Source organism: Lactuca serriola, chromosome 8 (genome assembly GCF_051521515.1).
Source record: "Lactuca serriola cultivar US96UC23 chromosome 8, Lser_US96UC23_V15, whole genome shotgun sequence".
Classification (NCBI taxonomy): Eukaryota; Viridiplantae; Streptophyta; class Magnoliopsida; order Asterales; family Asteraceae; genus Lactuca; species Lactuca serriola.
The window spans coordinates 299977963-300038910 of NC_136415.1; the positions used below are offsets into that span (position 1 = coordinate 299977963).

At 36.3% G+C, this 60948-nt stretch overlaps 3 protein-coding genes across 3 annotated transcripts; all 3 read right to left on the reverse strand.

The window, feature by feature from the left end:
* Nucleotides 1-31888: 31888 nt before the first annotated feature.
* Nucleotides 31889-32589, reverse strand: LOC145068215 (uncharacterized). Its single transcript, XM_079015184.1, has 2 exons — nt 32565-32589; nt 31889-32475 (listed from the first exon to the last, which is right to left on the reverse strand). The coding sequence occupies exons 1-2, from the start codon at nt 32587-32589 to the stop codon at nt 31889-31891; spliced, it is 612 nt and encodes a 203-aa protein (XP_078871310.1).
* Nucleotides 32590-33670: 1081 nt separating this feature from the next.
* LOC145068216 (receptor-like protein EIX2) lies at nt 33671-36622 on the reverse strand. The gene is made up of 2 exons (XM_079015186.1): nt 35591-36622; nt 33671-35530 (listed from the first exon to the last, which is right to left on the reverse strand). Exons 1-2 carry the CDS (start codon nt 36620-36622, stop codon nt 33671-33673), a joined length of 2892 nt encoding a protein of 963 aa, XP_078871312.1.
* An 11167-nt stretch (nt 36623-47789) lies between these two features.
* Nucleotides 47790-51098, reverse strand: LOC145069039 (receptor-like protein EIX2). Its single transcript, XM_079016012.1, has one exon. It carries the CDS (start codon nt 50921-50923, stop codon nt 47957-47959), a length of 2967 nt encoding a protein of 988 aa, XP_078872138.1. The 5' UTR covers nt 50924-51098; the 3' UTR covers nt 47790-47956.
* Between the last annotated feature and the right edge of the window lie 9850 nt (nt 51099-60948).

Consider the following 60948-nt stretch of genomic DNA (forward strand, 5'->3'; position numbering starts at 1 on the left):
AATGGATTGTACCTTCTTGATTAATTCATCAAGCTCGTTAAACTGCACGCTGAGAGGTTTTGCTGTGAAGCACAAGTCCTCTCGCTCCTTTGTGTCTTCATTTCCACCGTCTGTGTTGTATCCCCTCATTTGAGATACATCCGACACCATCAAGCACTTTCCACCGCTTCCTTCATCTTTCGCAACATAAGCCTTTCCATGAGATGGCTTCCTTACTTCATCATCCTCAGAGTCGGTTGACCAGACCTCCACGCCATCGAACTCATCATCTGCTACCGAACCCTACACAATTAAAGCATTCATTGAAGGGTTAGTGACAGCTTTCTTTTTCTTGATCTCTTCCAGCTTTTTCATTAACACAGCTTCTTCGTCTCTCTCCTCATCCTTTTCTGCCATTTTCTTTAGGACACAGTCTTTAGCATAGTGGTTCTTTCCTCCACAATAGTAGCAGTTCACACCCGAATCTCCTTCAGCTTTCGGTTCCTTCTTTGGTTCTTCTGCCTTCGGTTCTTCCTTGACCTTTTCAGAACTATAACTTCCCTGCCAATTTCGGTTCTTATTGTTACGAAACCTTTTCTTGATGAACCTCTTCGGGTTTGACACCATCATTGCATAGTCTTCAGAGGTAAGGTCATAGTCCTCTAAGTTAAGGTCTTCATCTTCCATCACACCCTTGCTTTTGGACAGAAGGGCCAATGATCCCAAGCTTGAAACTACATTTTTCTCCTGCAAGACAATCTTTTCTTGGGATTTCAAAATCCCTACCAGCTTTGCCAATGAGTAAGATTTGAATTGCTCATGTGCTTTAACAGTGGACACAACCGCTCTCCACTCAGATCTAAGACCGTTTAAAAACGTAACCTTTTGTTCAATCAACTTCCTTTCAATATCATGTTTAATCATCTTACTAAGAAGATGATTGAAGCGATCGAACGTCTGAGTTACAGTTTCTTCAGGACTCTGCTTGAATTCACCAAACTCGGACAAAAGTAAGGATTGAATGGAATGCTCGAGATCTTCGTCTGTGGAATATAACTCTCGCAGCCTATCCCATATTTCTTTAGCAGTGTTGCACGAACTCACTAGCCTGAAAGTATCAGATTGAAGAGCGAATCTGATTAGTCTCAATGCTTTAATATTGCACTGAAATTTATCTTTTTCGTCTTGGGCAATATCTTTTACATCTTTCAACAGATCATTATACTCTTTCTAAGTTTTAATGATTCTTGATGTTGCTGAATGAGCGAATGGTCCAGACACGATTGCTTCCCAAATAAGATATCCGTTGTCCTCAGATCCAATGACATAATCTTCAAAGTGATGTGCCCAGACTTTGTAATCCTGGGTGTAAAGGATGGGAATCTTCGTCGTTGATCCAATGCTGTTTGAGATGTTAATGGGATTTGATTGTGACTCGTCCATGCTAGATCGAATAACCTGTTTAAAAGATCAGACTTGTAATATATTAAATTAGGGCAACACGAATAAATGCTGAGTTACGTCAATTATGGGATGACGGCTCAATAAATATTAGTTAGTGCGGAATAACCCTAATCGCAACCTTTTTCACAGAAAAGATGTGTATGAATTACACAGCCTCCTGCTCTGATACAAATTGATAAGATATAATAACAAACGTGAAGATCGATTAGATCTTTGTAACGAGTATTGCGATGAACACAAAACAATAAATAAGAAAAGAGTGGATCAAAATATGTCGAATGATTAGATCAAACAATCCTCAGCAGAGCTCGACTAAAAACTTCCGCTGTAGAGGATTTAGGGTTACAAGAACGATAATAATAAACTTCTGAATAATGCTCTGATCGTTCTATTCTATCGTTAACCTAAGATGCATGCAAGCACCTATATTTATATTCAACCCTACTAAAATCACGGATGGACAGGCCCATACCGGAGATACAAAAATGGACTAGCTAACGAGCCCAATAGACGCAACATATTATACAAAACGCGACCCAACAACTAGGCAAGCCTACGATGCTTATAATCAATTTTTGGTACTATCTCCATTTGGAAACGCTAACTATGAGTATACTTAACACAAAGTTTATAGTAATAATATCATATATACACATCTTAACACATATTGGACCATAACTGGTTCGTATGTTGTATATCATCAATTACATATATAACACGTATTTCGGGCAATAACAAATACTTCACATACATATATAATTAATACTTTAATCAATACTTGTATTAAAATTATGTCCATGAAAGGGACTATGCACACGATACCGTATCGGATGAACACTTAGTTCAAAAATACATAATCCGTACTCCTGGATCTAAAATTTACCTCGTTACCTAATCGATATTCCTGAATCTAAAACTAACCTCTTGATCTAATCCATACTCTCGAATCTATAACAAGTTTATCTTTTTATCCTTTTATCTTATGATCCAAATCATCTTTTATCCCATATCAACAATCTCATCTACCCGTGCTCTACCCAACATATTCGTAGATACAAAATACGTATACAGTTTAACTCATTAAAACCTATATAATTTATCCATTCCACAATTATCTCAAATAAACAACAAATATATACACACATAACACGTATTTCATAGCAAATACTTAATATTTATGTGTAAGAAGAAAGTGACTATACACTCACTTGATCAGAAGATGATCGGACAGCGTTACGACTTGTAGAAGTAGTATTCTTCGGTAGATCTGGAAGATCTTCACAAAAATTGGCTTCTCGCGGGCAGAGCTTCGGCTCGGAAACTTTACTCCTAGGGATCTTCGGGGCTTCGGGACTTGCTTCGAGGCTCGGGAATGATACCGGGGCTTCGGGATATTTCTTGCAAGCAAAAAGATGCAAAAATGAGAGAGAAAGAAGAGTTTGAACAAAAGAAATCGGCAGCCCTCGACATCTATTTGTAGGGTTCTGAAACTGGGATTACGTTGGGAGTAATTTCGGAGTACGCTGAGCGTACTAAGCGCTACGCTGGGCATACGCTTCGGATAAGCTTTGGTACGCGTGCCACGATCTTCAAAATTTCATAACTTTCGCATACGAGCTCCGTTTTTGACATTCTTTATATCCACACGTAGGTGAGACTATGATTTACAACTTTCATTTAGACTGCTTTGGCTAATTTTGACTTTACTTTTATTATATTATTTTTAGTAGGCCGGGACAGGAAAACTTCGTTATAAAATCATAACTTCTTCATATAACGTTCGTTTTCGTCTGTCTTTTTACCGTTGGACTACTAACGATGAGATCTTCATTTTTCGTTTAGATTGTTTTGGCTAAATATTGCTCGATCTCATATTCGAACTTCGGGTTGTACACTGCTAAGCCTAAATTTGGAAAAAAATCATAACTTCCTCATACGAAGTCAGATTTAGACGTTCTTTTTATGCACACTCTCGGTTTAACGAACTCTTCAACTTTTGTTTAGATTACTAAGGCTAAAAAGCACTTTATCATAAATTCACTTTTTACGTCACACAACGTTGTGCCGGTTTTGTCGCGAAACTTCGACAGGTCATAACTTCTTCGTTATAACTCGGATTTGAACGTTCTTTATATGTACGGAATCCTTGTAACATATACTATAACTTAGTTAAGATTATTCATTCTAAATAATCTTATATCAAAAAGTCATTTTTGACGCCTATCGTCTCTAAATTGACTAGCCCTGATCTACGGGCGTTACATATAGTCACATGCAACAGAGATAAGATATTCCTTGGAGTAAAAGACTCAACCCTAAAATGGTTGTACACAAGCAAGAGTTGTGTAATAGGATGAAATCAATCCCTCTAAGATTATTTAACCTTGTGCTACATGTGACTTAGCATATTCACTTAGCAGTCAATTCACATCACTAAGAGTCCCACAAAGCACTAAGCAAGAAAGATTCAGACAAAAGAAAAAAATCTAACCAACATACACTAACCAAGAATTTTATCCACTCATCTGGAATCCATACTAGAATGCATTTCTAAAGCTCATACAATCGGGCATAAAAAGGAAACTCTCCTATCATATAATACTGAGCGGATCCTTAGCCCTAATCTAACATGTAATTATCATAGTCATAGCATATATGATAATAAACATGTATTGGTATTCTAGGAACCACTTACTTGAGCTCGACCGATTGCACGTATCACACCCGTTTCTTTGATTAGAAATTTATTTTTATTTAAATGTTTATTTTATAAAAAAATTCACCAAACCCTCAGTTTGAGTCTAGGGACACCCGATAGTATACCCGAATCCCTCAAATCAAGGCTCTGATACTAACTTGTAACATCCTGAAAATCAACGGTAAAAAATTCATTTTCAATATATGAATTAAAACATCCAGTTACATTTATCCAAATATTAAGGTATTCCAAATTTAAAAAATTCTCAGAGTAACTCCCAAAATCATAAATTGCGGAAACACATATGTGTGTGCTCTGTGATTAAGTCGGGCCCTCCCATTTCGAACCAGAAGTACCTGAAACCATGAACCACCAACTGTAAGCACAAAGCTTAGCGTGTTTCCCTAAGTACCACATACCATACATATTATATGAACCATACATGTCCAACATATTCAATCAATCAATATAAGTTCTATATGCCAACCATAGTCTTGTCGTTATGCTGCGAGCCGCCTCGTGGTCTTCCTTGCCAAGCCGGGGGCCAAAACCCTATGTCTTACAAACAAGTCCTAGGAGCCACCTCTAGGTCTTTCATGTAAGAATAAACAATACAACTAGCATACAATCTACACTACTTAACCAATTAACTGAAAGAGTTCAGATTTTGGTCTTGCATACAGTTTTCCAGGAGCCGCCTCATGGTTTTTCATACAAACTGCCAAGGGTTACCCCTAGGTATTCCTATAATACTTCAACTAAATAAGCCGACATTGGTTCCTTCGTCCCATATAATAGTGAGGAGACTTAGCTCAAATGCATAAGTTCATTGAAAGAAATCCCTAGCTATTGCCCTGACGACTTCTCGAGCTATCAATACCAAAATAACAACCAATTAGCATTTGGGTTCCAAACTATTATCCATAATCCATACATGGGGTTAAATGACCATCTTACCCTTTACCTAACAAGAACCAAAAATGAGGCCCAAGCCCAAAACCAAAAAGGCTCAAACCTACAAGATCCATATAGGCCCACTGATGGCCTAATTTGCAAAATTAGGCCCAACTCCATGTGGGCTTTATCTTCAAGCCCAAAACTTATCTTAGTGCAATAATAAATCTCAAATGGCCTAAAGGCCCAAAACAACAAGTCCAATAAAGTGGCCCAAAGGTGCGAAGCTCAAAATCACACTAAGCCCAACTTTACGCTGAGTGTGGGGCGTATGATCAGCCATTGGGTGTACTCAAGGAATCCAGATCGCGACCATAGCTTTGTATGTTGGGCGTACAATTAGTTACGCAGGGCATAACCAAAACTTTTCCAAAATTCAAACTACGACTTAATCCATTATGTCCTTGCATAAAAACCTCAGAACCCATAAGACCTTCCAACTAAGCTCTTAATGCATAAAGTAGGCACCTTTATGCATTTACATGACTCAATTGGATCCCAACAACCAACTTAATCCATTAAGACACAACATAATCCATCTAAAACATGCATGGACCATTTCTAAACATTAAACAAGCATCTTTATGGACTAACAACATTAGAAGAGGCAAGATCTATCACTCCAAGTTCCTGGAATGGCTCAAACTCACAAGGAGAACTAAAATACACCATAAAAACCCTTAATATTGCCCTAAACTCAAACTTTCATAATAAGAAGTCAATATGAGAACTTTATACCTTGAATGAGCTTGAAATAAAGCCAAAAGTCTGGATCTAAACGTCCGCCTTTGAACCACAAGCTAGTACCAAGCACCTTTTTCTTGAAAATGAGCAAGAACACACCAAAAAGCACACTTAGATCTCTCCAACACTCAAAATGAGATTATGTTTTCCTGAATGAGACTAGAAGGCAATGGAGGTTGAGAAACGAAAGAGCCTTGAGCTCATAAAGATATTTAAATAGTGCTCAAACCTAGAATTAGGGTTTGGAAATCTGATCATTACATTGGGCGTACTCACCCAGGTACGTGCCTTGTGACAAGCACGCATAGGACTAAAACACAAGCCTTTTTTAATAAGGGCCATTCCTGCCAACATCTTCAAGATATCTTAACTTCCTTATCTTAGGTCTGTTTCCAACAAACCTTATATCGAAGGAAATGTGGTGAGAAGCCCTAAACTTCTAATAACACACCAAAGCCTTAAAAGCTCCTGAACAAAACCTAAAATCCATAAAGGGCCGAGTTATCAAAGTATGATTATACCTTGGGCCTCCAAAGATGTAACGCCCGTAGATCCGGGCTAGTCAATTTAGAGATAATAGGGGTCGAAAATGACTTTTCGACCAAATATTATTTAGAATAAATAATCTTAACCAAGTTGTATAATACATCTCAAGGGTTCCATATATATAAAGAACGCTGAAATCTGAGTTATAACGAAGAAGTTATGGCCCGTCGAAGTTTTACGGCAAAACCGGCACGACACCGGGAGACGTAAATAGTGAATTTTTGGTAAAGGAAATTTTAGCCTTATCGATCCAAATAAAAGTTGTAGTATATGTTAAACCGAGAACATAAAAAAAAAACAACACCCAAATTTGACTTTGTATGAGGAAGTTATGAATTTTCTAAGATTTGGCATAGCAGTGCACGGCCCGAAACTCGAATTTTAGTTCGAGCGGTTTTTGGCCTACGTGACCTAAATGAGAATTGAAGATCTCATTAATAGGAATGCAACGGTAAAAAGACAGACGAAAACAGAGTCCGTATGTAAAAGTTATGAATTTTACGCGGACATTTAACAGTATAATCTCCTCGTACTGTTAAATTTAAGATCGCTCGATAATTAGCCGACGGAGTCAAAATGAAAGTTGTAGATCTTATTTTTACCTACGTGTGAATATAAAGAACGTCCAAAACGGAGGTCGTATGTGAAAGTTACGGATTTTAGAAGTCGGAAGTGTGATGTGCAAAAATGGGTGTTGGGACACAATCTGGCCATTGCTTTCTCCCCAAGTCTTGCCACTACATGGTGACATGTGGCACCAAGTTCAGCCATTTTCACCCTATAAATAGAACCTCTCCCACCCTCATTTTCTTCACACCTTTCCTATTATTTATTCTCTTTACTATCTCTCTCTCTAGAACCTCTCTCTAGCCCCGAAACCCCTCGAAAAGCCTAGGGAACCTCCCTAGCACGAGGCGAAAGCCCCGGAGTGCTCGACGGCTCCGAGAAGAAGAGCTTTTCGGCTCGGGAACGCTGCTCCAAGCAAAGCCCAGTTTCCTATAAACCCGCTGTAAGTAAGCTACGTCTACACTATTTTTAATATATCTTTTATTTAATTATACTAACGTTATTAAGAACTTAAAATAAGTAATTGGTCTATTATTATGGGTTATATAAGTATTGTTTAACGCTTATATAATAGTAATAATAGCTAGAATATTAATTAGTCTCGGCGAATAATAGACTAAACTCTAGTCGTAATAATACTAGGTTTCGTCAAAGGAAATTATTTTTTTTAGAAACGAAGCGTTGTCCGAGTTCGGAATCACCACCTTATCAAGTGAGCGCATAGTCCCTTTCATGAACATGATTTTAATACAAATATTAATTAAAGTATTAAATAGATGTTAAAGAGTTAAATATTTGTTAAAGATTTTATGTGTGAGTGTATAGTCCCTTTCATGAACATGATTTTAATATAAGTATTAATTAAAGTATTAAATATATGTTAAAGAGTTAAATATTTGTTGAAGAGTTTATGTTTGAGTGCATAGTCCCTTTCATGAACATGATTTTAGTACAAGTATTAATTAAAGTGTTAAATATATGTTAAAGAGTTTATGTGTGAGTGCATAGTCCCCTTCATGAACATGATTTTAATACAAGTATTAATTAAAGTATTAAATATATGTTAAAGAGTTAAATATTTGTTAAAAAGTTTATGTGTGAGTGCATAGTCCCTTTCATGAACATGATTTTAATACAAGTATTAATTAAAGTATTAAATATATGTTAAAGAGTTAAATATTTGTTGAAGAGTTTATGTGTGAGTGCATAGTCCCTTTCATGAACATGATTTTAATACAAGTATTAATTAAAGTATTAAATATATGTTAAAGAGTTAAATATTTGTTGAAGAGTTTATGTGTGAGTGCATAGTCCCTTTCATGAACATGATTTTAATACAAATATCGATTGAAGTATTAAATATATGTTTATGTGCGAATTATTTGATGTTGCCTGAGATACTTGTTAAAGAACATACCTGATTATATATGCTGATTTAGGATAAAGAGTAAACCTAAATTAATTATGAGGAACATTGGGTAGTGTTTTCTTACGAGTACGAGTGAATTATACTCAGAGAATAAAACCTTAGTATATGTCATTGATCCGGGAGCACGGATTAGACATAGTCATTGTCCCTAGTCCGAATGTATGGATTAGGCATAATCATTCATCATTAATCCGAGAGTATAGATTAGTCATTCATCCCTAGTCCGAGAGTATGGATTAGGTAAATTCGTTCATTTCTGATCCGAGAGTATGGATTAGGTAAAACGGCTAATCTTAGGTCGGAGAGTATGGATAGTCTCGTTGTGAGGATCGACGAGGTGGGATAAGAGTTGTTTATATATATGGTGAAATTGTATATTTTGTGAGTTTTAAACTATATATTGTTGGTTTTTGAGCATTCTAACACTACTAAGTGTACATGCAACCCTAAATACCTTGGATCTATGTTTTCTCTATTATACATGCAAATAAGAACATCCAAGGTATTATCCTAATCTAGCATACAAAACAATGAATGTAACAAGATAGAATACATACCTCTTTGATGTAGAAAGTCTTCATGAAGCTTGAGTGCCTAGTGCCCCAAGTGTGACACCTCAAATGGTTCACACAACACCAAGTACACTTGGAATAACTTGAGAGAAATCTACACTTCATGAAATCGGCTAGCCCTCTCTAGAATCATACTAGTGGCCGATTTTGTCAAGAATAAGATCTTTATATAGTGTTACAATTAGGGTAAACCCTAATTGTCATGAATTTCCATTTCCTTGGATCCATGGGTTCAAATACACCATGGAGCATCCATGGACCATCCTATGGGTTTTAGCCCAACTTGATTATCCATGGAGCATTAGCCCACTATACAAGTATGGATGATTTACACAATCAACCCATATATTTAATTAGTCTTTTTTGATCACTTAATTAATCCTAGGTTAATTCTTGATCAATACTAATTAAATAATCTTATTATTCTTATTATTAATATACTAGAACTTATAATATATTAATAACCATAAGTGTCTTATTTCTCTCATTATAGTCTATCCAAGTGCATGATGTCATGCAACCCAAATGGACCATGTCGGGTCAGGTCAAGTCTTACCAATTATAGTTATGGACTTAGACATTAATCCAACAGTCTCCCACTTGGATAAGTCTAAAACTATTATTGCGTATGACTTCAGGAACCAACTAACAATCGTAGCTCTCAAAAGCTTCTGTCGAACTCTGACCTTGTAGATGAACTCTGACCTTTGTCGGTGACTTGTCCACTAGATCAAGGATCATATATTCCTCCATTCTGGATATCATATAGACTGAGACATGGATTATAATCATTCTCTCTGTCCATTTGTTGTTTCCCGATTTCCGATTTATGACGATTGACTAATTGAACAAATCAAATCAGTCCTGGCCCAGCCGAGCACTTCCATTTGTCATCATCAAATCATCGAGGGGCCCACAGATATCGCTTTTATCCCGAAGGTAAAAGGAATGGATAAACTTCGACTCATATGGCTTGTTCTACTACTTGTTGAATCATACACAAAGACACGTTTTATAGCACCGAGTTACCAAATGCGTTTTCGTGCAATCAATGTACTATCAACTCATAGTAACAACTCATATCTCTAGGTTTGAAGAATATAAGATATTATCGTCTCATGATCACTCGTGATAAAATCCATGAAGTGATTCCAATGAGCGCGGGTTGAATCCAATACTCAGAACTTATGAGCACTCATGAGTGTTGTAGCCCTTTGTCCAACACCTTAGACCTCTACAAGCTAACTCATGACAGTCTTAATTCATATCTACTTCCAACATATGACCGACTGTGGATGGTTTGAATAACTTAGTCATTCCGGAAGAATAACCTAGTTTATTCGGGAAGTCAAAACATGCAAAGTGAAACACAATAATAATTGAATCCAATATGGTATCAAAACCTATGAACATAAATAAAACACCTTTTATTTATCACCATATGATTACACATTATTCATTGTATACTATTTCAGCTATCAACTTTATTCTTGAATTTAAAAACAATAGTTGTCTCATGCTCCAAGCATGTACACTATGTTTTTCTAAACACCAGTCATGCCATACACCAAGTATGCATACTATGTTTGTCTATGATCTTTACTTTGTGAACTAGATCAATTGAACATAACTTTAATGATTCTCTTTTCACAGTCCCAAATCCTTACTGCAAATGCAAGAATTCCAAATTCATGCCATTTACTGAAATCTGTTAGATTCTAAACTTATATGCATTGATCCTCTTGTAATGATTATGCACAAAGTCAGAAAGACTTGACAACAATCATTACAGAGTATTCCAAAGGAGGTCAGCTCCTTGGAAACATCCTTCTTGCATTAAGTTTCCTAATCTTAAACAGATTGAAAATTCTAACTTTGAAACATTTCCAGATTCCATTTTGACTATCACTTCTGAACAAGAGTTGCCTCCTTACAGATTATGTCAATATGGTCCTTCCAGAATTATCACTATACTTCCAACTGTCCTTGAGCAACCAATCTTTGGTAAACCTTAGATTGTCCTCGACAATTGTTTAATCCTTTTAGTCATCTCCAGTTCTAAACCTTTTCCCTTCTTAATGCCCCAGGCATTTGGAAAATTTTAGAAAGGATGAATATAGTACATGTAATCGATCCTATATCCGAAGCATATGGGACACGATTCATGATGTCTCACATAAAGACTAAACCAGTCTTTTGCTATAACATTTCCATTTCAATTTGCCAAGTTCTCATAATTCAGATTATGAAAAGGGATGCCGTAATCATAATAGAATTTTAGAACACAAATAATGGACTCATATACAGAATTTCCTTATGTTGAGCCATTCCAACATGAAATTCATATATATATCCTTGACTAAATGATTAAAACCTCACGATCTAAGCTTATAGATTTGAGATGAAGTATAATTTCCTCTCCCTTAATTATAGCAAAACAACTTTTCCTAATTGAAACCTTTTGTTTTCTATAATTAACATTGCTGGCTTGCAATACTTATCATAATTATCATGCTCCCACTAACATGATGATTATTAGCATAACACTTATGCTCCCACTAGCTTTGACATGTACTCAGAAATCAGTTGGACTTCTAGAAATCAATACTTCATTGACTTTCTTACCAAAGTTCAGATTTCTGATACTAGAATGTTTTGATAAGACTTTATCAAAATCATACACCTTCCCTTAGATAGCACACTTGTGTATCTAAACAATTATGAAGAGGGATGTCGTAATCATAATGGTTAGACCTTTTTGCCACTTCTCACAAGTCCAGGTTAGTGTGCCGGTTAACCACACACGCTCCACTAACGAATTTGAGAATGCAAATATCACAATTGCTATCTAGCTAAAATCTACTTAGTGAAAGTGTTTCCTCACCATCATTTTCATGAATCGGAGAGAAACCTTATGACACTTAGATTTAATGGTGTATGTGTTCTTATCCATGTGAATGGTCAAAACCATAGTCACAAGACAAGGATCATGACAGATCCAAACTCATATGGACTGAACTCAATCTTAATTTCTTGCCACCTGGCAGCTCAAGGGCCTGCCATTGCTTCCAAGTTGTTGTGCAACTAATTGAGAACTCTAAGAACTCATATGCAAAGCCAACTTTAACTGGAATGGGCACAGAATATGTCAGCACGATAGGTTATAAACCTCAAGTTGTGTGCTAGTGAAGAACTTCAGGTTTTATTCTTGATTAGTTCTTGAGACTTTCAAGACCTTTAAGACTCCCACTGTCCTCTTGACATATAAGACTTTCTTTTCAGATATTCAAGAGATAGTGTGGATTCTAATCAAGACAAACACTTCACACAATTGGCCTAAGTTGGTCTTTGTTTTATCCAAAACATCACAACTTACCAATTTCAAATGTACAAGAGTAGAAAACTTTTACTCTTACATTTGACAAGTGTTTTAAACCTTCTTTAAGACATGTCACTCAAGTTACAATCTTGGAGTATGACTCTAAGACTTGTATTGGAACGAAGTATGACTCATCTTCTTGATTTAACCATTTCAACAATTCAAGATCCCTCTTCTTAGTCATAAGAATGCACTAAGATTTCCTTAGATAACTAATTGTGCTATGGTTTCTTAATCATTAAGATGATCACAAAACTGATACTAAAGTACTCTCCCATCTTTTCAGATTTGAGAAACTTTTATCCTTCTGCCTAATTTGATTCTTCTTATTCGCTCTGCCATACATTGGAACCTTTTCCAATGTCTCAGAGTTACACTTAAGCTTGTAAGTATAATCATATTTACTGAGCTTTAGTAAACTATGACTAATAGTCTTATCAATCTTTTGTGGTGGACTTAATCAGTGCACAAGAATGTGTACTCGATCTCTTAGTCCTTTACTTGACTCACACATCCATGTGAACAAGTAATTAGTCTTAATTTTTCCAATACTTGAAAGTTCTCATTCATCATGCTATACAACTTGCATGATTCCAAGTTTCGGTCCAATTGAAACTTGGGTGATGAGAATCTTTCCTTATTTGGTAAATTTAGACATTACCACAAATGAAAGAATCAATTTCATATTTCCACTCTTGCTATTAATGGAATCATATAAGTAACAATTTTTCCTCAAATGCCATTGTAAGGATATTTTAAAATAAATAAAATAAAAAAAAAATTCTTTTATTTTAAAACTTTGCGGAAAAACTTATCCTCACAATCCATATGAAAACTTGTTGTTATCTATTCCTAAGCAATATCTCATAACTCCTAAGAAGTAGTTCAAGAATCCGATCTTCAAACTATGCAATAGACATCCATCTATGCCATCAGATTCAGCATATTCTTTCTTTAAGTTTCTTCACTTTTCTTTGATTCTTAAAACATCACCATGTGACCCAGTCACATCATGTAATAAGAATCTCAAAATAGAAACTTAGCAGAGTTAGATAGTGGACTTTACCTAAAGTAGAGTCAAACTTATTGACTTTAACATCCTTAGGTAAATTTGGCAGCTTTGCAACCAATGCCCCTTTCTTTAGCAATATAAACATATGGACCCTTTGATAATGGTACACGGGACTATCACAGACTTAGCTTTTCTCTTTACCATTTGGTCAACCGAGTTGACTATGGCCGATTCCTTTCCATTGGGAAGAGAATGCTTTTCTGGATTTCCTGTGTCACTATTGTCAATGTCCATCAAGTTTTAAGGAAGTTGATATTAACAAATAGATAAGATCATTAAGGGTCTTGTCATAGTCTGTTTCATAGGTGTCCCAAAGGAACTCACTATGTGACTTAGAAAGTAGTTGAACCACCAACTTTCTCAAGACTTTGACACCCAACTCTCCCGGCTTGTCAATATGTGACTACATCTCCAAGATGTGATCACACCTAGACCTTGCCTTGCCAATAGGGCTTGAGTGACCTTAAACTTTTCAAGAACTTGTGGGTTGGGGAGAATAATTGGAAGAGGTGAATGAAGTATGATTTCCAAGGGACATCATCTTCATTTAGGAAAGCTTGTTTCAAGAGATTTGGGAAGATCGTAAATGTCTAAACCAGACATCTTTTGGGAGATATTCAAGATAGTTGATCTTAAGTCCTTAATATGACACCCAATCTGAAATATTAAGGCTAGGACCCTACAAACTATTTTATAACTTAGAAGAGGTATGTCGTAATCCAAGATATAAAATATTTGAAGGTAGGTGAATGACGATTCACCAATTTCCACCAAGATAAACGAAATGTATTATTAGGTTTTAATTGGTTTTTTGAAACTCCTAGATCTTTGAGATTCATTGAACTGTTCAATGGCATGTTTCAATCTCGAGTGTGCCCTTCAGGTTTTGTGATTGGGATGTCGAGGATCACAAAACAAGGTGTGAAGTAACCATGCAAATTACTTGGTACCCTTAAGTGTTTACCCCTCAATCGATGTGCCGGTTAACCACACACGCTCCATTGATACTATGATAAACATTAAGTTACCCTTTACCTACCTGGTTAAATATGAGTTAGTATGCCGGTTAACCACACACGCTCCACTAACCGACTTAAACAAAGTGCAAAGTGTAATTTCATGGATTAGCACCTTATTCACATTTTCCTAAGTAACTAAGATTGGGTATTTATAAAAGGTTTAGTTACTTAGTATTTATCATTAATACTTTTAATGAAGGGAGAATTATAGTCCTGTCAAACCCGTTCGGCTAACGACCCTCCACCAGTCAAGCAAGCGGTGGGTGAGAGTGGACACCCATTAAGTTGCCATTTTATAGGCAACAACCTTATACCCACCTTATAGACCGGCTTCGTGAATGAGGCGTACTAGCGGTAAGACTGACTTTACTCTTATACATATATATATTATTAACTTATAATATTATAAAGTATAAGGGTTGAAATTTAACTTTTAAAATTCTAAGGGCTAACTTGGAATTAAAGAATTCACAAGTGAAAACTTTTCAAATTCCAAAACTTGAGGGCAAGTTTTGAAACTATTCAAAACTAATTAATTCCATAACTTATGTGTTTAAAGTAGTTTTAATCCAAAAACTCTTCAAGTTCTATAACTTGAGGAGAAGTTATGGAAGACTTTAAATTATTAAAGAATGTAACTTTTTCTTTATTTTGTAACTTATGGAATTAATTAAGGTTACATATTTTATTACTTAATGAAGTGACTCTTGAACCTCTATAACTTAAGGACAAGACTCTTCATATTTTGTAACCATTGCCAACTTTTATGAGTTTTTTGAAACTTAAATGTGACTTTTCATATAACTTGAGGACAAGTTACAAAAACACATTTTAGAATCAACTCTTAGATTAATTTGGATTGAAAACAATAATTTCACATAACTTTCTATTAATCTAAGCAACTCATAAGAACAAGATAATTCAAATCAAACTTTTTCATGTAATTAGGCTAATCACTAAACTAATTCAAAACATGAATCTATTGACAATTATCTTTGAAATTGGATTAGCATGAACATTACCACATCAAAAACAAGTTTATAAGTTCAAAAACAACTTAGGGTAATGTTCCTAGTCCAATTCCAGCCAAAAAAGTCGAATTTATGCTGTCTGGGGGTCCAACTCGTCGAGTGCATGAACCAACTCGGCGAGTTGGATCGATTTGATCACTTTTTAGGCATGGACTCGCCGAGTCTCCTGATGGACTCGCCGAGTCTGATGATCAGACAGCAACAATTTCGATTTTTTAAGCAGTTTTGCAAGTATAACAAGAAAACAAGCCTAGGCTCTGATACCACTGTTGGGTTTTGAGCATTCTAACACTCCTAAGTGTACATTCAACCCTAAATACCTTGGATCTATGTTTTCTCTATTGTACATGCAAATAAGAACATCCAAGGTATTATCCTAATCTAGCATACAAAACAATGAATGTAACAAGATAGAATACATACCTCTTTGATGTAGAAAGTCTTCATGAAGCTTGAGTGCCTAGTGCCCCAAGTGTGACACCTCAAATGGTTCACACAACACCAAATACACTTGGAATAACTTGAGAGAAATCTACACTTCATGAAATCGGCTAGCCCTTCTTGTTCACTTCTTAGTGGCTGATTTTGTCAAGAATAAGATCTTTATATAGTGTTACAATTAGGGTAAACCCTAATTGTCATGACTTTCCATTTCCTTGGATCCATGGGTTCAAATACACCATGGAGCATCCATGGACCATCCTATGGGTTTTAGCCCAACTTGATTATCCATGGAGCATTAGCCCACTATACAAGTATGGATGATTTACACAATCAACCCATATATTTAATAAGTCTTTTTTTGATCACTTAATTAATCCTAGATTAATTCTTGATCAATACTAATTAAATAATCTTATTATTCTTATTATTAATATACTAGAACTTATAATATATTAATAACCATAAGTGTCTTATTTCTCTCATTATAGTCTATCCAAGTGCATGATGCCATGCAACCCAAATGGACCATGCCGGGTCGGGTCAAGTCTTACCAATTATAGTCCATCTTCCCCAATATTTCTTAAGTTGGTATTTTTCCCAGTAAAACTCTAAGTTGAGATGTTCCCTAGTGAATTACTATATGGGATATTTCCCTAGTGGATATCCTTTTTCTACAACCAAAGCAACCATGCAAGAAAAAAGAAAAACCAAAGCATCAAATTTTAAGGGGTTGCCCTCCAACCCAACAAAAGAAAGCATTGTTCTATATATCACAAAATTAAAACTGTTTTAAAAATTAATCAAACCTAATTGAAGCTTTGATCACCCCCAATCGAGGTATCTCTGTTTCCTTCTTCTCCTACTCCCTTCTTTTCTTCTTCTCTACAGGATCATGAATGACATTAATGTGCCTTCCAGTTAACTTGGATAGAACTTCATGCCAATGAGTTAAATTCCAAGATCCTATGTTCGCCACATCCTTCACTAACTTAATCTTCGTTTCCCTAATGGCTTCATCGGCGCTACTCTTAACCTCAAAAATCACCTCCTTGATATCTAAGGCGTGCTCCAGGAGGATGTATTCTCCTTCTTGCCAAGAGCTGACCACTAGAAATGGCCTCATCAAGTTCTGAGAGGTAGAAGCCAGCACTTAAATGTGTAGCCTTAGATCCTGAAAATTGCAAAGAACCCTCACGGGTTCGAGATCCCAGAAATGAAAAAATTAAACAGAAGGATCCTTACCAGTAGGCATTAGAGTAGTTGTGGAAGAACCTTATTGGAAGCTAGAATGCTTAAACATTCATGATCTTTCAGGCTCAGGAAAAGCAAGAATGCTTTCAATCTTGTCCTTAGTATCTTCAGCATCTTGAACAACATCCTAGAACTTGAAAGTTGTGTCAAAACAAACAAAATAAGTTTGAATTTTAGGATCCTTATCATAATTAAATAAAATCCTATCATTTTTAACCTATTTTATTGGCTGGAGATCATCGTTGTATAGAGTTGTGTTTCACAAAGAAAAAAATTTCTTTCCAGGCACCGTCTTTTTGTTTTCAAAGTTAAATGTGATTTGTTTGTTTTGAGTTTGAACAGGAAATGAGAAGATCCAAAAGTTAGAGGATAATAAACATCGGCCAATTTAAGTAACACCATGTCAATGTTTGTAGACTAGTTCATCCAATTGATCCAAAAAAGGATCCTCCAGATCATAGGAATAGTTTGAAAATAAGAAATTTTTGTAAGTTCAAAGAACTCATAGATGATGCCAAAACTAGGGTATGTCAAGTCCAAGGAGAAGGAAATTCAAGAAAACAAACCCAAGTAGAAGAGACAAAGTTATGTTTGGCCTTAGCATCAAAAGGCTTAAAACTGACGTCGACAGGAAAAGGTCCTATCAATTTCAAGGACTCGGTGTCGTTATAATCAAAAGAGAAAGTCCCCTCATAAGACATAATCTTTTGATTGAGGAAGTCCATGTCAGGAAGAGTAAGGATGATCAAGTAAGAACGGGGTGTCGTTTTACCTATGATCATCAAAAAAGAAAAATGAGAGGAAAGGAATAAGAAATTTACCTTCAAGATAACTGATAATGCTTGAAAGATAGGTGAAAAAGTAATAGAAGATCGATAACTATTAAACCCTATTTACGCGGATCTTAGAGGAAAGAAAATAGATTTGACAACATAATCATACCTTTTGAATGGTTACGATTCTATCCATTATAGTTTGAATTTCAAATCCTTTATTACCAATTAACTAAATTATACACTTTAAATACATGAAATTAATTCAAATATTTTGTAGGTATAATTTGGGGGATATTGTTAGGGCTAAAATCCTCAATCCTATCCAGCATCCCAGGTCTCAAATATATCTAACGATCGTTAAATCTATCTAGTCTCCCAGATCATAAAGGAGTCTTAGGATCCCGAACATACATCAGGATCCTGAACATAGCGATTATTTTTTCCTAACAAGTTTAATGGATATATTTCTTGTTTATTTCTCGCATGTGCAAAAGTGGTCAACATAAGACTCATTCACAATGACGAAACATTTCAACCGAGCTTAAAACTTGGGAATACCAAGTCAAAGCACGTTGTAAATACAAACTCAACAAGATCCCTAAAATATCAGACTTTTAATTACTTAACCTAGACTATATATACACTAGTTAAACACACACAATAGGCACAATCTTCATACACCTTAGACAACTTAAGCTACTGAAACACTTGTATTCGTATCTTCATCAATTTTCTGTAATTTTCATCCAAATCAATAAAATAAAACAAGACAGGTGATTATTATCACCTTACAAGGTTTTATGTCGGAGATCCAATTAAGTATCAAGGGCTCTCCTTGTAACCCATTTGGGTAACATTATTCTAATTTCGTTAATCACATCAACCATAACACTACAGCCTCTCATACGATTTGGTTGATTTTTAACTAAAACAATGATCATATTTTTATAAATTAGTTTACTAAAAAGTTACTCCGATTAGCATTTAAAGCAACTTTTTGAAAATTTCAAAAATGTTTTAAAAATATACCATTTATTAATTATAAAAATATCACTCTTCTACATGCCAATTTTAAGTTATTTTATGTATTTCAGATAGTTTACCAAATACATTTTTACCAAACTTTATTTTTTTATCAGCAAATAATTAGCCCATTAGTTAAAAACTAGCCTTTTACCTATCTGTTCATTTTCCAGAAATAGCATAAGTATTATTATCGATTAATTTAGGTTATTGAGTCATTTATGGTTAATGTATGTAAGCAATGTTTTTCAAATTGGATTGAATCGGTTGGTCGAATTGGTAATGTGTACGAGAGCGGTTCAACATCGACCAATTTTCTGCCAATTTCTAGACCATATCAAACCATATACTTTTTCTTAAAACCAGGAAAAGCCGTTGTGATAGAACTAGTAAAAATTGTTTGAACCTGTTTACTAGACTCAAATAGATGGATGTCACTTAGCCATTTCAATTCACAAAGAAAATCGAATAGCTCGATCAAGCAGGTTATCTGGACTATACTAAACTCGAAGGTCGAGGCAAACCACTAACAGATAAAGTGTTCATATTGAATAATATTGTAAATTTTCTATTATGTCCTAAACTAACGATTGCTCCACAATCATTCTCGCGTGCTCAATCTTATCATATTCTCAATATAACACACACACACACACACACACACACATATATATATATATATATATATATATATAGAGAGAGAGAGAGAGAGAGATGTTATATTGAGAATATGATACGGTTGAGCATGTGATATATATATATATATATATACATATATATATATATATATATATATATATATATATATATATGTGTTATATTGAGAATATTGATGATATATGGTCCATTAGCATGGCCTAGACAGCTTTGGCACGTCAGCCTCGCCTAGCGCTCCTTTGCCAGCCTGATGACACATGGTTTATATGACTGAGGTCTAGTTTAATGTCATTGGTCACGTACCAATAACATCTGGTGGGAATTGATGATATATGGTCTATTAGCATGGCCTAGATAGCTCTGGTGCGCCAGCCTCGCTTGGCGCTCCCTTGTCATCCTTGCCGGGGACTCCCTTGCCAGCCTTGCTAGGGACTCTTCTGCTGGCCCGGTCTGGGGACTCCCTTACCAGCCTTGCTGGGGTCTCTCCTGCTGGCCCGACCTGACGCTCCCTTGCCGGCCTTTCCTAGTGTGTACCTGCCAGCCTAGCATAGTGCACTCTCGTCAGCCTCGCCCAGCGCCTCCGGGTGGCCTCGCCCAGCTCCTTGTTAGTTGGGCCTTAATTGGGTTGGCCCAAGGCTTCACCTAATTCCCTTTGACCCAATTATACCATATATAATGAACAATATCTTCTCTATGGAGAAGGATCACTTCCCCAGCGGCTTAGTTGCCGCCCTAGACTCCGGTCGGGTGGCTCAATCGCCACCCTCAACTGTCAGCCACCACACACTACCCCCAACACCGGCACGAATATGGATCTCTCTAGCTAAAGAGAACCATCTCAGATATATCAGATGATCTAACTTAACCGTCGGAGCCCGCTCCCAGGGCACAGTCCTTGGGGTGGCTCTAACGGCCTTGTTTGTTGTAACCTCGAAGATTTATCTCTGGCGCAGGAGCACTTTCTCAGAGCGGATGGTCGGAGCCGAAGTGGCATCATTTGGCGCATTTCTGGACTTGAACGAGAAGCGATAATCTCGTTCTTGCGGAAATCTGTTCAGATCTGTTGCGTTTCAGCTCAGGTTTTCTAAGATCTGTTCATATTTAGCACCATTTGTTTAGATCCGTTGGTTGTTTCCAAGATCTGCTTAGATCTGATTAGCCACCCCTCAGATCTCTCGATCTAATGTGTTCTATCTTTCAGATCTCTTTATCTACTTAGTGTTTTTGTTCAGATCTATGAATTTTGATTTCTATTTTCAACTCATATCTATAGATCCACCTCGTTTTAGTTCAGATCTAAACGATTGATCATCATTCAAACATTTTTAAAGTTTGCAAAAATCTCCTCAGATCTGTATATTTGCTCTTGTTTTTTTTTTTTTAAACATCTTTCAAGCTTACAAAAACCCTGTCAGATCCGATTTTTGTTTATAGTTTTGTGGTTTGTTTAGAAAGTTTAATAGAAAAGAAATTTTTATGAGTTTTTTCCTCATTTTCAGTCCATATAATACCAGAAAATCACTTTTAGTTAAGACTTTCTGAAAACACTTCTCTCCTTGCAACATATGTTTGTAAACCCAGCTACATTTCTTATACACTTCCCACACCCACAAAAAGGTTTATCTCGTGTATCAATACCCATCAGTTAAAAAACATCGCCAAAAACTTATCCTTGTTTACTGTTGGTAAAAAAAAATCTCATAAATATGTCACAGTTGGAAGAATGGTGATTTGTATTTCACATTAGTTGTAAAAAAAAAAAAATAAAAAAAAAAAATAAAACCCACCGGCGGTCAAAACCTGACCACAACTGGTTGCTCCAAATTGTGGAGGTCAGCGACCTTCACCCTTGCTGTCGGTTATTTTCCAACTTTCTTGATCCAAATCAACACCCAACAACAGCAACTGAAGCGTCACCATCAGCACCGACAGTCGAATACCGGTGTTGCCGGTACCTGAAGCTACAACCTAATCGGTCGAATGCCCCATCCAACCAGCAGTGACCTCCAAACCACTCGTAACCCCGTGCGACAGTAGCTAACATATCACCGATCAATTTCAGCACAATCAAGCATCGCCATCATCAAGGGGGAGAAGGCTCGTCAGCACAATCCCCGCAAGCCATCTTCAAGCGAGGGAATAACAAACCTGTACAACCATGCCAAAAGCCCCAATATCCTTCTACGGGCCACGATCTCCAATAACGAAAATGGAGAGTATTCTCCGGTCGCTGAACGACTGCCACCAGCTGGAGTCACAATACCAGCGAACCACCAGGGCCACCCGATCACATTTGATGCGATTCCAGTAAAGAACACATCTGTTTGTTTGAAGTCAGTTACCAATATATGGATTTCCTTTTCCCCAATTCTGAACAAAAGGAAAAGATATATTAGCCCATAAATGTAACCCTATAACAAGCTTGGGACTAGGGCTGTTAATCGGGTTAACCCGATCGGGTTTCGGGTTAAATGGATCGGGTTAGTCGGGTTTTTTTAGAGAAAATATTCACCCGAAATCCGACCCTAATAAGATACGGGTTAGTCGGGTTCGGGTTAATCAGGTTTCGGGTTTGTAGGGTCGGGTTAATCGGGTTAGTCGGGTTGAGGTTGAAATGTAAGATGAATTTATGTTGTGCTATTTTAATACATAATCCACATGTATAGGACTTAAATTGTAAAGTTGGTGTACGATATGAATTTTTGGAGTTTCTTTTACCATATTAGTAATGTAAACAGTAAATAAAATTCGTAAAACTGTTACAACACAACCGTACTACATTAAGAAGAGAGGAAAGTTATGTCATTTTATACATCTCGATACATAGTAATTTTACTATCTGGTTTGTTTAAATAAGAAATATGTATTAGTTGTAAAATCTCATAGGATCTTGAATTCATGTCATTCAACGCAGTAAAAAAAAATTGGTAATAAATTCTTAATCGGGTTATTCGGGTTGACCCGAAACCCGAATTGTTTTGAAAAAATCAACCCTAAACCCGACGCTAATAATAATTTGGGTTAGTCGGGTTGACCCGAAACCCGAATTGTTTTGAAAAAATCAACCCTAAACCCAACTCTAATAATAATTCGGGTTAGTCGGGTTAACCCGAATAACCCGATTAAGAGTTTTAACCCTATTAAACCCGACCCTAATTACCTTATTCGGGTTCGGGTTGGGTCGGGTTGATCGGGTTCGGGTTAAAATAAACTCCCCACCTGGTGTTGACTGTGGGTCTCGTCCCTTTTCACCAGGGCGTTCGCACGACGCTCAGAGCGTTTATTTCTATTAAAAACTTTTAATTGTGGCTGGAACGTGAGAATCACGGACCAAGTACGTTGCATCTATTTACAGACTTCGAAGCTCGACACAACATCTACGCCGAATAACAGTCTCAGAGACTGCTTGGTGAGGTTACACTTCTTAGCTACCTCGACACGACGTTTTATCGACATCACCAGCCGGATCGCACTCCTCTCATTGAAGGACTATCAAGTCAGCTAAGCTGTCTAAGCAATCTTTGACTCATTGCACCACCACGACTCTCGTGAGCAAGGTTCAGTCGTTTCTTTTCATTCTTTGATATATTGGTGCTTTGTCTAGTTTGATCCGAATGTTAGCAACCCAATCACACTGGACTACGGGGACTTGATGAAATATGGTTTATATGATTGAGTCCAGTCCAATGTCATTGGCCGCGTACCAATGACATCGGACTGGGGGGACTTGCTGATATATGGTCCATTAGCATGGTCTAGAGAGCCCTGGCATGCCAGCCACGCATGACACTCCCTTTCCAGCCTCGTTGGGGACTCCCCTGCCAGCTTTGCCGAGGACACTCTTGCTGACCCGACCTTGCGCTCCCTTGCCAGCCTGATGACACATGGTTTATATAACTGAGTCCAGTCCAATATCATTGGTCGTGTACTAATAACTTCGTACTGGGGGGAATTAATGATATATGGTCTATTAACATGGCCTAGATAGCATTGACGCGCCAGCCTTGCCTGGCGCTTCCTTGTTAGTCTTGTTGGGGACTCCCTTGCCAGCCTTGCTGGGGACTTTCATGTTGGCCCGACCTGGCGGTCCCTTGCCATCATTTTCAAGTGCGCGCCCCCCAGCCCTGCCTCATGTGCGCTTGCCAGCCTCGCATGGCACCTCCCGGCGGCCTCGTCCAACTCCTGGCTAGCTAGGCGTTAATTAGGCTAGCCTAAGGCCTGACCTAATTCCCTTTGACGTAATTGTCACTACTAGAAAAACAACCTTTTACAACGCGCAATATGTGTCGTAAAACACTCAGACGATGCGCAAATGCGTGTCAAGGAAGGCCCTGTCATACGAGAGACGACACGCTTTTGCGCGTCATCTATTTACGACGCGCAGTTACGACACACATTTACGACACGCATTGTGTGTCAAGGAAGGCCATGTCATAAAGGAAGATGACACACATTTGTGTGTCGTAAACTTACAACGCGTGTTTATGACACGCATTGCGTATCATTAAATCCCTGTCATAAAGGAAGATGACACGCATTGTGTGTCATAATTTTAAATGTTCTAAAAAGTATATATTTTTTTATAGAATTAATAATTTTCAAATTAAACAACAAACTGAAATTATCATAATACAAAATAAAATACCATACATAAGAACGATAATTCATTTCAAAAAAAATATCATATGTCAAATACAAATAATCATTCCAATACTATGTATTATAAAAAAACAAAACACAACATTAAAAGAACTCGTGAGTAAGTTCTTTTTTGATAGTCTCCATGGAAGTGTTATGCCTTGCAACTTCACCCATCACATAAGGAACATCAACTCCATGGACACATACATGTATCTCTTCAGAGCATCAACAAGAAAAACTGTGAGTTTTGGGTGATGATTCATCAGAATCTTCTGTGGATAAACATACTCTCCCAACATTCGACATCCAACAGCAATATCCATTCTTTTGGGTGTGCATGAATCAATGATCCTTTCAAGAGTTTCTAAATTACAACCATCTCCCACACCAAGAAGTATCATAAAAAAATAGCGAAATTGTGATAAACAAAAAGATTCATATCTTGCCTTCGAGGTGGTTACTAAGAGTTACAGGCATAACTTCATATGGATGCACGTCATTTGCTTTTTCAGTTGACTTCTCTCTTTTCTTGCGTCTCATTGGCTTATGGTTGTCCATGCTCATAATCAAATCAGTTAAATTAATAAATATTAAAGAAATAAAACATATATTCGACTTACCAAAAGTAAACTGACTGTCGTCTAGGATCAACAATGTTGCCAAAAATCTGAAAATTCTGTATTCCTGGAGAAAAAGAGTGTTTGTTATAAAATACAAATGAGGCCAACTTGAAAAATACTCGAAATCGAATCAGTTCATGTCAAGTCGAGCTTGAGCTACTTGAGTGCACTATTGAGCCGATCTTGAGGGTATACTCGGTTGGTGAAGCACATGAGCTTAATCGAGCATTATTATATTTGATGGGTTTTAGCCATAAGAACTTTCCTATGTGCGCATGCAAAACCCTAATGCTTGGATCTAGGTTTCTCTAATTAAACATGCTTTGAATCCAAGACTTCTAATGACTAATTATGTATAAGAACAATACAAAATCAGATCTAGAAGTTTACCTTTGAATCTCTTGTTTTGATCTTGTTGTCTTGGAGCTCTAGAGTCACAATTGTCACTCCTCTAATGACTTACAAACACCAAATAGCAAAGAGGATGATTTGAGAGAGAGGTTAGGAGGAAATCGGCCAGGGGTTCTCTACTTTAGATGAGATGCCGATTTCCCTTGGTCATGGGGTCTATTTATACTTGTAGACTCCTTAAGGGTTTCACCTTAAACCCTAGTTGGATAATCTTTCCTTAAATCAATCCAAATCCTTTCCTTAGATAAGCATTGGACGATTTGAGGCTATCCCTAGCCCTAGAATCCGTCCACCCTTCATCCAATAAGGATTTACAGTCTAAAGTGTAACTATCAAACAATTGACAGTTTATACCCTCTTATTTAATTAATCTCTTTAAGTCACCAAATTAATACTAATTAATTTATGACTTATATTAATCAAATAACAATATTATTATTCCTTATATTATTCTCATAATATATTAATAATATTTATTCTTTCATAATAAATCATCCTATCAAGTTGCTATGGTGAAGACAACCCAAAAGGACCATACACAATCGGGTCAGATACTTGGCTAATATAGTTGCAGCCTTAGACACTATTCCAACAATATTTACACATTTACTCTTTGTTTTATTCGCAATTACATATTATAGAGCCAAGTCGAGTGGAGCTTACGAGCTTAATCAGATACATGTTGTAAATTAATGTAATTTTGTTTTCTTAGTAGTTAATTGAGTTGAGTCGAGCTCGAAAGTGTCGATTACATTATCAAGCTCGAATTCAAGTTTTAAATTAAGGCTTGAGTCGAGCTCGAGCTCGAGTTATTTAGTCGACTCGAGTTTCGAGCTTGGCAATACTCGACTCGACTCAATTACACCACTAGATGTCATGACCAATTAATCCATCCAAATATATAACATGATTAACAACCGTAATTTGGCAATCAACAATTACTTTAGTTTTTACTTTTTTACTTTATATAGCAAAGTAAAAGATATTATGTTTCTTAATTTTTTTTACACTACGTAACATTTTTTTAACTAATCATAATATATATTACCCGAATTTGGAACAAGACATTTCGATTTTAATACTGTATTTTTCTACTTTTGGCACAAAAGTTTTTATCTTTTTTGATTTTTATGTTTAATTTTTTTGTCGTAAATCGAACAATGCATTTTTCGGTGTCGCCTTAGTAACCAGATACCCAAAAGGATCCTGGTGAATTGGTCAATGTTGAACAAAATTAGAAAATGTAGTATTCAGTTTAGAACAAAAAAATAGTGTCAATATCTAAAAGAATAAAAACAAAGTGTCTTTTATGCAATTCGTCATTTATATATAAATTATCTTTAAAACTTATTTTTACAAAATATATTGAAAACGATCGGCAATAACTTGAATGTTTAGAGTCAAATATGTTCTTTTTTTTTTTCTTGTAGTTAGATAGTCTTGTAAAAATGATGTTACATTTGTTTCTATTCACATGTTTTTTTATTTAGAAAATCATATCTAGTAACGTATGTTTTTATCTACATAACTATCAAAACCGTTTCAACCGATTGTACAAGCAGACTTTTTGGAGTGCAATGCTCTTAATAAGAAGCAAATTGAAAGTACAATGTTATAATTTGATAGATATTTCAAAGTACAATTTCTTAATAAAAAAAGAGATTGAAAGCATAATTTTGTAATATAAAGAAATGAAGGTAGGGTGCTATAATACATAACAAAATGGAAGTATGTGGTTGTTTCTTGCAGTTAGCTCACAAAATAACTTGCACTTTACGAAAATCCACGCCCATCAAGAGACAAGGGTAAAGTATCTAACAACCATAAAATCAACCCATCCACCAAGCTCATTTTACATTTTTGTTAAATACTAATAAGTCTCACATATATAATCTTGCCTGAAACTTTCATATGAAAATACACTTGTCTTCTTTAAATTAATGTGATACAGTAAATTCCAAAACGTGAACCTACATAGGATAGTTTCTAAACTTCTTATTAACAAATATGTTTTATTTAAACTTTAATCCAAAATACTATTCAAACCTAACAATTATTGAAAATATTGTGTACTTTATATAATAATAATAATACAAATAACTAATTATATACAAATATAACAAATAAAGGCATCATGTGAACATATTTCTACTCATCACAGATGTCCAGATGGATAGATTAAAGAAGATGCTAGCATGTAGATTTCAAGATTTTGCATAAGAAATACAACCTTAAGAACTTTAATATACACAAAAGACAGATGGTAATAAACATATACGTTGATCATATGACCTAGCAGTTAGTGACTAAGATCAAAGTACAAGTGGGTAATGCATAACCAAAGAGCATTGTAATTCTGTATCTAAGCTTGCTTTTCGAAGTTTGTATAAACTTAGTGTTCTATAAAATGGTTAAACTCAATATTGAACATTAAACTGAAAAGAGAAACTACGGTCATTTCATGATTAATTTTGGTCTCCATTATAAGTTTTCCATTCTCTTACACCAGGATATACTTGGTAAAAGATCTACCAAAGCTTTTGAAGCTTTCATCCACTGACACTTTTTTGTTAGTAGTTGCAAGATTTCAACTCCGATGTGTAAATAAGTATCTTGTATTCTGGAGGACAAGTACACCTTCCATTTTTACTATAAACTTGATCTAATTTAGTGTTGCATATTTGTGCTAAATTGTTTTATCAGATACCTAATATTTTCAGGTGGATGGAAGTGGGCAGTGACACCTCTACAAATCCTTATGGAAGCTTGCCTGGGAGGAAAGTGGTAACAACGATTATGGATATTGAATTGATGTCCTTTGTTAATGAATAAAGCCCTATAAACAGGGAATAAGATACAATCGGATATACCCTCATATGGGGGGTATAAAATAGGAAATTATATAATAGATAATTACAAGATATATAAATATCTTCCTAAGATATGATCGGCTAATAGTCCCCCGCAGTTTGAGCTGGGGAAGGACGGACGCTCAAACTGGATCGAAATTGTTGATATAAATAGCGAGGTAAGCCTTTTGTGAAGATGTCTGCATATTGCATAGAAGCGGGAATGTGAAGAACTCGAACATGACCAAGACGAACTTTTTCCCACACAAAGTGGATATCAATTTCCACATGTTTGGTGCGTTGGTGTTGAACTGGGTTTTGTGACAGATAAACTGCAAATACATTTTCACAGTAAACAATCGTTGCTTTGCTTAGTGGAACATGAAGCTCAATAAAAGATTACGCAGCCAGGTAGTCGCAGAAACAGCATTAGCAACACCACGGTATTCAGCCTCTACACTCGAGCGCAAAATCGTTGGTTGGCGCTTTGAGGACCAAGACACAAGGTTGGTGCAAAGAAAAACACAATATCCCAAAGTGGATCGGTGCGAGTCGGACAACCGCCCCAGTCAGCATCAGAGTAGGCAGTAAGTGTGTTAGGGGATGATGCAACCAGCTGAAGACCATTGTCTGTGGTACCCTGTAGATATCGAAAAATCTTCTTCATGAACTGAAAATGGGGTTCGCGCGAAGCATGCATGAATAAACAAACTTTTTGAACAACATAGGCAATATCGAGGCGTTTAAAAGTCAGGTATTGGAGAGCGTCGACAAGAGTACGAGAGCGCCGGCAAGAGTACGATAGAGAGTGCCATCAGCGAGTAGTGCACCGTCAGTGGCACTGAGTTTGGTGGACGTATCCACTGGTGTAGCACATGGCTTACACGAGGCCATATTAGCTCGTTGAAGGATATCACGAGTGTAAGAAGCCTGCAACAAAAATAAACCATGCTTATCACGAGTAGCCGCGATACCCAAAAAATGGTGAAGCGCCCCGAGATCAGTCATAGCAAATTCTAGAGACAAAGAAGTAATAATGTTGTGGAGAACATCAGGGTCAAAAGCTGTCAAGATCATGTCATCGACATACAGTGATAAATAAGCACGATGACAACCGTGCTGATAAACAAATAACGAAGAATCACAAATGCTACTCTTGAAACCCTGAGAAGTAATAAATGAGGCAAAACGAGTGTACCAAGCACGCGGAGCCTGTTCAAGCCCATACAAAGATTTACGGAGACGACAAACCTGAAATGCAAACTAACTATCAATGAAGCCAGGGGCTGGTGCATAAAAATCATCTCGTGGAGATCGCCATGGAGAAATGCGTTCTTGACGTCTAACTGATGTATCAGCCAACCCTATGAGACTGCGAGACTAAGAACTGTGTGTATAGTAGTTGGCTTCACGACAGGACTGAATGTTTCTAAACAGTAAACACCTACAATTTGTGATTTCCCATTGACCAACATTCGTGCTTTATAGCGGTCAAGTGTTCCATCAGCTTTAAGTTTGTGACGAAACAACCACATACACTGAATAACTGGGCTGTCAGTCGGTCGGGGGAACGAGTTCCCATGTTTTGTTCACCTGTAAAGCTCGAAATTCATCTTCCATGGCTCTTAGCCAATTAGGTTCAGACATGGCGGCAGAGATGGATGTAGGAATTGGAGAGATAGGTGGAGTAAAGGTGGTATGGAGGTTTAGACGGGTAACAGGTTTGGTTACTCCTGCCCGTGCACGTGTGGTCATGGGATGAGTAGGAAGGGGGTTGAGGGGGAGTTTGAGATGGAGTGGATTGAGGATGGGTTGTTGTAGGTAAAGTTGGAGTATAGAAGGGAGGTATGGGCGTTGATAAAGGGTCGGTGGTGGTGGATGGGACTTTTGATTGACGAGAATAGGTTAAGATAGGAGGGTAAGGAGATAAGGATGTGGAGTGAGGTGGTGGTGAAGATTGGGTAGGGGTGGTGGAATGAGGTGGTGCTGAAGGTGGAGTAGGGTTGGTGGATGTGGAGTAGGGAAAAACATCAAGGGGGAGGGGGGTCATGAAGAAAGTCAAAAGATGTAGAGGGGGAGGGGTATTGGCAAAGGGAAACGAGGTTTCATCAAATGTAACATGACGAGACAGATAGACTTTTCCGGTAGATGGATCAAAGCATCGATATCCTCGAAAGTTTTCCGGATAACCAAGGAAAACACATTTGATGAATCTTGGTTGGAGTTTATGAGATTGAGTAGATGAGATATTGGGATAGCAAGTGCACCCGAAGGTGCGGAGATGGTCATATGATGGTTGGCGACCATAGAGAGAGAAGGCAGGTGTGGAAAAATTTAGGCATTTAGTAGGAAAGATATTATGAACATAGGTGGCGGTGTGAAGAGCTTCGACCCAAAATGAGTGGGGAAGAGAGGCATGAGTGAGAAGGGTACGGATAATGTCATTAATGCGGCAAATCATCCGTTCGGCTCGTCCGTTTTGTTGGGAAGTTTGAGGGCAAGAGAAACGGAAGACGAGACCGTGAGTTTGGGCAAAGGATTTAAAGTCATTATTGTCGAATTCTCCCCCAAGATTGCATTGGAATGACTTAATGGTTCGGTTAAATTGCGTTTGGATAAGCTTGTGAAATTTTGTAAAAGTGAGAAATGTGTCAGATTTATATTTGAGGGGGTATACCCATACATAATGAGTGAAATTATCAATAAGGACCATATAGTATTTGTAACCAGATTTGCTTAAGACTGGGGATGTCCAAAGATCACAATGTATAATGTCAAATGGTGCATAAGTAACAGATTGTGAATCATAAAAAGGTAAGCGAGTATGTTAAGATAGTTGGCAACATTGCACAAAGAAGTTGTAGGTTTATTACAAGAAATTGAAAATTTTGAACGAAGTAAATCTAATACAGGAGCACCCGGGTGACCCAAACGAGCATGCCAACGATCGTGAGAAGTGGCAAGCAGAGCAGTAGAACTGGAAGGTGCGGTGAATGGGTAAAGATCTCCGGTGCTATCATGACGAGAAAGAAGAGCTCTAGTCTTGAGGTCCTTTATAGAAAAACCAGATGGGTCAAATTCAACAGATGCTTGATTATCGATAGTAAACTTACGAACAGATAAAAGATTTTTAATAACGGATGGAGTAAATAAGATATTTTTTAGAATATATGAATGGGAGGGGGTAGTGTAAGAAGCATGAGCAGACCCATGAATTGGTAGACTAGAGCCATTTCCAACAAAAATCGATGTTATAGGTGAAGTAGTTTTGGAACTTGAGATCTTACCCTGATCAGATGTAAGATGTGTCGAGGCACCGGAATCCATATACCATGCCGGATCATTGGAATTTAGATGAACTTGTTGCATTGTCTGTGCTAAATCTGATGGACTATAGTCGGAATAACCAACAAATTGAGGAGTGGGAGTAGGCGTCGGACCTAATGGTTGAATCGTAGGTCCATTTGGCCCCTGTTGTGGCGTGGGTCCAAAATATTGTCCGGGCCTATAGGTGTGATTAGCCCGGTGATTTGTAGATTGATTCGGTCCATGAGACGGGTATGGTGATGGCGGTGGATACCATGCTTGCAATCCATTCCATCCTTGCTGCCATTGATTTTCTTGGTTCCAGTTTTGGTGGCCACGACCTCCACGTCCCCCGAAAGCTTCTGCCACGTCCTCGACCAGTAAAGCCTCGCCCGCGAGTGCCTGTACCTCTGCCCGAGTAGTTGCTATAGGGTTGACCTTGATTGCGTTGACCAGCTACTTCGTTTTGTGGTGACCTACAGAAGTGGGAGCAACGAGAACCGTGTGGGTTTGATTTTGTCTAGCTTTTTGTCTGTGTTGTTCAAGTTGTAACATGCTGCGAGCTGTTTCAAATGACGGAGAGCTTTGATTGATGTAGGCCCCAACAACATGAAACTCTGGTGGCAACCCACGAACCATTTGTAAGACCAGTCTAGACTCAGTGACTGGGTTCTCAACATCTCCAAGCTGATCAGCAAGATCTTTAAGTTTTTGGCAATAAGATTCCATTGATGAACATGCTCCCAAAGTAAGACCGGTGAATTCATGTTCAAGGGTTGCTGCACGTGACCCTTTGTTGTTGAGAAAAGTTGATTTGAGTTTATTCCAAGCGGCTTGGGCAGTGGTATCAGTCTCTAAGATGCAGACCATCAATTCATCAGACAAGGTGTTGTATATCCATTGAAGGACAAGCGCGTCGATTTCAGCTGATTGGAGGTACCCGAGATCGGTTTCAACCGGTGCAGGAGTGTCATCAATGTGATCGAGAACCTTGTTAGCCTTGGCATGAACACGAAACAATTTTGTCCAGGACGAGTACGCGACTTTTAAGCCATCCAATGTTCGGATCTTTGTCTGGATGTTTGTGATGTGACAGTGTAGGCAGGGCGCAAGGCCATGGCCTTCACCTCACCTGAACCAGAAGCATCTTTTGTCATGGAAGAGATGAAGATAAAACCGTGGCTTTGTTCTTAGAAAAAAAAATTCGGCTGTTAGGGTTTACAGGCTCTGATACCATAACAACGATTATGGATATTGAATTGATGTCCTTTGCTAATGAATAAAGCCCTATAAATTGGAAATAAGATACAATCGGATATACCCTCATATGGGGGGTATAAAATAGGAAATTATATAATAGATAATTACAAGATATATAAATATCATCCTAAGATATGATCGGCTAATAAGTGGATCTCGCACCTAGGCATATGATAATTGCATTATATTCCCCTAAAATGGAACATGAAATCATATTAGTTGAGAGGCAAATTGTATGAAGTAGCAACATACTTTACTCTTTGTACGAATATAGGCAACGTACTTTATCCTCTACTCATAAATTAATAGAAATAAATTTACATTTCTTTACCCATAATAGCAGGCACTTAGAGATATTCTTTACCGATAATTGCAATATGTAACTCATAACAGCAACACACTTGAGCTTACATTTGTTTTACACATAATAGCGGCGTAGAAACAATTGTTTACTCATAATAGCATCATATTTACTTTTCTTTACCAATAATGACAATATGTAACAAATAAAGTACAATAACCTATCCATAGTGATAACAAAATGCAAGTACATAGGTAAAAAATAAAGTACATTGTTATTATATGTAAAGTACATTGGTATTCTCCCCGATTCCCCTACTTAAAAGCATCTGATTAACAGAAAAATCAGCACCACAGTATTCGTAAATAGACTTCTAGTTCAAGGAGATCCACAGTTAGATCTGCAGTCCTAAACCATCTCACAATAGTTATGTATATCTAATAAAAGAACATCTAATCAAATAATGTTGAAAACCAAGAACTACTCATGGATATTTTTGAATTCATTCAAACAATCTTATCTAACTACTTGAGATCTTGTTTAAATACCAAATCTAACAAGAATTTTAAAAGTGACACCTTTAAACAACATTCATATTACAAATAGAAAATCCAAATAATAGTATAAAAAAGTACAGTAGATATTAGAAAGCAACACAATCATTAATTCCAGAGTATCTATGCAACTTCTCTTCCTCTCGTAATCTTCACAACTCTTACAACGACAGCAACATATATCTTGTCCATGGTTTCCTCAACAAACATGAAAAGCTTTTGTCTCCACTGTTTCTTGAACAACAGAACCCCAATAACACCCCAAAACCCTGTTGCAAAACCACAAATTACGTCCACATAAAACAACCATACCTTAATCTGCTCAACAGCTGCTTCATGTTTCTTCTTGATTGTTGTTGTTGGTGTTGGATCTTTGTGATTTGGGCAAGTCTTAGGCAATGGAGGTCCACATAGATCTTTGTTCCCTTCATATACTGATGGATCAGTCAGGGTCTGCAATTGATTTCCCGTTGGAATTCGTCCTGACAGGTGGTTGTGTGACAAATTCAAATGGCTCAAAAAAGTCAAAGCTGCTATGCTTGGAGGGATCCCCCCAATCAACTCGTTTCCAGATAAATCGAGAGAAAATAACTTCGCCATGTCTCCTATGGTGTGTGGAATATTCCCAATGAGATGATTATTTGACAAATTAAGAGCCACTAACATGGAAAGTGCAGTTAGCTCTACCGGTATTTCTCCAACAAGTTGATTACTGGAAAGGTCCATGTTAAAAACCATATGCCAGGTTGTTGTATATTTAAGATCAACACCTTTCATGACCTCTTCAATAATCCCATCATTACCGAGATAATAACCAACTTCCCCAGATCCACTATTATTAATCATGGCACTCAACTCTCCGAGACAAGGAGGGATGGGTCCCTTTAAGTTGTTGTGTGCAACATCCAAAGTTTGAAGATTTGCAGCTTTGCACAAAGACTTCGGAATTCTTCCAGTGAAGTTGTTTTTATGCAACCTCAAAACTACCAAAGATGTAAGTTTCACTCCTATCCACTCCGGTATATTTCCAGACAACTTATTGTCACCCACATCTAAGATACTTAGATTGTGTAGATTCCCCAATTCTCGAGGAAGCTCACCAACAAAGTAATTGTCATTCAGTTTTAACCAATATAACGAATTAAGAGCTATGCTACTTGGAATGACACCAGACAACCGATTTGAGCTAAGTATCATTGTATACAACTTTTGCAAGTTCTCAAGACAATTGGGAATTCCACCTGTTAACCTATTTCTGGAAAGGTCAAGATATTCCAAATCTGTCCTTCTGCATAATGACCTTGGAATCATCCCACTGAAAAGGTTATTTTCCAAAAGTAATACCGGCAAAATTATATACCGACCATAAGTTTCCCCATTAGGGAGGTTCATCAAAGTCCCATTGAGTTTGTTGTGAGAGAGATCTATGCGAGGAATGATGGGCATCTTCCGCAACCATGTGGGCAGCTGTCCAGAAATTGAAGCTTTGGACAATGCTACCCACCCAAGTTTCCTTTGATTTCGAAGCCATTGAGGAAAACCATTTACAATATTGCAAGAACTGAGGTCAAGAACTACCAGCTGGAATGGAGGCATCGAGTCACATGATACATTGAATGTCAACTTGGTGTTAGAAGAAGCATCCAAGTACTTCAACATTGAAAGGTTAGCAAAATGGGCTTCAGAAACTACTCCTTCTAGAGAATTGTTAGAGAAATCGAGATATTGGAGTTTCGAAAGTCGCCCAATTGAAACAGGAATACTCCCATTTAACAAATTTGACGACACACGGACTGATTGTAATGAAACCAGTCTCCCTAGAGATGTTGGGATGGGGCCCGTTAACCGATTAGAATCTAGATTCAAATATGTTAAAGCTGTGAGATTTCCAATGGATTCTGGAAATGAACCCTTCAGTTGATTAAAAGAAAGGTCGAGTTTGGAAAGATTCATGTGGAATGTAGGAATGGGACCGATTAACTGGTTATAGGAAAGATCAAGATCAAGAAGGTTAGGCATAAGAGGAGCCAATGAACTCAACATGTTTTGCGAGAGGTCAAGTACTCTTAGGGAACTCATGTTTATGAGAACAGATGGAAATGCACCTTCAATTGAATTTTCACTAAGAACCAGGTGCTGGATGTTAGAAAGTCTGCTGAAATTAAGATGAGGGGAAGATAGATGAATGTTATCAAGCCCACAACCTGACAAATGTAGCTCTGATAAAGAAGGTATCATGCTTAGCAGGTTTGCTAAGTTCCATGCCAAACTAAGATTAGAAGATGAAAGATCTAGAAATGATAGGGATGACATGTTTTGGAAAAAAACAGGGAGCGGACCTTCAAAATAATTGAAGCCAAGATCCAGGCGTATGATGTGGGGTAGTATTCTACTTGAATTAAGAAGAGGACCAAAATCAGCATTGGAAAGACTACACCATGACAAACTTAACACTTTTAACGAAGGAATCATGTAAAACAACGTGTCCGTTTTTTGTGCTCCACCAAGATGTACTGAATTCAATTCAAGATGCCCAAGTGACGAAAGGCCAGAAGTCCATGCCATATCATCTACCATCAGTCCATCTTCGTATGAACTGATATCAAGAACCTTTAAATTAGAAAGATTACCAATGTGGGGAGGAATAATACCTTGAAAATCAGCATATGAAAGATTGAGGTAGCTCAGCTGTTTCAAGGACCCAATGAATTTTGGAATGCGGCTTTTATGAAAATTATTCGCACTCAAGTCCAAGTGTTTAAGATGGCTCAACTCTGCCAAAGACGGGTTCACCTCATTACTATCTAGGAAGCAGCCACTATATCCTCTGAGATCAAGGCCCTCAACAGTTCTATCACAGTGGATTCCTTCCCACAGACAACAGTCATTGCCAACCCATGATGACAACATTCCACAAGGATCTTCAACACTTTCTTTGAACTTGAGAAGAGCAAGTCTCTCTTTCTCAGAGCAAATCACACTGGCATTTCCATCACCCAAACAGGTAAATGTGGTGGAAAACAAAAAAGCTAATACAAAAATGAAACCGAGCCCCAAACCCCTCTGATTCCCCATTATCAACCGTATGGTGGTCTAGTTAGATATTGGGAAAAAATCAAGTAAGAAGATGGATTGTTAAGATGAAGCAATGGGGTGCTATGAGGAAGAAACTAGTTGTTTTATAGAGCCACATAAATAAACAGAAACTCATTATACCATGGAAGACTTCGAAGTCAATTATTCAATGAATGACTATTTTCGTTCTCTCTTGATCAAAATAAGTGGTTTATGCACAAGGTTTCTCTCCATTACATACCCAATTGTATTTGATCAACTCTTTTATAAACTAAAACACAGTATTCAACATACAAGCATTCACCTTTTTTAGAAAAAGAAGATAATTTATTATTTACTGTATGTGTCAAGCCGGATATATAGACAATAATTTCTGTAACTTTAAATTCAATATTTGGTATTATCTTTTTAGAAAAAATAGTCTGTGAAATGCATTACAGTCTTGTTAGTTGTTACACCTGAAAATTAAAAGAAGCCTTGAAATAATGAATCAATATGCGTTCAACTTTTTTTTTTTAACTTGTGGTCATGAAATTGAATTACTTTGTTTGATTATTGTGAATCCGTTCTTCCATGCACATAATGTGTTGTTTGGTTTGAAGAAATTAAGTGGTGATCAAGACATCAAGAAACTTATTAAAAGTACGAATAGAAATCAACAATATTGGAAGACTTGGAAGTCAATAAAAGATTAATATCGACAAACTTATATTATACTTTGGATACCAGATAGCTAGTTAGATTTGTGCATTACCAACAATCAAGTCAAATATTAAACAAAACGAAGAATTTATCAAATCCCACTAATTAGCTGATTTAATATATCTTGCAAATTTTCAAGAAAGCACGTTTCCAATTAAAATGATTTTTTTGCCTAGTTGAAGCTGGTTTCAAGCTGTTCATATTTGGGAGCTAGCTTTTACCAACATTCACACCTAATACAGTAGACAGAATAAATTTCTTGATTCATCTAAAATATATGTGACTTATCAATGATTTTTAACAAAAAGAATGCTCAAAGGTATTTTAAATCATATTTACATTTATGAAATTCAAATAAAGCTATTGTTGCATGCTGGAGCTCATGTCTGTAAGGTTGTCATTCAATGTGTATAAGAGGCTACATCTGTGTTGATAATTATGGAAATTTAATTACTTGAAAATATAAATTGTATTCTTTTGTCAAAAACAATACTTGATATCATGAAATACTTTAGGCTTAGACTCATAGTTATAATGGAATTCACTATTGTCATGGAAGACTTGGAAATTAATGGAGACTTTGTATCCACCAACTAGTATTCTTTCTGCTTCTAAACTATTTTTCGTTTTCACTTGATTAAATGGCTTTTGGTCAAGTCTATTCCCCATGGTAGATGTAAGTGTATTTTATCACAAGTTTTAACAAAATATGAACTGAGTAAATTAAGTTACTTCATGAAAATAAATACAGCACGTGGGGCACAATTGATTTGGTAAATATTTGTTGAAGGAAGGCTATAAAAGTTCTTATATGATCTGGCCATGCATTTTTATGAGTAGACATGCATGTATCTGAATTTGTTATGATTCGCGTATATCTTGATGATTTGAATATACTTGGTATCTGTAAAGAGCTTTCTAAGGCTGTTGAATACCTGAAGGAATTTAAGATGAAAGATTCTGGAAGGAGGAAACTTTGTCTTTGTTATAAATTGAATATTTAAAGAATGGAATACTTGTGCACCATGAAGGTTATATACAAAAGATGCTAAGATGGGAAATATCATATGTATTTGTATGTGTATCAATGTATATGTACCAGAATTAATTAAGTGTTGTTGGACCATTAATGTATCTCGCTGATCATACACAACTTGATATATTATTCTTTGTAAAATTGCTGTTCTTAGAGTACCACATCTATCTACATCTAATGTATGTGTATCAAGTATATTAGCATGAGCGGAGTTGGGAGTAAAAAAGAATCCAGGCAAATAGGTATCTGATTGGTGCCTTTAAACATGCATTACGCTAGGTTTTTTTTGCTTAAGCCAATAAGTCATTATAAAAATAAATCAAACACCATATATTACTGTCTAGATACAGCTCCTTAGACAAGATTCGCTGCCTACTGAAAAAGGTCTAGAAAGCTCATGACTTTATTTTTTATAATACATTCTCATAAGGAGATAACTTACTAATGTAAAACTGCAGCTTAACACAGAAAGTCGTTCCTTGTAAACAAGTCTTCGAGAGCTTTTCTTCTGTTGAAACATACATTGGAATGTTTGCGGTTGTACGTGCAGTTAATAGCGACGTGAAGAAAATAGCGATTCCCTGTGCCGCTACTATTAACAAAATTGACCGCATTTTGGAATTTGAATAGTGTTTTAGTGGAGTTTATCGTCCGAGGCGGGGTATGGTGCGTGGGTTTTGACCTAATTGCCCTTCCACTCTCACCTAGTCGTCGTCGTCGTCTGTAACCTAGTCGTCGTCGTCGTCTGCGTATTGAGTTTTGATCTGATAGGCCTGTCGTCATAGACTTCTCTCACTCCTAATCAATATCTGAACTTCGACCGACGACCCATGAAGAAAACCTTCAATACTTCACAGACTTCACTGTCGTTGGGTCTTTCTGTTTGTCTCGTTTCTTTTGAGTCTCTCTATTCGTCTTTTTTCTTCAATTTGTTTTGGTTTATTAGAATCGCCAAAAAGGAACAACAATAATATAATATTTAGTTTTTATATTTTTTTAATGTTTATTTATATATATGCGGTGTCTAAATATTTAACAAACTAGTTTATAGATTTAATTTGATAAAAAAAAAAATTGACAATCCTTCGGCTTTATATGCATAATAGTTTATTTATCATTATTTATAATAATATTTTTAGCATTTATACGATAGCATGAAAAATATATGTATATATTTTTTTAATAACTCAAATTGGTATATACTTTATAATAGTAATGGAAAATCATACATACTTATAAAGCTAGCATTTTTTCTTGAATCTCATACATTTGAAACCCATTTTTTTTAACTTTTTCAAACCACATTCATTTGAAACCCTCTTTTTTTAACTAATGCAACTTAAAAGTTTTCTTAATTATGATTTAACATTCAAAAGTTTTATAACTTATATTATGTTTAATTAGCATTTAGTGAAAAGTTTATTATAAAAATGCAATCTTTTGTGTCTTTTGTGTTATATAAAATCTTACATGTAAGAAGGATGTCATAAGAAAATGAAAAGAATTTTTTTTTCAATAGGCACAATTCCTTTAGAACGTATTTACAGTGATGAAATCCCCTAAAAGAGCTCTACAAGTCAAGATTGTGGATGAATGTATCATTTTTTACTTATAATTTGATCGTGTTATATTTTTTTCCAGTAATATAAATAAGACCATTCAAAATCATATGTTTAGAGATATTTTGTTTTCTAAAGCCATATTGATTTGAAACCTACATAACTTTTTATATTCGTTAAATAAAACCATTTATAGGATTTATAAATTTTCATTAATTTTTTTGTATTCTCTTATTATATATGTAGTTATATTACTATATTTTTCTTACAAAAAGTCGTCATTTGGTTGAAGATATTGTGATTCAAAAGTTTTCATATAGTTGAAGCATTCACGATCCAAATATGATGATTTGAAAAAATGGGTTATGTCGCATCGATGGTAATTGTAATATTATTTTTTCTTTCAACCAAAACAAATGAAGCTTTTATGTTCTTTCTTTATATTCAGTTTCTCATTTAATCTTTATATGTGATTTGTGTGTATTACACATTCTTGATTGTGACTCTTCAAACATCAATGTCTTGCTTGGAATATCTTTCTGATTCTTCTTTTTCAAGAAAAATATTTTGATTGCAGGTTAGTGAAGAATTATCATGAAGTTTCTATGGTTGAATGGGAAAATTCATAAAACGGATATAGGTTTTTTTTGTTTAAGTAAAGTTGACGAATATTAGTTTTTTCTTTTGATTTAAATGTATGTTTATTTAACATCTTTATTTATATATTCAACCACCCAATGTTCTTATTTATTTGATTGTAGTTTTTCTATTTTGATTATGTTTATTTTCTATTTTTTTTTTTATTCGGTTATCCTACATAACATATTTAAAAGACAATATTTAAAACATAACATAATTTTTAACATTTGATATGTAATTATGATAGACTTATCATGATATGTTCTTCATATGAAAGTAATTTATCCATATTACTACGACAAGAATTACATATGACATTTACGGATATATATATATATATATATATATATATATATATATATATATATATATATGTGTGTGTGTGTGTGTGTGTGTGTGTGTGTTTTTGTGTGTGTGATTTGTTTAACATGTATATGCACATTATAAATTTATAATTAAATATCTTTATGTTAATAATTGAAGGGATTAAAATGATACATCAAAACCAATTATTTAGACGAATATAATAATAATAATAATAATAATAATAATAATAATAATAAATACACATTTCCAAGTACCATATTAATTTAAAACTCACACTACAACTCAAGAGTTTTCTAATTTATGTATATTTATTAGTTACAACTCAAGAGTTTTTAACTTATTATTATTAATTAGTAATCACTAATAACTTTTTATTTCCCTTTCTTTTATAAGGTTGTAAAGTTTTGCTCATTAAAAACATTAATGTATTTGAAAATATTTGTGATTTAAATATGAAGAGTTATAATAGATGTTTTAGTGTTTTTATGTTATTAAAAGTTAAAGTATTTATTTTTAATATTTTTTATTATTTGTTGTGTGTATATATATATATATATATATATATATATATATATATATATATATATATATATCTTTTTTAATACAAATGTTATAATAGATGTTTTTCTATTTTTATGTTACTAAAAGTTGCAGTTCATATTTTTGTTCATGAGTTTTGTTAGCCGTTATTTTATCATTCATTTGATATATAATTTACAATATTTTAAATGGTTTATAAAATTATCAAATAATTGTATATATCACAATGACTTAAAAATTAAATTATAATGTTTAATAAAACCAATATGTTAACTAAATGTTTGCTTTACTACTAACATTTTGTTTCAAAGTAGAAATATTAAATAATAATTTGGTAAAAATTATTATTATAACTATATAATTCTATTCTCGCGCAACGCGCAAGGATTTACCTATTTTTTCATCATATGCTAAGAGAAAAAGATAATGGTAGACACTTAATTCTAAATGCTTTAAGTGGTTTAGAAGGGCAAAAGAACCCAAACCTCAATAATTCATATTGCCTTCACAATCAACTACAAATTAATTCAATATCTTCTTGTTATTTCTATCAGGTTCCTTGTTTAATATGTGCTAATAGATTCTTTGCTAACAAATTATTTTAACATGTTCTTTGCTAACAAATTGAGATGATGAAAAAAAATCCTATCACGTGAAATTTCAACACAAATTATAGATTTGAATCAATAATTCATCATAGTATCTAATAGTATGTGGGATTAACATAAGCCAATAACGAGGAGCATTAATGATAAGAGATGATGATGAAGCGTAGAAATGTAAAAGATAAACAATTTCAAATAAAGAAAGATGATTCAACCTATCAAAACATATCATTCAAGTTAATAAATGGTTTTAATCTTTTTTATACAACCATATAAAAGTTAATAAATGGTTTTAATCTTTTTTATACAACCATATAAAAGTGCTTATTAGTGATGTCAAACCACGATAAATTATATCTTATAAAAAACAATAATAAATTTATATCTTATATAAAACAATCTAAAAACCTTTTAAGACATAAATAAATAGAAAATTTTTTATCTTATATAAAACAATTATATTTTTTGTTGAGCTTTCGCACAAACACTACGATGAAAAAGGCCATTACTAGCGACAAAAGTCGCCGGTAAAAGTCTCAAAAGTTGTCGGTAATACTAATAGTGGCGACGCGTCGCCGGTATTGAGTCGTCGCTACTGCTTCGACGCTATTGGTCACTATGTCTCTGCTAATGAGAAACGTCGCCGCTATTGACTATGTCGCCGCTATTGAGTTGTATCGCCGCTAATAAGCATGTCGCCGGTAATAATAGTTTTCATTTTTTTTTTTAATAAATGATTTTGGTTGGCGATGATAATGTCGTCGGTAAAAGTGTCGCCGATAATAACAATATTCGATTAAATATCAAAAATAATAGTGACGACGCTAATTACAAATTAAATATTAACAAACATCCCATTAAATATCAAACATAATAGTGTCAATGCAAATTACAAACAAACATCCGATTACAATTAAATATTAAAAGTCATAATATCTGAGTGGCAAAACAACCAAATTTTTACAATCTACCAAGTAGTAAAGCATGACAACATATGCAAATAAAGCGCATCCTTACATACCACCATCTTCGTTCCCATCGTTTCCTTGATTATTGTGGGATTGAAAAAACGAATAAAGTTCATCCCTATATATATATATATATATATATATATATATATATATATATATATATATATATATATATATATATATATATATATATATATATATAAACTTATAAGTTAGATTGTCAAACATAAACAAAAACTATCAAGGTGCGACTTCGACTTCTCGATAAAAGCTTTGAGTCCTGCTTGGAACTCGGGATGGTTTCGATATGGATTAGTAGTCCAGCTTTTATCAATAGACATGATGTTGCTGAAACATAATTTTGGGTTTAGAGTTTAGTGTACAGAATTAGCATTGTTTTTTTTTTCCAATCCACATTTTTTTAACAGTTAAAATAATAAAAATATAAAAAATTAAAAAATTAAAAAAATTAAATTAAAATTTTTTATTTTTTTGTTTTATTAATTAATTTTAATTACAATTACTTGTAATTTATATATGAAAAAGTTGTAAATATTAAATAAAAGGGTCAAAATCCATAAAAAAAACATTTATTACTATTGTAGTTAACTATATAACTTATTGGTTAATTTGAGTTTAGCTTGGGTAGAAACTATATAACATTTTTTTTGTGTTTTTTTTCCAATTATAACAATAATTAATTTTTATTTTCTTTTCAATTATAGCATTCTACTTATAAGAAAACTACATAATTTACATAATACATAAGAACATGAAATTCACATACTTTTACATACATATTATGTTGTTGTGTTGTTCTTTTTTACCGTCGAGATTAATATATATATATATATATATATATATATATATATATATATATATATATAAAATTTATAACATTATATAAATATGTTGCAAATAAAACATTTAAAAACTAGAAACTTTCTACTATTTGTATATAAGTTTTTAAACAATTTTATAATTTTTTTTATGCTTTTTTTCCAATTATAACAATAATTTATTTTTATTTTTTTTCAATTATAGCATCCTTTAACCTATTTTTATGGTAACCGATTATTATTTTGGTTATAGAAATATAACCTTATAAATTAATTTGAAGATTATAAGTTAACTATATAACTTATTGGTTAATTAATTTGGAGTTAGCTTGGGTAAAAACTAGAAACTTTCTAGTTTTTGTATATAAGTTTTTAAATAATTTTATAATTTCTTTTTTGTGTTTTTTTTCAAATTATAACAATAATTTTTTTTAATTATAGCATCCTACTTATACCAAAACCACATAGTTTTACATAATACATAAGAGGATGAAATTCACATACTTTTACATACATATACCACATATACACCAAATACAAATACATACACATACACACAAAATAACATCCTACTTAAACCAAATATGCATAATTTCACATATATACATAATTAGATCCTATTTATACCAAATACAAAAGTTTCACAATCATATACCACATTTACAACAAACATACATACATTCATATACACACAATAACATCCTACTTATAACAAATACATATAATTTCTACCAAATACTAATATACCACATATACATCAAACACACATACATTGGCATATATACACCAAATTCATATATATTCAAACAAATACGAAATATACAATCTAATTTTCACATAATTTCACATATAAATACAAAATTCACAAAAAAATGAAATAATAGAACCTGTAGTGGCGGAAATCAACGGATATGTAGCCAGAAAAACTAGTCTTCACCCGAAAGTACCCTCACCGGAAAAACTGAACAACACCACCAAAATCACTGAAATTGAACAATTTATTGCAATTTACTCATCAAATTCAGCTTTTAATAATCATCAAATGTCCCTAAAGGGTAAACTACAAGTGGAAGTTATACAACTAATTGCCATTCAATCACCACAAACAAGAAATTGAACAACTTACTTCTAATCCAAATAAATACCACCAAAAACAAGAATATGAACAATTTATTACCATTCAATCACTAAATGACGCTACAAATCGAAATTAGCATACAAATTAAAAATGAAATTACCAAATCAACTTACCTTTCTTCAAGAAATGGAGTTAGAAATTGGTCCCAAAGCTTTAACCACACCTAGAGAAATTTGCTTGGAACAATGTGAGGAGAAATTTGCTTGGAACAAGCAAATTGAAGAGAAAAACGGCGAATAATGTCAAATGGCGAAAGGAAACCGGGAGCAAACAGAAAGAAGAAGAATGGAGGGTTTTTGTGTGCGTTTTTTTTTATCTGCGAGAGGCAATAGCGGCGACAGGGAATCCTTTACCGGCGACAATCACTAATAGCGGCGATAAACTGGAGGGAAGGGTACCGCGCCATTTTTAGTGAACTATTAGCGGCGACTTTTTTTAACCTTTAGCTGCGACATATATGTCGCCGGTATTAGGTTAGACAGGATAAGACACCCCACCCGTTGGATTGGATATCTCATTGAACGGTTCAGATATAACAGAGGGGGAAAGCGCGGATTCGGGTGGCAACCCTTTAGCGGCGACACTATTACCGGCGACATTGGTTTTTAGCGGCGACAATATCTAAAGTCGCCGGTAAAGCTCCTTGTCGCCGGTAATAGTGTTGCCGCTAAATGGTATATTTCTTGTAGTGAGAGAGAGCTTCTATGTCATGTTGAGTGCATGAATGAGCTTGATCTAGGAATAATCGGGTATAGGTTGTCTTGGTTTTGCAACGTATCATTCAATTATATGTGACTCTTTGGTTGGTTGCAGTTATGGTTTAGCTTTGGATGTGATGGTGAATATCGAATAATATGTATAGTTGTAATGGCAACTTTTGATCTTCATGTACTGTAAGGGGTTATGGTTGGAGTTTTTGGTTATTTATTTGTGTCATTAATTCGCTATGTAACTGGTGGGTGTTGTGTATAAATGAGGTGTCTTACTAAATCTCCATTGTTGTAATTGATATGAGTTTGCAATATCATTTGTTGAGTCAGGTTAACACATATACGGATGAATGGAGGTTCAAGGGACGTTTTGTTCGGTTATGATACCAGCATACATACGTAAATATGTCGTAATTAAACAACATTGATATAGTTTTAATGGATCATGAGATAGTAATTTTTCATATCTATGTTTCCTCGCTTCTGTTTACATTAGTATGAAATTTATCCTCTATTTGTTTGTTTGATAATCCCCGGGAAATCGTATTTTTCCTATTGTTAAAGGGAGTCTCATGGGGAAGTTTGCTACTATTTTGATAACATTTCTTGTTGGTTTGTTGACCTACAGTTACCCGAGTTCAAGAACGAGTCTTTGTCCCACCTTTATTCCATACTTTTCCATGGGACAAAAACTAACAATATGGTTTTATTAGCATCAATCTCAGAGACTCAGACCCATTCTCATACATGTTGGACGCAGTACAACGTCATAGTTCCAAACCAATGTAAGCCTCTAGAAATCACCCTGGTTCTATTTGGCCGGGGTGTGGGCCTCTTTTCGCAAAACTTTAACAATGGCACCAAAGCAATGTGGTACTTGTTTCCACGTTCAACACAAAGCATACAAATATTTTAAACACAATACTACACCTGTCCAGTTTCAACTTTTGTTCGATCACTATGTGCATCAATGAATCAAAGCCATCTTTCTAGCATTTACAAGTCTACAAAGAATAGAAGCTGCAAATTTAACTACTTTTTTCAACCATCAGAGTTTTTCTTCCTCTTCTTTTATCTCGATCTTCGTCTTGAACCCTCTGTCGCAGGTGAGCTGCTTGACCTTTGACTATGCTTGGGGTTGATGTTTTGACATTTCAGAAGTCTTATTTTCAAACCTGGATCTCTTGGGTGTCATTGGCTCTCTGGGGTCCGAATTTTGGGGGTTTTTGGGTTTTTCGTAATAAATGGTTGCATCAAGGGCATATATTGGTAGAGAAGAGCTGAAATATTTGAGATTTTAGCCACACGGCTGTGTCTCAAATATTTGAGATCTTAAGTACTTTGTTTGAATCACGTCCTCTAATATATATGATCGTTGCTTGTGTCATCTTATTAAACCCCAATAATTGTTAAGATAACCACATTAAAGGTGTCTAAATGTTTGGGAAATTTTGAATACTAAAATAAGAAAATTTTAAATAGTGGAATACTAGATTAATATGCTTCGAATTATGCTAATCACTAAAATATTAAAAAAAAAAGTTACACATTTATATCGCAAAAACGGATTTGCACAACAGTCCTATGAATAGCCGGACTAAAAATTTGCAATCTATTTTTGCAAAAAAATTTGCATATTTATAAAATATTTTAAAAAAATCACAAAAAAAGTTATTGTGCAGAATATTTTCGTAAACGTCATTTGACAATCACTTGTTTTGCAAAATATGTGGTCATTTTTTAATAAACGTGTACAAGATGGTCAGTTGGTGTCCAAACACCTCTGATTTTGATCACTTCATTGATCTTCCTTATAATTATGGCATTGAAATGTACTATGAATTTAAGCTCCAAAAAAACTATATTTGATAGATGAAAAGCAACAAATACAGCAGCAAAACAACAGAAGGTTAAACCAAGATAGATTAAAAAAAAAAATAATAAGCCATTACCTAAATCCTACTTGGAGCCATGTTAATTAAAAGTGACAAATGCAGCAGCAGGTATTTGTGAGAGCAGAAGCAGGTCGAGAGTTACATAGCAGTGCATTTCATGTCAAAATCCAGCCACTCATAGGTTTTGAAATTCATTTCAATAGTAATCAAATAAAACTGGCTACTTGATCTTGTATAAAATAACAAATCCAACAAATATTTTCAAAACTGACACCTTTAAACAACATCCATATTACAAACACAAAATCCAAATACTAGTATAAAAGCAAAATATCAATATTAGAAACCAAAACAACCATTGATTCCCAAGGATCTATGCGGCATCTCTTCCTCTCTTGATCTTGGCAACTCTTACCATGACTACAACGTATATATTTTCCATCATATCCTCAGCAAACTTGAAAAGTTTCTTTGACCACTGTTTCTTCAACAACAGAACTCCAATAACCCCCCAAAACCCTATTGCAAAACCACAAATTATGTCCGCATATAACAACCATACATTGATCTGCTCCTCAGCTGCTTTGTTTTTCTTTTTGATTGTTGTTGGGTGTTCTCCTGGATTTGAGCAATTATTAGGCAGTGGAGGTCCACATAGATCTTTGTTCCCTTCATATATCGATGGATCAATCAGGGTCTGCAGTTGCCTTCCTGTTGGAATTTGTCCTGACAAGTTGTTGTGTGACAAATTCAAATGGCTCAAAAAAGTCAAATCTGCCATGCTCGGAGGGATCACACCAGTCAACTTGTTTCCAGATAAATCAAGAGAATTTAACTCTGTCATATTTCCGATGTTGTCTGGAATACCCCCACTGAGATGATTATTTGACAAATTGAGACCCACCAACAGGGAAAGTGCAGTTAGCTCGACAGGTATTTCTCCAACAAGTTGATTGCTCGACAGGTCCATGTTAAAAACCATATCCCAAGTTGTTTTATATTCAAGATCAACACCTTTCATGACCTGATCAACATTCTCATCAGAGTCGAAAGAGGGAGGAGCAGAGTACCTATATCCACCATCATTAACCATGGCATTCAACTCTCCTAGACATCGAGGAATATGTCCCTTTAAGTTGTTGTGTGCAACATCCAAAATTTGAAGATTTGAACCTTTACACAAATACTCGGGAATTCTTCCGGTGAAGTTGTTCTTGTGTAACCTCAAAACTCTCATATATGAAAGTGTTGCTCCGAACCATTCTGGTATGTTTCCAGACAATTTATTATTACCCAGATCTAAGATACTTAAACCTCGTAGATTACCCAATTCTCGAGGAAGTTCACCAATAAATTTGTTATCATTCAGTTTTAACCGCTCTAAAGAATTAGGAGCCATAAAACTTGGAATTACACCTGACAGCTGATTTGAGCTAAGTATCATGGTACGCAAATGTTGCAGATTCTCAAGACACTTGGGAACCTGACCGATTAACCTATTTCTGGAAAGATCGAGATACTCGAGATCCGTCCTTCTGCACAATGACCTTGGAATTGACTCGTTGAAAAAGTTATTTTCCAGAAATAATATCGGAAATTTATAGTTCCGACCATAAGTTTCTCCATTAGGAAGGTTTATCAAAGGTCCGTTGAGTTTGTTGTGGGAGAGATCTAAGTAACCAATGATGGGCATCTTCCGCAACCATGTTGGCAGATGTCCTGAAATTGTAGTATTAGACAAATCCAACACATGAAGGTTCCTCTGATTTCGAAGCCAATGCGGAAATCTATTTGTGATATTGCAAGAACGAAGTAGAAGAGATACCAATTGGAATGGAGGTATCCAGTCACGGGAAATATTGTATCTCAACTTGGTGTTAGAAGAAGTATCCAAGTAGTTCAATATTGAAAGGTTGGCAAAATGGGCTTCAGAAACTACTCCTTCTAAAGAGTTGTTAGAGAAATCAAGATATTGAAGTTTGGCAAGTTGCCCAATTGAAATTGGAATAGTCCCATTTAACAAATTTGAAGACATGCCAATGAATTGTAAAGATATATGTCTTCCTAGAGATGTTGGGATGGGACCAGTTAACCAATTGAAACTTAGATCCAAATATGTTAAAGTTGCTAGATTTCCAATGGACTCTGGGATTGAACCATTCAATTGATTGGAAGAAAGGTCAAGTTTGGAGAGATTGCCAAGGTGTGTAGGAATGGGACCGGTTAACTGGTTAAAGGAAAGATCAAGATCTATAAGGTTAGGTATAATAGGAACTGATGAATTCAACATGTTTCCTGAGAGGACAAGGACTCTTAGGGAACTCATATTTGTGAAAACAGATGGAAATGGGCCTTCTATCGAATTTTGGCTGAGAACCAGATGTCGGATGTTAGAAAGTGTGCTGAAATTATAACGAGGGGAAGATAAATGCGTTTTATCAAGCCCACAAGATGATAAATGCAACTCTAATAAAGAAGGAATCTTGCTTAGCAAGTTAGCAAAGTTCCATGTCCGACTAAGATTAAAGTTAGAAAGATCCAGGAATGTTAAGGTTGATGACATGTTTTGAAGAAATCCAGGGAGTGGCCCGTTGAAAGAATTGAAGCCAAGATCCAGGTGTTTGATGTTGGGAAGTATTCTACTCAAATTAAGAAAAGGACCAAGATCAGAATCGAAAAGTCTACATCCCCACAAATTTAACACTTTTAAGGAAGGAATCATGTAAAACAGCATGTCCCTGTTTTGTGCTTCGCCAAGATATACCAGACTCAAGTCAAGATGCTCAAGTGACAAAAGGCCAGAAATCCATGTCATGTCGTCTACCATCGGCTCATAACTGTCTGAATGGAGATCAAGAACCTTTAGATTAGAAAGGTTTCCAATGTGAGGAGGAATAATACCTTGAAAACCAGCTTGAGAAAGATTGAGGTAGGTCAGCTGTTTCAAGGACCCAATGAACTTTGGGATGCGGCTTCCTTGAAAATCATTCCCACTCAAATCCAAGGATTTCAGATGTCTTAACTCTGCCAAAGAAGACGTCAACTCATAACCAACTAGGTAGCCTTCATCATTTCCCATGAGATGAAGGCTTACCACATCTCCAGTGACAGTGTCACAGTGGATTCCTTCCCACAGGCAACAGTCATTACCAATCCATGATGACAACATTCTAGAACGATCTTCAACACTGTCTTTGAACTTGAGAAGAGCGAGTCTCTCTTTCTCAGAGCAAACAGTGAGACTGGTATTTCCATCACCCAAGCAAGTATATGTGGCTCCTGCAAACAGAAAACCACATACGAAAATGAGATGGAGCCCCAAACCTTTCCGATTCCCCATTAGCAACAGTAAAGAAATTTAGAGATTGGAAAACTAAATTGGAAGTAGAGAGATGAAGTGATGAGTTGCTACAATGAAGGAACTGGTTGATTTAAAAAGCCATGCAAGTGTTAGAAGTCAATGACAGAATTATATTGTCGTGTGTGGTCCTATGGCTAATTTGTTGTTCTTTTGATCAAAATAAGTGGTTATATCTGGCCACAAATCTTATAAAATATAAACGGAATAAAACACAGTAATTGACAGACATTTATATTCTCGAGAGATCAATGACAAATTAGAATATTTTTGTAAATGATTAACAAAGTTGATATATCAAGCCCGATAGAGGATAATTACTTTACGTTGAAATTTTCATATTGTTCAAGGTTACCAGTCAATTTGATCACAGGTTAGTACATAAGAGGTCTATTTGGTTTCATAGTAGCCCCCACAGTTCACGTATATGTTTTTTCATTATTTTCAGACACCTTAATATTGCATACAACATTTGGTCTATTTTTTTATTATTGTTTTAATTGGACACTTAGATGTAAAACATTGTTTCTTAAAATACAAGGTTAAGGCAAAGCATCTTATCCACTTGAATTAGACAGAATTTGGAATGAATGAAGTCAATGAAAGACTTGTATTATTGGGTGTGGTCATTGGCTAATTGTCTTTATCTTGACCAAAATAAGTGGTTTATGACCAAGTCTATTCCCCGTTGCATATGCAATTGTATGTGGCCAAAGCTTTTTACAAAATATGAATTTAATATGACACAATATTCGACAAACAAACATTTATATTCTCGAGAAATCAAAGATAATTCATAATATTTTTGTAAATGATCAATAAATAACAAAGTTGTTGTGTCAAATGCATTACGGTTGTGTTAGAACTTAGATGTGACAATTTTGAACCATCTAGTTGGAAATGGATAAGATTATACTCTCTCTGTCTCAAAAATATTGTTCACAGACAAAAAACAAACAGATTAAGAAAATATTAATTATCACCAACTTTATTAGATGAAATGACAGTCGTACTCTTTTGTTGCATTTAATTTCATGGTAGTTGCATTTAATTTCATGGTAGTTTAACGAAAAATGAAACATGGACTATTAATATGGGATGGATATGGAGTATTTCCTAACAGTTTAACGGGTAAAATCTTAGCCTTGTCTAAAAGTGAAACCATCTACATAGTGCCAGATATAACATTGTACTTTAAAATTGTAGCTTATTTACATATAATATGTTAAGTTTTCTCTATAATTGTATATTTAATTTTCTACTAATTATATAAAGAATTCAACGATTGCACCACGGAAACCGTTATTTCAAATGAAACCGCTGTGTCCGCTATTTTAGTATGTGACTATGATAGTGCTTAATACAACATACTCATACGACGTCTCTCTTGATACCAAAATCGACCATTACATGAAACTCCCTGTAATAGAAACATGTATCATGTAAGACCCAATCCCGAGAGCACTATTTAATCAAATCGAGAAATATCTTTATATGGATCAAAACAATGTCAAATGAGGTGCAATCTGTAGAGCACGACTCTTTTATATGGGAAACAACAAGACTTTTATTAAGACACTTAAGGAGAACTTACACTTTGTGAGACTACTACACACTTTGCTTTCTTTGAGGCTTTCTTGGATGGTTTGGAGCAAATGAGCTCCATACCTATTTATAGGCCTCTTAGGAAGGTTCTAGATACTAGCATACATTTACTACATACTAGATAACTCTAGAACTATCTAACATACTCTACATGCTTCCATATGTTTCTAGAACGTTCTACCATGTTCTGGAGAGGTCTAGGTTGCTCCAGTGTCTTCTAGAATGATCCATATCCTTCCAGGGTCTTCCATGTCGTTCTAGAGTATTCTAGACTCTTCCGGTATATTCCAGAGTCTTCCATAGTCTTCCATAATGTTCTAGAATCTTCTAGAGCATTCTAGAACAAGCTAAAGTCTTCTAAATAATATTTGTTTTATTGGGCTAGTGATGATCTTTAACACTCCCCCTCAACACTAGCCCTCATTCTTCGTACCATGTTAAGCTGACAGCGAAAACCTTCACATTTTCCAGTACTCAGCCCTTTGGTGAACAAGTCTGCTATTTGGTCATCGGTCTTGATCTGCCGCATCTCAATTTCTTCCATCAAGATTTTTTCTCTGATAAAGTGATAATGCACTTCCACATGCTTTGTTCTAGCATGAAATACTGGATTTTCTGCCAGCCGAATTGCAGATTGGTTGTCACAGTGAAGTGGTACTGCATAGTTAACTTTTTGATGTAAGTCCTCCATTAGGAGTACCAACCATGTACTTTCTTGAGCTGCTACGGCCGCTGCTTTGTACTCCGCTTCCGTGGTTGACAATGATACTGTTGGTTGTCTTTTACTACACCATGATATTGGTCCCGACCCAAGCTTGAACACATACCCAGTGGTTGATCTTCGGGTATCATGGTCTCCTGCATAGTCAGCATCACAATATCCAACCAACTTGCAGTCTTCTCCTCTTTTATACAAGAGACCATAGTCAATTGTACCTTTGACATATCTCAAGATCCGTCGGGCAGCATCCAAATGAGGTTTCTTCGGACTTTGCATGTATCGACTCATAACTCCAACTGCATAAGCAATGTCAGGCCGAGATAAAGTTAGGTAGATAAGACTACCTACTAGTTGTCGATACATTGTTCCATCATCCAACTCTTTTCCTTCATGAGCACATATCTTGGAATTTTGCTCTATTGATGTTGATATTGGCTTACACTCCAACATGCCAAACTTTTGAAGTATATCTCTTGTATACTTTTGTTGGCAGAGGAACAACCCTTCCTTTGTACGATCAACTTCTAACCCCAAGAAGTGTTTAAGCTCCCCCAACTCTTTCATTTGGAATCGCACCGATAGATTTTCTCTTGTTTGATGGATTTCTCTTTCGTCATCCCCGGTGATGATCAAGTCATCCACATAAACCAACACAATTGCCAACTTCCCTTCTTTTTCTTTGACGAACAGGCTTGAGTCTGCATATGCAACTGAATAACCACTTTGGGTAAGAAATTCAGCAATCTTACCATACCAGGCTCTTGGTGCCTGCTTTAATCCGTAAAGAGCTTTTCTCAGCTTGCACACATGAGTGGGATTAACTGCATCCTCAAATCCCTTTGGTTGGTTCATGTAGATCTCCCGATCTAATTCTCCATGCAAGAAAGCATTCTTCACATCCATCTGCCATAATTTCCAGTCTTTACTAGCCGCAAGAGCTAGCAGCACCCGTACAGTAGTTATCTTCGCCACTGGACTAAATGTTTCATCATAGTCCAGTCCATATTGTTGTGAGAACCCTCGAGCCACCAAACGAGCCTTGTATCTTTCAATTGATCCATCTGTGCATCGTTTTAATTTATAAACCCACTTGCAGGAAATCGGTTTTATATCTCTTGGTCTTGGTACCAGTTCCCACGTTTGATTCTGCTTTAAGGCTGTAACTTCTTCTTCCATTGCCTTCTGCCATGCTTTATTCTTAACTGCTTCTTCATATGTCTCCGGCTCTTTAACACCGTCTTCTAAAATGGCCGCATTAGCATACTTGGGATTAGGCTTTCGGATTCTTTCCGTCCTTCGAAGTTGTGGAGGCGGCAGCTCCCTTTCACCGGCATCACTTGTTTGAGTTACTTCTTGCTCAATGACATCAGTGTCGCTCGGATCTTCAGGTGTATCAACACTTGACCAAATATGTGCAGTTTTCTCCCCCATCTTTTGTTTTAAAACTTCTTCAATATTTTCCGAGTCTGGTAGTACTTTCTTCTCTGAGGACCACCATGAAGATGCTTCATCGAACACTACATCTCTTGAAGTGTAGCATCTTCCACTTGTTGGATCACAACATCTCCACCCTTTTCTTTGATTGTCGTATCCAACAAATATACACCTGACTGCTTTCTTGTCAAACTTGCTACGTAAATGACTAGGCACAAATACGTAGCAAACGCAGCCAAATACTCGGAAGTAGCTAACAGTAGGTTTCATGTTCCATAGTGTCTCAAATGGTGAGATGAAACCTAACCTTGGTTGGGGAAGTTTATTGATCACATGGGCAGCAGTTTGCATTGCTTCAGCCCAAAATCTTCCTGGGACATTCTTCGCGTGTAGCATGCTTCGACAAATTTCTGCAAGATGTCGATTCTTTCTCTCAGCTACACCATTTTGTTGAGGTGTGTTGGCACATGTGAATTGATGACGTATACCACATTCTTTTAGATAGCGATTGAATTCTTCTGAGGTGTATTCTCCTCCATTGTCTGAGCGTAGACACCGAATCTTCTTTCTCACTTCTCCTTCGACCGTTGTCTTGAATTCTAGAAACTTTGAGAATGTTTCAGATTTTTCTTTCATGAAGAAAACCCACACATATCTCGAATAATCATCAATGAACGTCACCATGTACCGCATCCCGCTGACTGATGTCTGCTTGACTGGACCGAACACATCTGAGTGAATTAACTCTAGTGGCTTCTTTGCTCTAAAATTTGACTCCTTGTATGGTAATTGATGAGCTTTAGCATACTGACATCCAGCACAAACAACATCTGTTTTAACTTCAAGTTGAGGTAAGCCATTGAGCATGGATTTCTCCATTATTACCTTCAACTTGTGATAACCAACATGTCCCAGCCGTGCATGCCATATATCTGCTGTCTCATTCTTACGAGTCTTATCTACATAGGCAGACTCTGCGGAGAGCACATAAACGGACTCCACTCTTCGTCCTTCCATTGTTGGCGTTTCTGATATTTTAAGATCTCGATAGACCTTCACATCTTGTGGGCCAAACAAGACGTAGTTGCCTGACGATGTTAGTTGCGATACTGACAACAAGTTCTTCTTCATACCTGGCACGTGATACACATTATGTAGTGACACCATGTCAGATTTATTACCAGGCATGATCGTTGTTTTTCCAATCTGAGCAATTGGAAGTCGTGCATTGTTGGCTGTAAGTACCATGCGACTCCCTTTGTACTCCTTCACGTCTTGTAGTTTGTTCTGATCGCCAGTCATGTGATTGGAGCATCCTGAATCAATGATCCAGTCATTTTCATAGTTGATACGCTCTCCCATCATTGTCATGAGTGCCAACTCATTTTCTTCTATGGCACATAATGCCTCAGCATCCCATTCATCCTCTATTTCCTTTTTGGAAGTTACTACATTGCTTTCCACAGACTTTTTCTTTGACCAACAATCCTTGGACATGTGGCCCCACTTTCCACAGTTGTTGCAGTTGCCTTCGAACCTCCTCCCCCGAGAACTCTTATTGTCGGTCTTTTGAGATCTCCATGGTTGTGAGGTTCCTGGTTGACTCTTCCCTTTGTCAGCATTTTTGTATCCTTCTTTAGGAGGTGGCTTAAAATTCCGCCGACTTTTACTTGTGTAGAGTGCTTCTTCTTCACTCTTCAGCGTGATGCCTCCCATTTGCTTAGCCATAGCTTCTTGGCTAGCCAGCAAATTCTCAAACTCTACAAGTGATGGTTGAGCGGGCCATCCTTGTACAGCAGTAACAAAGCTTCTATATTCCGGCCTCAGTCCATGGATAATGATCCTCTTCATTCGAGCTTCTGCAATGACGGATTGCGGATCTAGTTCAGTAATCTCCCGACATATCGACTTGACCTTGTGGAAATATTGAGCAATCGTCATGTCACGTTGTGAGATTGATAATAGCTCGTTCTCCAAAAGTTGTAGTCTCGTATCATTCTTCTTTGAGAAAAGCGTCACAAACGTATCCCAAGCTTCTTTCGGGGTGTTCTCATCCCGAATATGCTCCAACATCTCTTCTTCGATTGTGGTCTTCAAGGCAAACATTGCTTTGCCTGCTTTGATTTTCCATTTACGTAAAGCACCATTAACGTCTTCCTCTGGTGGCGTAGTTTCGCTTCCACCAACGACCTCCCATAGATCTTGTCCTTGTAAGTAGGACTTCATACATGTTTCCCACGTTTTGTAGTTGTTGTTGTTGAGTTTCTTGATTCCTCCGACGACTTGGAGATCACCCATCGTGTTGGCAGTACCTCGGTAATACCAAACAAGCTAGTTTCGATACTAAACTTGCAGAGTCACAAACTACTCACGATACAACGAGAATCACTCGTTCTCACTATCAAGAAACCTTGCTCTGATACCAGATTGTAGAGCACGACTCTTTTATATGGGAAACAACAAGACTTTTATTAAGACACTTAAGGAGAACTTACACTTTGTGAGACTACTACACACTTTGCTTTCTTTGAGGCTTTCTTGGATGGTTTGGAGCAAATGAGCTCCATACCTATTTATAGGCCTCTTAGGAAGGTTCTAGATACTAGCATACATTTACTACATACTAGATAACTCTAGAACTATCTAACATACTCTACATGCTTCCATATGTTTCTAGAACGTTCTACCATGTTCTGGAGAGGTCTAGGTTGCTCCAGTGTCTTCTAGAATGATCCATATCCTTCCAGGGTCTTCCATGTCGTTCTAGAGTATTCTAGACTCTTCCGGTATATTCCAGAGTCTTCCATAGTCTTCCATAATGTTCTAGAATCTTCTAGAGCATTCTAGAACAAGCTAAAGTCTTCTAAATAATATTTGTTTTATTGGGCTAGTGATGATCTTTAACACTCCCCCTCAACACTAGCCCTCATTCTTCGTACCATGTTAAGCTGACAGCGAAAACCTTCACATTTTCCAGTACTCAGCCCTTTGGTGAACAAGTCTGCTATTTGGTCATCGGTCTTGATCTGCCGCATCTCAATTTCTTCCATCAAGACTTTTTCTCTGATAAAGTGATAATGCACTTCCACATGCTTTGTTCTAGCATGAAATACTGGATTTTCTGCCAGCCGAATTGCAGATTGGTTGTCACAGTGAAGTGGTACTGCATAGTTAACTTTTTGATGTAAGTCCTCCATTAGGAGTACCAACCATGTACTTTCTTGAGCTGCTACGGCCGCTGCTTTGTACTCCGCTTCCGTGGTTGACAATGATACTGTTGGTTGTCTTTTACTACACCATGATATTGGTCCCGACCCAAGCTTGAACACATACCCAGTGGTTGATCTTCGGGTATCATGGTCTCCTGCATAGTCAGCATCACAATATCCAACCAACTTGCAGTCTTCTCCTCTTTTATACAAGAGACCATAGTCAATTGTACCTTTGACATATCTCAAGATCCGTCGGGCAGCATCCAAATGAGGTTTCTTCGGACTTTGCATGTATCGACTCATAACTCCAACTGCATAAGCAATGTCAGGCCGAGATAAAGTTAGGTAGATAAGACTACCTACTAGTTGTCGATACATTGTTCCATCATCCAACTCTTTTCCTTCATGAGCACATATCTTGGAATTTTGCTCTATTGATGTTGATATTGGCTTACACTCCAACATGCCAAACTTTTGAAGTATATCTCTTGTATACTTTTGTTGGCAGAGGAACAACCCTTCCTTTGTACGATCAACTTCTAACCCCAAGAAGTGTTTAAGCTCCCCCAACTCTTTCATTTGGAATCGCACCGATAGATTTTCTCTTGTTTGATGGATTTCTCTTTCGTCATCCCCGGTGATGATCAAGTCATCCACATAAACCAACACAATTGCCAACTTCCCTTCTTTTTCTTTGACGAACAGGCTTGAGTCTGCATATGCAACTGAATAACCACTTTGGGTAAGAAATTCAGCAATCTTACCATACCAGGCTCTTGGTGCCTGCTTTAATCCGTAAAGAGCTTTTCTCAGCTTGCACACATGAGTGGGATTAACTGCATCCTCAAATCCCTTTGGTTGGTTCATGTAGATCTCCCGATCTAATTCTCCATGCAAGAAAGCATTCTTCACATCCATCTGCCATAATTTCCAGTCTTTACTAGCCGCAAGAGCTAGCAGCACCCGTACAGTAGTTATCTTCGCCACTGGACTAAATGTTTCATCATAGTCCAGTCCATATTGTTGTGAGAACCCTCGAGCCACCAAACGAGCCTTGTATCTTTCAATTGATCCATCTGTGCATCGTTTTAATTTATAAACCCACTTGCAGGAAATCGGTTTTATATCTCTTGGTCTTGGTACCAGTTCCCACGTTTGATTCTGCTTTAAGGCTGTAACTTCTTCTTCCATTGCCTTCTGCCATGCTTTATTCTTAACTGCTTCTTCATATGTCTCCGGCTCTTTAACACCGTCTTCTAAAATGGCCGCATTAGCATACTTGGGATTAGGCTTTCGGATTCTTTCCGTCCTTCGAAGTTGTGGAGGCGGCAGCTCCCTTTCACCGGCATCACTTGTTTGAGTTACTTCTTGCTCAATGACATCAGTGTCGCTCGGATCTTCAGGTGTATCAACACTTGACCAAATATGTGCAGTTTTCTCCCCCATCTTTTGTTTTAAAACTTCTTCAATATTTTCCGAGTCTGGTAGTACTTTCTTCTCTGAGGACCACCATGAAGATGCTTCATCGAACACTACATCTCTTGAAGTGTAGCATCTTCCACTTGTTGGATCACAACATCTCCACCCTTTTCTTTGATTGTCGTATCCAACAAATATACACCTGACTGCTTTCTTGTCAAACTTGCTACGTAAATGACTAGGCACAAATACGTAGCAAACGCAGCCAAATACTCGGAAGTAGCTAACAGTAGGTTTCATGTTCCATAGTGTCTCAAATGGTGAGATGAAACCTAACCTTGGTTGGGGAAGTTTATTGATCACATGGGCAGCAGTTTGCATTGCTTCAGCCCAAAATCTTCCTGGGACATTCTTCGCGTGTAGCATGCTTCGACAAATTTCTGCAAGATGTCGATTCTTTCTCTCAGCTACACCATTTTGTTGAGGTGTGTTGGCACATGTGAATTGATGACGTATACCACATTCTTTTAGATAGCGATTGAATTCTTCTGAGGTGTATTCTCCTCCATTGTCTGAGCGTAGACACCGAATCTTCTTTCTCACTTCTCCTTCGACCGTTGTCTTGAATTCTAGAAACTTTGAGAATGTTTCAGATTTTTCTTTCATGAAGAAAACCCACACATATCTCGAATAATCATCAATGAACGTCACCATGTACCGCATCCCGCTGACTGATGTCTGCTTGACTGGACCGAACACATCTGAGTGAATTAACTCTAGTGGCTTCTTTGCTCTAAAATTTGACTCCTTGTATGGTAATTGATGAGCTTTAGCATACTGACATCCAGCACAAACAACATCTGTTTTAACTTCAAGTTGAGGTAAGCCATTGAGCATGGATTTCTCCATTATTACCTTCAACTTGTGATAACCAACATGTCCCAGCCGTGCATGCCATATATCTGCTGTCTCATTCTTACGAGTCTTATCTACATAGGCAGACTCTGCGGAGAGCACATAAACGGACTCCACTCTTCGTCCTTCCATTGTTGGCGTTTCTGATATTTTAAGATCTCGATAGACCTTCACATCTTGTGGGCCAAACAAGACGTAGTTGCCTGACGATGTTAGTTGCGATACTGACAACAAGTTCTTCTTCATACCTGGCACGTGATACACATTATGTAGTGACACCATGTCAGATTTATTACCAGGCATGATCGTTGTTTTTCCAATCTGAGCAATTGGAAGTCGTGCATTGTTGGCTGTAAGTACCATGCGACTCCCTTTGTACTCCTTCACGTCTTGTAGTTTGTTCTGATCGCCAGTCATGTGATTGGAGCATCCTGAATCAATGATCCAGTCATTTTCATAGTTGATACGCTCTCCCATCATTGTCATGAGTGCCAACTCATTTTCTTCTATGGCACATAATGCCTCAGCATCCCATTCATCCTCTATTTCCTTTTTGGAAGTTACTACATTGCTTTCCACAGACTTTTTCTTTGACCAACAATCCTTGGACATGTGGCCCCACTTTCCACAGTTGTTGCAGTTGCCTTCGAACCTCCTCCCCCGAGAACTCTTATTGTCGGTCTTTTGAGATCTCCATGGTT

Bases quoted from the DNA above. Each gene is read 5' to 3' on its own strand.
- LOC145069039 (XM_079016012.1), bottom strand. From the start codon at position 50,923: ATGGGGAATCGGAAAGGTTTGGGGCTCCATCTCATTTTCGTATGTGGT.
- LOC145068215 (XM_079015184.1), bottom strand. From the start codon at position 32,589: ATGACAAAAGATGCTTCTGGTTCAG. The intron at 32,476-32,564 runs GTGAGGTGAAGG...ATGGCTTAAAAG, and splicing joins AAAAGATGCTTCTGGTTCAG to TCGCGTACTCGTCCTGGACA.
- LOC145068216 (XM_079015186.1), bottom strand. From the start codon at position 36,622: ATGGGGAATCAGAGGGGTTTGGGGCTCGGTTTCATTTTTGTATTAGCT. The intron at 35,531-35,590 runs ATGTTGAGTTCA...CTTTCCTATAAC, and splicing joins TACTTGACCTCTCGCAAAAC to CAGTTAATCGGTCCCATTCC.